The sequence below is a fragment of the Netta rufina genome, assembly GCF_964035555.1.
Source record: "Netta rufina genome assembly, chromosome: 4".
Classification (NCBI taxonomy): domain Eukaryota; kingdom Metazoa; phylum Chordata; class Aves; order Anseriformes; family Anatidae; genus Netta; species Netta rufina.
The window spans coordinates 28,604,524-28,676,612 of NC_140127.1; the positions used below are offsets into that span (position 1 = coordinate 28,604,524).

A 72,089-nucleotide genomic window follows, 5' to 3' on the forward strand; every position below is an offset into this window, starting at 1 on the left:
TTTTTAGAATTTGTTATAGTCCTTTTGTTCTTCTGTTTTTTAACAGTGGTCCATTGGAGAGGAAAAAAAAAAAAAAAGGAAAGAAACAGGCTAGTCCTTCATAAATAGGAGGAAGCACAAATTTCAGTGCTAGGAACTTGGATATGGTTCCTTAACTCTTAAATACCCTGGGTCTTGACAGAAGATTATTAGCTATGTAATTGTCTTGGTTTTAGCTGGGATAGAGTTAATGTTCTTAATAGTGGCTGGTATGGTGCTGTTTTGGATTTAAGATGAAAATAATATTGGTAGCACACTGATGTTTGAGCTGTTGCAGAGCAGTGCTGGCACAGAAGCGAGGCCTTCCTAGCTCCTTGTGCTGCCCTGCCCTGCCAGCGAGGGGCTGGAGGTGACCCAGCCTGGACAGCTGGCCCAGGCTGCCCAAAGGGACATCCCACACTACCTGGCCTCACACTCAGCAATAAAAATGGGGCATTTGGCCAGGTTGGCTGCCGATGTTTGGGGACTGGCTGGTCATCAGTTGGCTGGTGGTGAGCAATTGCATTGTGCACCACTTGTTTCTTTTATTCTATTATTATTCCTTTTCCCTTTCTTACTAAACTGTCCTTATTTCAACCCAAAAGTTCTTGCACTTTTACCTTTTTCTAACTCTCTCCCCTATCCATCTGGGTCAAGAGAAACAAGCATAAGGCTGTATGGTGTAACCCAGCAAGCAGCCAAGCACCATAACAATAATCAAAATCTGTAAACAGATATATAACATCCCCATAATAGCATGTCTTTCAGATTAATTAAAGCAGGAAATACATTTCAGTCACCGGTGAATGACCAAGCAGGTATCTGTAGGGATGTGTGCTTTTCTTTTAGTTTTCCTTTGTGACATGGCAATTTACAGAAACATGAGAAAAACATGCTGAGATTGCTTTGCCAAAGCTGGAATAAATCTAAGATACAATATTATAGAAGGATTATTGGAGTGTTGGTACTTCTACAATGACCATCATTATGATTACTATTGTACTATGCCTCCACAGAAGTCAGTATTGAGGTATGAGCAAATACATCATTTAAATGCTTATTTGATTGTGTTTATTTGCATATAACTTTACAAAGTCAGTGCTTTGACAGGAGAAAAAAAGTATCTACTAAATCCTCATCCTGCATCAATATACTCTGAGGAAAAGACTGACTGTGATTTTTCCTTACTGGAAAAAGCCAAGTAGGAGGACTGGTTACAAAAAGTAGCCTCTGTCACTCAGGTGGTGACCCACAATTTCAGAACAAGCTAAATCCAGCACAGAGTGGTACTGGCAACTAATGTCACAGTCTTGCCTTTGGCTCCTTCTTACCTGCTCACTGCGCATCCTGCAGCCCCTTTACACTGGCCCTAGCATTTGTAGAGCTACAGTGAAATGTGGGATCTGGGACTTCAGTGGCTGAAACTAACCTGGTGGTGCCTGTTTTAATTTTTACTGGATCACTTCCCTACCCCCACTCACTCATGTCTGCATGAACATCAGTGCTGGCACAAGGAATAGGACAGAAAATGAAAACTGGGGGAAGAGCAAAACCATCTATTTTGTTGGCAGTGCCAGTTTATGCTGCATTAAAATTATGAAACTGCAATGTAAGAAACACTACCTGAGATGTCAAGTGTGCAGAAATCTACCTCAAATCATCTGAACACAGAGAGAAACATCTTTTAGATTCAGTGATTATATAAGTGGATTAAAAATTACATTCTTTAATTTCTTCCTGGATTTCATGCCTAATGTCTGTCATATATTGACACTTTAATGAGTGCCTGTCTACCCAAAACACTGTTGCAAGCACTGAAAGAATACTAGGCTGTGCAGCCAAAATGTGATGGATTGATTGAGAACATGTATCAGGACAGAAAAAAAACATCTTCCAGGTTCCAGAGACAGTCAGATAAAGCTCTGATAACCACGGAGTCTTCACAGAAGGCTGTGGGAGACATGCTGGAACCACAGGAACCTACGATAGTCAGATAAACAAGCAGGTTACTGAAACATTTTCTTTCTCTGAGGTGATTATATATAAGCCACGTTCAATTTTATAAAGCATATTACTCCCTCCAAATATGATTCCCTATGAAGATTTCAGCTATGCAGATGTTTTAAATATCTGAGCTATTTATACATAACAGAATAAATCACATTTATAGATGTAGCTTGGATGCAGTTGGTTTGGCAACTAATCAAACTATGCTTATGTTGATATAATTTCAAATATTGGGCTGAAATCATAACTAGAAAAACAATCTAATATATTCTAATAAAAGTTGATAAATGAATTGTACAAACTCTTAGAGTAACTGGAGGTGAGCTAGTCAGCCCACCAGTGAACGGTTTTGAATTGTTATTGATGAAATTGACTGGGCAGCTCAATTATCAGAGAAATACTGGCTACATTTGGAAGGAGAAATTAAGAGGAAAATGGGACTGTAAGATGAAGTTGTGTATTTTTCCGTATTTAAAATATATATTTTTGGGAAAAAGTCTTCTATACTAAGCATATACTTATATATATACTTACATATTGTTTCTTTTCATCTAGTTATAGCGTGCCTAACTCTTTATACACAGAAGGAAAAAGGAGTGTGTACCAACTGTACAATAATTTGAAGCTTTGAAGTGAGTAAAACATTCTGTACTGTAACTATTTTAATCTTGTTTCAGAACAAGATACCTCACCTGTGTAAGCTATAATATTGATTCATCTGGTTGCAATGAAATGTGACTAGCAACAATGATACAGAAAGTTCTGTTGATGATCTGATTTCTGCTCCTGATCAGGAATACTTTCATCTCCCTTGCAATTTAGCTGATGAGTGGAAAAAAGGCTCAGAAATAGCAACAATATTTTCAAAATTGTTGAAATTATAACCTGTGTTTTTCCCTTAAAACTGGACTATATATAAGGAACAACATGAATTCTTAATGCTATGGAGGCACCAGTCTTTGCCACCAGAGGCAATGAATATCCCACTTAACGTATGAGCCTTCAAGCAGCCTTGGACAAAATCCTCCCTGCAAATTGGTGTACAAGTGTAGTAATATAGATGTATTACCAAGACCGTCTAATACAAGAGAAGTGCCAGCAACTGTTATGTCTTTCTGACCTTCTCTAGTAAGAGATTTAGTAAGTCAGTCTTCCTATTGTTCGCTCTGAAATAGGTGGAGTTCACGTGCTGCTTAAGGGTACCTTTTGTAACAGCAAAGATTAGTTTTCTGAGTTTTCTTTCTTCACTTTTTTTTTTTTTTTTTCTAAGAGTCTGCAAACAGAACTCAAAGTTTTAAAATGACTTTTTCACTTCCCTTAAGTAATTATTCTCAGATGTCAGAGTGACAATTCAGATGTTAGCACTCTAAAGTGCTGGTCATTTTACAAGACATTCAGCTCATGTACTTATCTATTTTTGTAGGTCTAAATGAAAGCAATTTGAGGGACTACAAGAAAAAAAAATCTTTCCTTTATCAATTTAAAAACTGAAGTATTATGAGGAGTGGTGTGAAGTGCAATCCTTTTACTCTGGACCACTTGGGGAAAGTCTAAGTAGAAACTAGAAGCACAGCAAAGACACATAGGGATGTGGGTTTTTGATGTCACTGTGCTGGCAAAAAGCCCTAGTGTAACTTCAGTTTTGTGTGTTTCAAATGCTTTTTCCAGTATCGTTGTTTCAGTACTCATCAAATTCATAAACGCTCGCTCTATCTTTTCTCCTTTTATTTATAGGAGAAGGACTGGTGCTGACCTGAGCTAAGGACTTGACAAGCTGCATAACTGTACCCACATCATGTGAAAGAGCAGTAAATGCTGTTCTGAACAGTGCTAATAAAAGGCTCAAGTCATTTTAGTTCTTCAGTTAATCGCTTGAGAACTAAAGCGTTTTCTGTGATGTGATTTGGTTCTTCACTATAAGTTTTAGTCCTGAGTCAACACTAGCAGAATTCTAGACATCACTTGACCCAAATCAGAGAAGAGACATCTTCAGATCTTCTGAAGGGTTTCTCTGACCCACCACAGGATATTAGAAGACAAAAGCTTTTTTATTAATCTATTCATACTATACCTCTGAATGTGTAAACAGATTTCCTAGAACTGGTATCATTTCATGCTTCTTGGAGACCTTATTTAGACCTGTGAGGAGCAATTTGTCACTGTGAACTGACTGCAGTTTCAGATAATAATGCTACAGTTGCTGAGAGGTAAATTGGGCAGTAATAAGAAATGGAAGAGTATATGGCAGCTGAAACCAGTCACTTTACCATTCTGTTTTTATACACCTTCAAAAACAGTATTTCCTGTTTTTTTTTTTGTTTGTTTTTTTTTTCTTGCTTTATATGTTGGCAAAAATTCTTAAGTTACACAAAAATCTCAAGGAAGATCTAAGTAGCTGATTATAGCGATGAAGCGCTGAAATTGGTTACGCACAAAATGCTGCCAAACTACCTAAATAAACTAACCTAAAAGTTAAGAAATGTCTTCAGAAGTATATTTTCAAATTTATTGTGCTCGTTCTGTTAATTAAAATACTCTTCTTATTCTACATATAATCTCTCATATCACTGTGTATTGTCAACTAGAATAAAAAAGCATAAAAAATATAAATGCTAAATGTCACAACAGTATTGGGTTTCATATTTCAAATATACTAGGAAACTTGCCTTCCTTTCTTATTCTTTTTTTTTTCTCCACTTAAGACACAATAAGCAGTGTAAGAAATCTCCAAGCAACTTTCAATCTTCACGTTCAGGAGAGATAACAGGATTAAGCAGCGTTTTGTAACAGATTCCTCAAGGAAATTTAATAAAACATTTTAATAATAATTTCAGTGGTGTCATTTTAGCTTTAAAAGTATGATGAAACAATTACACACACGTCTTAGTAGCAGGAATAGATAAAATAAATACAGAACACAACACCTCCAGAGAGCTTCATCAAAGAAACTGCAGGCAGAAAACAGGCCAGCAATCACTTGCAGCCCTCTTTCAACAGATGACATTGGGTTCCAATCCTAGCAGTAACGTTTCTTAAGTGTTTAAGTCTTGAAAACAAGTGCTTTCACAGTTACAGCTACTGCAATTAGAGTGTTCATCTATGAAATGATTCTTTTCGTAGAACATCTTCATGTTGGTGTCTCTGCTTTTCAAATTATTTGAAATGCCCTGGTTGAATGGAGGATGATGTTTATTATGCATCATGCTTTTCACTACCCTCATTCTAAGAGAAGTGCTATCTTATATGCTGGAGGCTAAGTTGCAGTGTTCAGATGAAATAAAGTCTCTTGTTTGGAAGATGCTGGGAGTTCTGCACAAATATGAAGGGAACTGTCAAAACACAATCTACTTGCCAGAGTACAACTACAAAACACTTAACTAAAATACTTTAGAAAGCAGGAAATATGTGATTTGTGAGACAGTCGAATGATTCTACTTACATAAGTGCAAGATAGACTTGAATGTACTTTTGCATTGATAAGAGGTTTATATTTAGCAAATAAAATTAATTTTCATTTCCTTGTTATTCAACTAGTTCAATCCGATATTGACATCAATTATTTTACCTTTTGCTAGGAAGTGATTTGACCACACGGATCAACTTCTTCACAGAAACTCACAAACCCTGTACTATGGTCTATTTCAGGTAAATCTCAAGTCCCAAATCTGAAAAGCTAATAAAGTAACAATAAAGACCACTTTAATAATCAACCCCCCTTGCTTAATTTTAAAATTAAATATTTACCAGATATACTTTAATTGCATATATATACATAATTTTAGTCGCTTTATTAGGGATGAAAACACATTTGTCACTGAGATTCAATATAAACCAATTTTATGAATGTTCAATATTTAATCCCTGTGCAACTGACATCTAAATGTTTTATGAATTGTACAAATTCCTTAAGTTCCTGTTTGTTAAAGGGCTTACAGCATAGGGCAGTAATATTTAGACCATGTGCCTTACATACCCTAACCTCAGAAACTCAATGTAGTCCCTGGAGAAAAGCAGATTCTTTTTTTTTTTTTTTTTTCCTTTCGCATGGGATGAGATGTCAGCGTGGGGCAAGGTGGTGTGAGTGTGGTGAGTGTGCAATGAGAGAGTTTACTTCTGTGTATTGTTTATATAAGGCTCCTCACTTAGGACAGTACAAAAAATACCAGTTGCCAATGACGTTAAGCCTTTTGTGGAAACATACATTAAAGTGTCTATTCTGCTTGGCTTATATATAATTCTAGATAAATATAAAAAACAGCAACAACAAACCGTTATTACTTTATACGCATATTTGTATATGCTTAATTTTCCTACTAAATTCAGGTTGTGTATACTGTGTCGTGTTGTAGAACTACCAGAGGAAGACATCTATTTCCTGTCAGATGCTCACTTGAGCCTGTTTGGGATATTTGTGTAGCACTCTTATGGCATTTTAATCAGCATTGCCCAGGCAGTCTGGAGGACAAGGAATTGTTTTGAGCACCCTTTGAGCTCTGAGCACAGAGTTCTCTCAGAGCTGGAGGGGACATTTCTCACATGGAAAATATGCACGGGGAAATGAGTCTCACTCTCCTCTGCTCTCATCATACTTTCAAATCCCAGTCTTCTTTGCACTCTGCCTTCATCACACGTAATTCTCTTACATTTTTATTCATGGTGTTCCTCTTCAGAATTATATTACACTCTGACGCTCACCTGTTGCCTGAGAGTGAAAACAGGTTTAGCTCTTGATTTGGAAGCCAGTCCACAGGACAGCATGATGAGGCTCTGTCATGGTTGGGAACAAATAGTGTTGGCAAAACGCTGTCAAGTTCTGATTTGGAGTCTGGTTTAAGGGGCTTTTCTGCGGGTTCACAGTCCAAGTGACCTCTAGATGTTGCTTGTCTTTTGCACACCTTTTGGGTTTTGCCATGGATGGATTGTGTTCAATAAAAGGCATGCATTTTGCCTCCCAAGTCACTGTCATTGGGCAGAACTTAAAGCGTGAACATGGAGAAGAGCAGAAGGAATTCCTCTTTTCTGTCCTACATGGGTGGACACCACTGTATGTCAGATCCCTGGGCACTGAGAGGAATGACTCCTAATACACCAGCAGGCTACCTTGTGGAGTTGTGCAAGGCACTGGATACGCACCAAAAAACCCTCTGGCTCCAGAACAGCATGTATTTAAGGCAAATCACCCACAGAAATGCTCATTTATGTTGTGGTGAATAGTTTGGCGATCTGGAGGATGTGGTTCAGCATTGTAGAGCTAGGTATTATTATAGGGTTACTGTTTTAACTTCAGATTTTATTATAAGAAGTTGATAATGGAGAGCTTTTAAACTTTTAAGTTCTAATTAAATAAATCTGCTGTGTGTTATTAGCATATTCAAATTACCGAGACTCACATACCACTAGGCCCTCAAAGCACACCCATGCAAGAGAAACCCCCTAACTCCAACTTTCCTTCGTGGGCAAGCCTAATACAAACAAAATACACGTGGTAAATACCGATTTAATCATAAAATTTATTCGGCGGGACAGGACTTCACGCATCAGAACACAACACGTGGCAGCTGCCCCCACTTTATAAGAGCAGCCCCTACCCCTCCCAAAAAGCGGCGTCCAACCGCGGTGCGTCCCAGGTCACCCCGCCCAGGGCCTTGACTCCCCGAGCCCGCCGCCGCTCCTCCCCAAATGGCGCCCACGGCCGCCCGCCCCTCGCGCAGGCGCGCTGCTCCTCCTCGGGCCCGCCCGGCCCGGCCGAGGCGGCGGCGGCGGGGACCACGTGGGTAGGGGGGGCGGCGGGAGCGCGGCCGGCGGGGCGAGATGGCGGCGCCGGGCGAGATGGCGGCGCAGCAGGAGGTGGCGGCGCAGCAGGAGGTGGCGGCGCAGCTGGAGGCGCTCACCTTCGGCCCCGGCGCGGCGGCCCCGGGCTCTCCTGGCCCCCGGGAGGGCGAGGGGGGAGATGAGGCCGTGCTGCCGCCGGGCGAGGCGGCGTGCTGCTCCCGGCCGGCCGCGGTGGTGGACTCGGAGAGGTGGGTTGGGGAGCGGGGGAGCCGCGCGGCGCTGCCCTGCGGCGCTTCGAGGGGCGGGAGCCGGCCCCCGGTAGTTAGTACACCTCCAAAACAGCGGCTGCGGGGCGCAGAAATCAATGGGAACACGAGAGTTTGGGTTTGTAGAGCATCGTGGCTCGTTGGGCCGCCATCATGTTGAGTGTGGTGCTGGTCCTGGTGCCCCCAGGGTGCCTCTGAACTGCTTTCTGTGACGAGGCACCTGAGAAAGTCTGAACATAGGATTCTTCATAATGAAGGATAACTCTGCTTAGATGTAAGCTGCCTTTCAGCTTCTGAAGCCTGCACGCTTTTAATCAGCTTCAGTGAGTTTCGTGGCTACTTTTTGTTGCAGTTCCCTAATACGAGATTGCCACGTGCCTCTTCTAACCATCAGAAGTTGATGCATAAGAAGTCTGAAGTTCTCCCCATGAGCTTCATTAATGGTTTAATAGTGTAAACCTAGATTGTGGAAATAGTTGGTTTGCTCAGTTCAAGTAGTCCTAGAACATCATAAAGTACAGCAGCGAGTTTCGTGACTTAATCTTTATGTCTGTAGGGACTTCTTTATTGCTTCCAAAATCTGTTGCAGTGATTGTCATCATAATCGTTTATCTGAAAGCTTTAAGCTACAGCACATAGCTCACTGTTCTTCTTACACTTCATTCTTTTATTTTTCTCTCACTACTTGATTTTCAGTAGTCTTTTTGCTATGTTGATTTTGTTCCAAGAAGTCCTTTTTCAAAGGATCTGTTCATGAAAGTGTTACTTTTAGTTGTCTTTATTAGCAATTATTAGAAAAAGTACAACAACAGATAATTGAAAGCCATCAATATGCTTGTTAAGAAGGTGATTTAATATTAAAATAGGTAGAAGGGAGCGTTTTTTGTTTTTATTTATTCCTGTTTGTAAATCCTGCACTATTAACTGTCAGATGGGGTACTAAAACATACGTGCAATCCTACAAATGTTCGACTGTCTCAGTGTGTGTTTGTTAAAGGTTTGTAAGTAGCGTTTTCAGTCAACAGGATAGACTGTTCTGTGTATTTGTTTTTCCCTCTGACTCTTGAGGAAGGAAACTTTTTGCTAAGTGAAACGTGAACATGAGTAATGACTGCTTTTTTACTTTGCCTTTTACTTCAAACATTAAGTGTCCTGGGCAATAAATACTTATGCCAGTGAAAATTACAAAAAAAAAAAAAAAAAAGCGTTGCAAAAATTTTACATTTTTTTTAATAGTGCAAGATACATCAGTTGGAGTAAGTACATGTATTTTCTACTTCCACTTAGCGTTGTGCTAATGTTGGGATTGTGTATCAAGAGTGACTGAGCTATAGTAGGCAGATTAATATGTTATCTTTCAAAACGTCTTGCGGGCACCCAGGTGAGCTGTTACAGTTAGCATTTGTTCTGAAGTGCTGAAGCATTGCTTTTCTCAGTTTTTTAGTGATCTTGTCCAGTGAGTTGTTGGATCAGGAAGGATTGGCGTTCTTATTATACATCTCAGAAAAATGCCTGCTGTCCAAAGGTAGTTGAGTAATGCATGATTTCGGTGTCTTTTTTTAACTTCCATGTATGAGTCCATATTTTAACTCCCATATTTGTTTCATTTAGTGACACAGATTCAGACAGCTCAACTACATCCTCTTCCTCTTCGTGTTCTTCATCAACAGTGTCTGATGAAGATGATCATCCAAATGAGAAGGATAACAGAAGACATTGTGTTAAAACAAAAGATGAGTTGCCCCTGGATGTAAGTAAAAAGTGGTATCTTTAAAATCTCTTCAAGTAGCCTATCTTTAATTGAATTTGATATGCTTTTAAGTTGCAAGAAAATAAACCTAACCTAGTGATTGAATGTACACTAGCTGTACACTAGCTTGCAGTGTTTCTAAATTTGTGTATATTGGCTCTGATGCTATGTTATGTAATCTGGACAAAATTTGGCCTCAGTTTGTTTGTCGAGAAATGAAGATAAGGTGAAGTGTTGATGAGAGCCAGAATAAGATTCTTTTGTTGGAGTGAGTCTTCTGCTGGTAGCTGTTCTGTTTCTGGAGATGAACTTGTAGAAATACAGTTAACTGCTGAAGTTTGGACACTTTTTCCGAATTCAGATGATGTTGAAGGTAACTTACACTAGTTGCACATAGGTTTCATTCCATATAGTCAAAATAACAGCACTGTAACTTACGGAGAAGTACTAGTGTGAGTACATTGGACATGACTAATGAGTTTGTTCAAGTTCAAATACAAGTGTTAAAATCTGCTATCAAAGGCAAAGTTTAAAATTCTGTGTATTCTCTGTGTGGTACTCATTTATGTAGCTGAAGTTCTGCGCTTTTCTCGAAGCTCCTCTCTGATTATCCTCCACTAAATAGAACTTTAAATTAAAGATAATACCTTGACATCCTTCATATTGGTCTGAAGTCAAGGCAATATATGGTCTGTTTTGTGGTTACTGATTATCTAATTGTATGTTGAAAGTGATTTATTATTTAGTTAGGAAGACAAATATGAAGAAATGAAAACATCTATCAGTTGCTGGCTTTATCCGCTTGAATAAAATTAGTGTCTACTTCAGTTGCAATGGAAATACACAGAGTACTGTCTTAATTGAAAAGATGTCTTAAAAAGTGACATTCCCCCAGGATGAGTTCATTTAGAATTATTCTGAAAGATGAATCAAACTAGATTTTTAATGAAATCTTCAAAATGCTAGGCGGTTTTTCTGATTGTCAAGTTTATGTAGCAACAAATTGGTGAATGTATGACGATTATATTCTGAACGTTGATTTTGTGTTTTCAGGAACTGCCTCCAGTTGAAGACTTATCTTTAATTCTACCTGATAATATTGAACTGAAGCTCTTTGGGACAGTTTCCAGTATCATTGAGCAGCTAGGTAGGCAAGATGCATTTACCTTTTACTTAAAATTATGTGTTCATCTTCACATTAGTTGTATATTTAATTGTTCCTCCAAAGTTTCAGTACTGCAGCATTCTGTTCCATAGTGCTGTTAAACATTTCTGTTGATTACCTTGCACTTGTTCAGAGAAGGGGGCAGTAGGTTACCACGTGAGAACTGATCTAATAGACAAACTACTACTAAATGAGTATTGTTTGCATATGCTTTCGTGGGACTTCAATGTTCTGACTTTTGTAAGAAGCCTTTTCTCACCTTGTGTTATGGCCTTTGTATTAATCCTGGCAACAATAAGATTGAGCATGTGCAGTTTTTTGATATCCAAAGATTTTAAATGCTACATATGAATTACATCTGAAGATACAGGAGGTGTGTAAGTGAAAGCACACTGTACAATGCAGTTCCAAGTGCTTGTTTGCAACGCAGCATCTGTTGGATAATTGGTATTTTAAGTAAGTTCATCGTTTTGGCCCCCCGCAGTTCATCCCATTTCTGGCACCTTGACCAAATGCAGGCTGCCATCGTCAGCTGTCATAGGACAGCATGACTAATGTGATTTATAGATGCTGGAGGGTAAGCTTAATAAGATTGAGACACATAATAGATGTAGGCTTGGCTGTAGGCAGTATGTGTTTAGGGATCTTTTCAGCTCTACCTGGCACGTCAGTTTTTGGTATGTGAAATAAGTTTTGCAGAAGCTGGTATTAATGAAACTTCCGTAGTGCATTTGTATTTAAGCGTATTTGAAGTGCTCCATGCTGCTTGAACTGCTTTTAAAGCAATTTTCCTAGGAGAATTGGAGATTTGAAAATAGTATATTTATGTTGAATGGGAAAACAAAAAGAATGAAGCATATAGCTTTTGCTATTAAAATTTTTGTATTGTAAAAACAAACAAAAAACTCCAGGGGATACAAGCTATTCATCCACAATTTTGTTGTTGTTGCTTTAGAGTTCATCTCAATCTTTGACCCGAAGCTGTCTTGAAAGAATTGAAGGTAGTTGTCTGGCCATTGAAGGTAGTTGTCTGGCCTATTTTACTCATCTTTTCTCACGTATTTATAATGATGAGGGCTGTTTTCAGCTGAAACAATAGTTTGAAAAGAAGTTGGAAGTTAAATATTCAAGAGAGAGATTACAGCTATTCTTACCTTAGGTTTAGAGTGTGAATGCTTAAATGAAGTTACTTTTAAAGACTTTGGTTTTGAAAATTGTCCTCATTTTTCAATTGTTACTGGTGAATAGAACCTCTAGACATCCTGTCTGTATACTGAAAGGTGACAACTTTAATATGCATTCTGCTTTGTGTAACTGGAACATGTGTACTGCTGATTTTATGCTGGTTGGTGAAAATTAGAAAACACAACAGTAAACAAGTATGAAGTAAAGATCAAAGTGTGTAGTAAAACCCCAATATATGTTAATTCCTGTTTTTTCTGCCTTGCTTTGTGGCTTCCTCCATCTGCATGTTTTCTTTTCAGTTCTGCTGGAAACAGGTGTCTGAGAGGCCTCAATTTCAATTGATTTATGGCCATATCAGGGGTTCTGTCAATTAACTTCAGATTGTTTTTGATTTTTGACCTAAATAGAAACCTGTGTATACCAAATTTGTATCAGGTACACATGTGTTGAAGACTTGGAAATTGCAAAACTATTAACATAGTAATCAGTATCCTGAACTCCTTCTGCCCCTTTGATTATACTTGGAAGATTTCTACAGAAAACGGTAGAGATTTCTGATAAAATCTGCAATGTCTGTATGCTGATGTCTGATGTCTGTAAGTAGGCATACTATGAGGTCAAGTTAGGGGTAGAAAAACAAGATTAATGAGTGCTTCACAGTAGTTAGGAGAATGGTAGTTATTTTGGTGAACATAAACTTCTGTTCAGTGTATCAACGTTTAACAGAACTTTTGCTGTGTTTTGCTTCAAGGTGCTTAACAGAAAAATTCATCTCTGGGTTGTAGCCTGGAAAGTAAACAGCTTTAGTGTGTATATATATAGCAAACCTGCCTTAGGATTGCATTCTGTGGTCCTGGAAGAGTTGAAGCTTAAGGATTTTGTTAGGCTAGGGTAGGGGGGACTATAGGTCAAATCAGTTGTAGGTTAAAATCTCATAGTGGTTCTCCCTGCTTTTGTTGGAGCTTATGGTTGCTAGAATGCCTTCCTTGGCATACTTGAAGACTGGGATCTGTAAGTGGTCAATTCGAGTTGAGAACTTTGTGTGTATTTGCCTTTTTTTTTTTTTTTTTTTTTTGTAGGATATATTTCTCATGAGGATTAAACAACATACTGGGCTTCTTTCGCCCTACATTTTATCATATAGGTAGACACAAAACAGTGATTTCCCTGTCTCACAAAATTCAGTAAACTGTTAAGTCTGTAGCATTGTCACAGGCTTGCTTGGCATATCACGCTTGCAGATCGAAATAGCAGCTGAGCCTTAGGAGGTTTTGCTTGAGGAGGTGTTTGCTTTAAGTTCTGTTACATAAGTTTGGAAGATTTTTGTTAGTTTCTGGAGGAGTCTGAAAGTGATGTTAAGGGCTTGAATATTTGATGATTGAGGAATTGAAAATAGTTAATTTAGCATTATTTTTTAAAGGTGGAGAAGATCACCTTCAGAATCAGAAGGTTTGAGTATGATGCTCCTAGACTGCTGATAGCTTTAAGTGTAGTTTCTACTGAATGTAAAGGAAGACGATATTTCTGTTTTCTTAAGCAAAAAAGAAAAAAACGAGTGAAGTATTCTAAAGACTCCAGTAAAGAGTAAGCTATTTATCCTTGAATCTGGAAAACCTAAAAATAAAGTTGATTCATAGGCTGTATATCATCAAATTGTGTATTTAACACAGGAAAAGCATACGTCTCTGTCCCTTTCTAAGTACGTAAGTCTCCTAAGCATTTCATCTTTTAAGGTGTTAGAATGACTTGATCAGTTTGACCACTCATACCATCATTAATCATGAATTAGGCCCAAATGTAGGATGAGACTACTGTATGACACTGAAGTGCAAAAATATTTCAAATTGCGTATCTGTATACAGAACTGATAAATGACGCTCCTGGTTACTGCTGTGATTGCACTGTTTGGCATAATTTTTAACTTACTAGGGGAAATTAATAGCTATTTCTTTTCTTTTTTTTTTCTGGTGGATTTTTTTTTGGAATATTAAGGCAGAACATAACATGCACATGCATCTATACTCACATGCGAAAAAATCGCAGCCTCCCCCACAAATTATTGTTGCTGTTAAGAAACAGCCTGAGGAAGTGCAATAGGTAATTCACATATATGTATCTGAGACTTCTGTTTTGTATCTGATAGTTCTATAAACCAGTGTAAATCTTCTCATTCAGATCACTGGAGAACGTTTTAAATGACTGTAAGAAATTTTGTATGTGCGCAATAATTTTGGGGTGAAGCTGACGATTAGTTTATAAATAGAGATATTTTTCTTGTATTCCTCTGCAATTAAGTACATACTGCTCCTGAAACGTAAAATTCTAATTGCTTTTTTTTTCCATTGTAGTAATAATTGAATCTGTGAGAGGCCTACCTCCAATAAATGAGGAAAGCATAATTTTTAAAGAAGATCGGCAAGCTGCAGGAAAGGTGTGTGTGTAAAGTGTAAAAACCTGTTATTCTAATATTAAATTCAAAGTATTTTATTTTGCAACAAATAGTATTTGAGTCAACTGAAAGACATTTCCTTTATGCATAGTTTTTCCTTGAACTTTTGGGTTTTTTTAGTCATCTGATTTCTTTAATCTTAAAAATTCCAAGCCTGGAACTCATTGCATCCATATAGAATGACAATATGTGGTCTGTTATCTGATTCTGTCATTTGATATGACTGCTTATGGAAATAGAGGTTGCTTTAATAATAATCTTTGCTCTTTTATTGCCAGGATTTGTGGCAAAGATTGGAGAAATTAAAATTGGCTTTCCAGGAAAACACAGGAATCGTTATGTATGTGTACTCTGGTGGTACAGGTTTAGGCTAGTGTGTGCTTTAAGAAGAATGTTTCCTGATAGGGGTATTACATTGAATTCTGTATATGCTATGGAGAAAGTGACACCTCTAGGTGATGGCTTTCTACCAGAATATTTATCTGTACTAGATGTGAGTGGAACACTGGAAAACGTCAAATTGCAGGTGTCCCATACATCTCAGAATTCTCTGTTCTCCATTGAAAAGACATGGAAACTAACATAAAGGCATCTCCTAGAGATGGACTTTAGGAGTAAACAGTCAGGAGATTGTTCAGGTGTTGATTTACTCAGATTTGAAAGCATAATCAAGAGAGGAACAGAAGTCTGACAAAAGGAAAGATTACTAAAGTGAAGGAAACAGTGAAAGCAGTGCAGTTGGGAGGGTGAAGGCAGTATTAGCATGTGAAAATACACTGTCAAACGAATGTAGTAATAAAGGTAAAACATGAGAATCACTTGATCTGATGCTGCAATTTGAAAACACATGAATTCAAGTTGATTAACATAATGCAAGTTATGTTAAAGCTTCACGGTTGTTTGTGATTAAATTAGTTAACTAATTTTGGTGGTGTATTTTAAAATGATTTTTTGTCTCTTTCAGATATTTGAGATATTTGGTCCTGTTATGCATCCCTTCTATGTGTTACGATTTAACAGCCCAGAGCATATCAAAGAGAAAAGTATTAATGTGCAAGATAACATGTATTTTGCTCCATCGGTGCAGGACTTCACCCAGTATATATTTGCAGAGAAACTGAGACAGTAAGTAGCACATCTTCTCTAGTCTGGTTATAACTTTTTTTAATGTAGCTGAAAATGCTGAATCGAAGTTTAGCCTTGAGTACTTCTTCATAGTATCAGCCTGCCTGAGGAAAGTATGATGTATGAATAGGGTTTGTTGCCATCTCAAAGATGAGTACTCAAAGCTAAGGACGAAGAAACAGGGCATGGTAACTGTTGGCTAAACATTAATTTTCTAATAATGAAATGTCTGAGATAACTGTAGGTTTAAAGAAGTTCTGTCACATGTGACTAAGTCCCTATTTGTTAGGATTAGTTCTCATTTGACTCACTATCACAGAGAAAAATTGTAACATTTGGTGTCTGTATAAATTACAACTTCAGTCAGTATTTTTACTGATTTTTTTTTTTTTTTATTGACCAAGGATATAGCAAGGCCTGCAAGGTTTTTTCTTTGAAAGCAGCAGGTATTTTTAAAAAATGTATAGACCACTTTCAGCGGAGACCTTTAAAATAGATGGAAGCAGTAGGGTGAGAAAGCTTTGTTTTTCTGCATGAAGCTGGTCTTCTATAATTTGCAAGTGAACTTTGTTGCTTAGCGCAGTAGTTGTACAGACTTAATAATCTGCTTACTGCATCAATAACTGTAGGCCAAACTCAGCATCTGAGATGTGAGATCAGTTTTATAATTTGTTGTATGCTTTGCAAGTAGTTTTGGGAACTGCTTGTTTTATTTCAGTAATACTTAACTACTGTGGTACGAAATTGAACACTAGGTAAGATGTTCAACACTTCCACGTCTTATCACTGCAGTTGAGCAGCATGTCAGACCTTGCTTCTTGCCTTGCATAAAAATGATACATGTGAACAAGTCTAGTCCAAAGTAACCAGCATTTGAGAATGGTGGTCCTGTGTCAGTTTTATTTCACTGGAACTTTTATTTTTGATGTATTTTGTCAGTGAAGGTTCTTAAGTTTTTGTGACACCATTGGTACTATCTGTTGAAGCTACCTTCTCACAAAGCAGGTAGGATAGATAGATCCTGCCAGTGGAAATGGATAAACAACTTCCATGTCTTATCTCTGCTGTAACATCTATATAAAGAAACCAAGATGGCATGGACAGTAGAAGAATTCAGCTTCAGTCAGTGGTTTATGGTAGGGCTTTTGGACTGTGGATTACAAATTTGATGACGAGTGATTTTGTTCCCTGCTCTTGATTAGATTACTTCGCTCTGCAGATTGGTCTGTGAAGTGTTGTCAGCTTAAAAGTTTTAAAAAAATGCTACTCAGAACTGTAGTGGTGCTTTGAAATGGAAAGCAATCAGAATTAAGATCTAAAAAAAACTTAAGTTTGAAGCTTTTTAGAAATCTGCTTGCATTGTGCAAAATTGCAGTGGTGTGAACAGGCTTTATGCATTAAAGGAGAAGATAATGGAAGTATCAGTATTTAGTAGATAGTGCCAAGTTTCTTGAATGCAAAATGACTTAATAAAAGTAATGTGTGGATTTTTGTCTGCATTGACTGAAACACAATAATTCAAAGAAGCTCATGTATTTTCATGGTTCCTATGAGTCACCTTTTTGTTAGACTTCTAGGTTTTACAGTACCTGAATTCAGAAATCTAAGAATTAGTGTCCTGCTCTTTGCAGAAGATTAAGTATCTCAAAGGATGGAAATTGTTCTGTTGTGCTGAAATGGTGAAGGTTGCCTTGGCAGAGTGAGATAAACTACTTTAAGATTAGGAAAACATAAGATGAATTTTGCAGTTAGTAGTACTACGTATTGCCTAGTGACGACAGGTTTTGAAGTCTTGTTTATGCTCTGGTATTTCTGGAGGGAGTTTATTACCCTGAAACAAGAAGGTGAGAGGAAGAAACAATGAACTTTGTTCATAATAAATATTCTTCCTTTCTTCAATGCCTTGTTAGTGTTTTCTGTAGCCTAGAAATTAATGGGTTGCGTTCTGAGGTGTTTTCCTGATAATCACGGTGGTGTTGTCTTTAAGGTTTTCTAACCATACATAAAGATTGAGCTTCAGTTTTACGGGTAGGAATTGAGGCACAAAGCACTTCGAGATGAGTTGCCTGTATTCTCTTGGGCTGTCTTTCAGGTCTGTTTAAGTCCAGGCAGCATGGAGTTGGTCATGTACATCAGTGTTGCTGTTGTAGCTTGATTTTTGTTGACTTGCTGATTACATAATGCTTGGTTATTAGAGCATTGTTTGTAGATATTTCATATAGAACACTTTTCTAAACTTACATGGCTCCATTTTACAAGTATGCATTTTAGCATTTTGTTTAGTTTGCATAAGTAAAGATTGTCTTGAAATTACAGACCAAAATATATTAAATTTTCAAGAAGCATATTTGACAGACTTCTAAATTAAATTTGTTCCAGAGTTGCTACTGATCAATGAAATTGCTTGATTTTTTAAATGGAGTTCTTGAAGTGGTGAGAGAAATAAATGGCACCAATTCAGAATTCTTTTGGGGCAAGAACGTTTTTTGTGAGTTGTTTTTGCTTCTTCACATGTCTTTTGTCTTAAATTTTAATTTTATATTTACAACCATCTATTAACTGATTATCTAGTTAATGCTATCTTAATAGAATTGTAAGCCAAGCCTAGGGTTTTGATTCTGAAGTTGCTTTGCGATAGATGGACTTGAAGCCCATATCCTTCTAGACAAATTCTTTACTCTTTTCAACTGGAGATAACAGAATAAGGGTATAAGGGAAGAATAAGAAATTTTATGACGGTAGTTATCATAAGAAATTTCTGGTGACTTGTCCCAATTATTTCAAGCAATTTAGGTTTAAAAGGACGTGTTGGGAGGATACTGGTCGCAGCTTAATATTAGCTGTCTGAAGTGTTTTGTCTACTCAAAGGAGGAAAGTGTTTTCAAGTGGCCTGTCTGGTGAAGCCCTAAGTTGACACATACATTACTGTTTGTTTAGAAAAAAATGTGGGAAAAAAATAAATGCTTCTTTAAAAACAGGCATATATCCTGGTATATCAGATAAGTCTGGAAGAAAGTATTACCCTACTTGCTACACTACGGTTTTCATACAAATTATTTTTTAACCTGAAATATGTTACTATACCACGAGTGAAACATGAGATGTTTCATAGCCTCCTTAAAACTTCTTACTTCTTGACTTCTTACTTCTTGATTGTGTAACACTCTGTGTTTTTTACTTTTAGGGAGAAGGGGTCAGATGCATCTTGGAAGAATGACCAAGAACCGCCACCTGAAGTAAGTATATATAGTTTGTTCTATTTTTTTTTGAAAATGTATATAGAAAACATTCTGTGCAGTGTGATTAATTACCAATTTATTTTTTTTAAGCATACAAGGGTTTGATATAACTTTTGTAAAGAGCATCTGCTTTCCTTGGAGAGGCCTACCAGTCAGTAGGAGAGAGATTTAGTTATCTTTTTTACTTTTTGCAGTTTGAAATGTATGTATCTTTATTTTCAGTTTTTCCAGTTCTTCAAGAATGTGTTTGGAAACCTGAATGATCAACTTTCAGTAGCAAAAACTATTACTTTGCCAGATAGTTCTGCTTCTGCTAGGGCATTTTTGTCTTTGCTGTGCTTTCACAGTATCTTTGCCTTTCACCCTGACATAACCAATCCTTTGTATATAAAGGTTTCCTAGTATTCTACAAGATTGGATGTTAGTCTCTTAGATTAATGTGACACCTGTTCTGTTGCATTCTTTGAATGGCTCCTTGTTAAGGTTTCCCTACTGTTTCCTATTAAAATGCCAGTGTAACAAGATGAGCTTTTTCCATACAAAGGCAGTCATATATGATGATACAGAAACAAGAGCTCTTCACAACCATCACTTATTGTAGGATCTCTAATGACTTCAGTGACCAGCCTTTCTCTCTAGTGCTCTTTAACACCAATTTTAACTGATTCGTTATTTTTCATGACTATTTGCCTCTTTATTAACAGCCACAAACGGTGTTTTTATTGATGTGACATCATGAGACTGATTTTTCTGGCTTAAAGCTCCCATTTTTCCATGCAATTTTTACTTTAAGCCTAACTTACACAAAATAGCTCAAAGTCCTAGAAGCCTCAAATAGTGTACTAAAATGATCTTAAAATTAACTGCTTTTTCTGAATTTTATGAAAGTTTGACAGGTTAGTGTAGTTCCACAGAACATGGTTCCAAATATAAACTATAGGTAGGAAAGGGCTTTTAGTTGTTTGGTTCCAAATATAAACTATAGGTAGGAAAGGGCTTTTAGTTGTTTAGTTGTTTCCATGTTTTTGTTGTTCTAAGCAATACTGCATTAACATACCTTATCCTGGTTCGTTGTTCTGGCTTGAAGGAGAAGTATGTGAGTTTTTTGTAAGGTTTGAAGATACGTGCTGTAATGATGTATCAGTTTGTCAATCCAGAATGTTGCTTTATTTAGTATGGGGTATGGATTTCAAAATACTTTTTCTTCCCACAAGCTGAATTAAGTTGAGCAGTGTGAACTTCTCACAAAGAATGCTCGTTTAACACTTCTGAATGTAGGTTTCCTTCCTTTGTTGGGAAGACATCTCACCAAGAATTATCATTTGAGAATTGGAAGTGTTGCACAGATTTAGACTGTAGATATGTGACTAACAGAGACTGTATGCTTTTGGCTAAGCCTAGCTTTTTGGTGGTGATATAAAATGTGCTCATAGGTTAATGGTAAGTTCTTAATTTCATAGCTGTATTTTAAAGCTATTCAGGGGGTAAGCATGTAAATGCTTAATTTGAATTTGTGGGTGTCTAAGTAACTTTAAAATCTGGCTGTGTATAGTGAAGCACTCAAGTCTTTAGCAGATACAGGTTCACTGCTTTTTCCAAAGTTGATAATTATTTACAAAAAGATTTTTTTCTAAGATGATCTGGTGTCTTTGAGTATTAGAACCTGAAAGTACCGAGGGAACTTTGCTGTACTTCATGATAGGAAGAAAGGAAGGAGATTTGAAAGAAATCATTGCTGGCAAGGATGGGCGTTGGGTTTTGTGACACCTTTCTGACTTAGCGATGTGCATGCTTACTGTTTTGTAGAAAACAATACACAACAGCTTGTAATCCTTAATTAGGCTAATCTTTGGATAGTTCTGTAGTTACACATTACCCTGGGATAACCAGGCTGTGACAGCTGATGAGCTGGTAGAAAGTATCTTCTGCTTTGAAGGCAATAACTGTTGACAGGGGTGCAGATTTAATTTTATGCTACTGATGCTTGAAATTGTCTCATAGAGCCAGGCTCCTTCAGAGCCCTCAGCTGGCAGTTGATTCCATAGCTTGTCTGGCAAGCTCCCCCAGTGAACTGCGTGGAGTTTTGGAGTCAGTTCTTTTGATGCTATGAAGTTCTATTTTTCCATGAACCTTAACTTAATCCTGGCTAGGTCTTTCATGCTTCTTACCTTTTTTAAGGTATGGGATAAGTGTTTCTTTTGCCACAGGCTTGTAATTAGCCTACTTTAGCTGTAGACTCAGCAGTACAATTTCTCTAGGGTCTTTAGGGTCATAGGATGTCTTTAGGGTCATAGGATGACAATGCATGGTGTTTTGGTGCAAGGCCAGCAGGAGGAGATAACTGTGACTTCTCTGAGGTAGCTTTTGTGGAGTGTCACGTGAAAATGAGGTGGCAGCAGAAGGTACCTGTTGTTTGTTACTTCTGTTCTGCTTGAGGATGATGTATTTAGTCCTTAGAAAAATGCAGAAGCTAGCAAGAGATTTTACTTCATAGTATGTAGTACTGTTGTATTCCTTGTGGCTTTTTGGAGTGTAAGAATATAATCCAGTTACGCAGAAGAGGAAGTAATTGTATTCAGAATTAACATTTAGGTTGCTTTTTTTCCTAGCAGTGTATCCGTGCTGGGTTTTTTAGATGTGTGCTCTGAAGCAATACATCAGGAAACAGCAAAAACCTTCCTTTTGGAACTGGGGTAGGTAGGGGTTGTGCCCCTCACCCCCCTTAGTCACACAAGGGAGCAGTCTTTTGAGGAACTAGTTATGCTAACAGATTTCTTTGTTGCTGTTAATAACCCCTCCTTGTTCTATGTGTAAGCTAGGGTTCTAAAGGTAGCAAAACCTTGCCTAATAGGAACAAAATGTTGCAGTGGCATTGAGTCTACTGTAAATTACAACATTCTTCAAAACTGAAAATTCCTTTGAAATAACATTGCTATTGAAAGCTTAACAGACAAGAACAATATTATTAGAATCTCACTAGTCTAAAATTGTCAGTACATATTAATTTTCTGTAGCTTAATGTAGTTAAATTTAACTGCTCAGTTCAGTGTTGGTCATGAAAATCTTAGATTATTAAAATAACCCATATATTAATTTACCTACTCTGTACTTTAAATAACATGTAACCCCTTGCAAGATTTTTGTTGGTAATTACTAGCCAACTTCCTCAGTTTCACTCAGCTACTGCTGTATTACTCTTTTCCTCTTAATTTTGGTGAGAACTAGGTGAATTGTCTGTATTGGGTTGTATTGGGAAGAGTGAGATAGAATCCTTGGTAGACTTGTGTTGAATTGCATGCAAGTTCTGAAAATCTTCACTGCAGTTTTTAGCAGTAAGCTGTGAAAGGTATTCATGAAAAAGGATGTGCGCTTAAATCTGTTGCGTGTCATACAATTGTTTTTTTTTTCTTACTAACTTCAAGGCAAAAATATGTTCAGTGCTTGAATGTTGCTGTTTTTAGGAAAATTGGAAAGAATAACTGAGAATTGTCCAATTGTTTTCTGAGAAATTTGTGGAGTGTTAAGGTTCTGATTGTTGAGAAGCCAGCTGAACATATGATGGCTCTTAGAATGCAAAACAGGAAAGTGCAGCTTCAGTATTTTTCAAAGCTGACTGCAGGATGCAGTGTTTTCTAAATACTGATTTATTGCTAGAACTGAAGTTTTTTGTACATTTTTTTAATATTTTAATGGCTTTTTTCTCTTCTTTTTTTAACCAGGCCTTGGACTACAGTGATGATGAGAAGGAGAGAGAGGCAAAACAAAGGAAAAAGAAGGCTCAAAATCAAGGAAGGAAGAAATTCAGATCAGAAACAAATACATCAGGTGAGTGAACACTGGGAGAATGCTTTCATCTGTCAGATATCATTGTGCTTTTCATACAGCAGATCTTAAAAATTGTTTTCATACAGTTGATAAATGTTTGTGTACTTTCCAAAGCTGAGTGTTTGAATCTGTGACTGTTCCTTACTTTCTAAGGAAAATCAGCAATTTTTTTTCCATTAAGCTGAGAAAGAAATAGTATAGAGCAGGGTAGTTGTCAGAGGAGACTCAAAGCCTCTAAGGTAGATGGTGTGATCTAATACACAGCAAGGATAGAGAGCACATGCCACCTTTCAGACTTCGGAGCTTGCTTATTGCAGAGGTCATTGTGGCCTAAGTTCAACCTATGCCATTGAATGTAGGGAGAAGATAAAGGAAAACCATGTATGATTTTTGGAAAACCGTTTATTTGAGACTCAAGGAGAGGATGCCAGTCTTCAATGCAGAACTTCTCTTCCTAAAAAGGAAGCTCTTTTTCACCCAAGGCATATTAATACCTCTCATTAATTAACTACCTGTCTTTAGCTCTCTGAGATCCCCTGTTCACCTGTCATAGTCATTAGATAAACTTGGAGTAGATTAGTGAACTGTGTAGTTTTTCAAAATATATGCACTGTTCTTCACTTCTTCCTGCTGTTGACAGATCATTCGCATGTGTATGTTTGCAGCTGTGCTGTTTGCAGTAACTGAATTTTCCTATGTCTTCACTTGTGTCTCTAGTGACAAAAACATTCTTATTGTCATTTTGGCTGAAAATTTTAAATTCAGTCTTACTTTGATATTACTGATATGCTTCTGTTATGTGCTTTCTGTACTTCTTTTAAATACTGGTGACCCACCTTACCTCCACTCTTTTTCTGCTACTGCTTGCATATCAGTTTGCTGCTTCTGTCTGCTCCATTTTTGCTGTGCATTGCTTTTGCATTGAAAAAATCATTATTAGTCATACCATTGGACAAATCTTTCTTGGACTGACTCCTGCCATGAGTTTGCTGCCTTTTAGTACAGTTGCTAGGCATGGCACCCCCACCCACTGAACCTCTTTTCTCTATAGCTTGTAAGTCAGCAGCTGTCCTTTTAACTGTTTTCCTCTGTGTAAAGTTCATCCCTTCTTTCATAGCTGATTTTCATTTTCTCTCCTGGTTTCTGCTTATCTGCACTGCATAAGGCATATTTTCTAGCATGTCCTTATTCTGCCAGCTTACTGCGGACGTGTCTTTCCTAGGGCTTGCTGAGGCTGTTACTGAACTGCTGTACATAACTGAGGACAGAACAGGACGAGCTTTCTCAGTGTTTCAAGGAAGTATGAGTTATGATTTACTGAGCTTGTTATTCATAAATAACACGTTTTAAAGTTGGTGTTACTTGCAGTTTACTTTTGGCTATGGAATTCAGCAGCAAGGATGGCTGCTAAGTTGGAGCACAAACTCAGTCTCAGCTGGAGTTTTATATGGTTGCATTTTCATAAAACTCCAGGTACATTAAAAATTGCTCCTTGTTACAGTCTTTAATAAGAACTAAAAGAACATGAAGTAATTTCACAAGTGCTTCCCAAAGGGCTGGATGCAGCAAAGGAATCAAAGGTCCTAATCCCCCCATGAAAACAGCTAGGAATCTTGGTATTAACTGTTTTCACAGATCTGTTTTTTTACAGATGAAATTGTTTTGCAATCTAGCACCAAGGATTAGGTCCAGATAACTCAAATTCAATGACTTTGTTGTGGTGTTATGTACTTACTTATTACTTGTATTTCTAACCCTAAAATCTTTAAGAGATCATGTTTCTGTATAAATTCTGTAGCCTTTTGAATATCTTAGCAACTTCCGGGAAATTTTTGTAATGTTGTAATGCTCTTCATGTAGTCCTTATGCAATTCTACAGAATGGATGTCATGAATACCCTTACAGTATTCATATAAACTGGCTGCACATTTATCATGAACCTTAAACGTATGCTTACAGTGTGACCTGTACAGGAAAAAAATCTTTGAAAGATGAATGCTGGAAGTTAATTGGCTAAAGATTTAGGTCTGCCTTTTCCCCCGATAGAGTTGATTAACTTCATTAAATTGGAGTTGAAACAATTTGTCCTGTATCTGCTATAATACCAAAGATGTGTCTTGAAAGATGTGTAGCACTTTAGTGCAATCAATGCAGTGTCTAGTACATTGGCTTAAAACATGATAAATATCTGTCATATATCTGCCTAGATATGTCTTGAATAGTAAGTTGTTACTAAGATAACTTCTGACACCACATTTGCAGTAGTTATTTGAGTAGCAATTAGTTAAGTAAAATAACTTGTTTTCTGTTACACCTATAAGCACATGGATTTTAACACCACAAACTCTGGAAGTCGTGAGGAAATATCCTTAAGTGCTTAATGTTGAGTAATTCCAGTAGTAGTTTGCAGCATAATGAAAATGTGAAAAACTAAAAATGAAAATGAAAAACTAAAGATGGAATAAGGACTGCTCATCTTTGTAGTGTGTTGCTAAATCTGGTCTTATGTTGAAACTTCTAAAATACTTGGTTTGAGTGTTTGCATGGTTTGTTAATGCAAGTGAAAATGCCTAGAGGGGAAGAACGTTGAAGTTTCCTTCTTAATGATTGAATTTGCAGCACTCAGGATCATTCTTTCTATATTACTCCAATAAGTAAAGATTAGTTGCTAAACAGTAGACTTGCCAGTACTTCTTTGTTCTACTTGCCAGTATTGTAGAGAAGGTTACACTTCCAATTTCATTGACTTCAACTTCTGATGTATGATCTTAAAACAGACTTAACTGTATACTGTAGTAAGCTCTCTCAATACAGGTTAGGTATTTGTTTGTATTTGAAGACAGAAGTGATTCTTGAAAGGTTTGTGAGGACTAAACTTAAACTTTCCAAAATACTAAAACTTTTTTTTGTTTTAAAGATGAGTACAAAGGAGCTCATCAGCCAGTGCAACAGCCTGCTCAAAGTTATTCAAGGGGGTACCATGACAGACAGTTCTCTGGTGTTCCATTTCCTCCACCATCAGGACCTCGAGGATTTTCAAGACCTCAAATGAGACCGCCACAGGCATACTATTCAGACAACAGAATACATCATGAGTCTCCGGTGTTCCGGCAGCCTTACAGAAGTGAAAATCCAATGATGCAGCAGTATCCCTTTCCTCCTCCAGTTTTTGGTTCCAGTAATCAGATGCATCAATTTCACCATCCACCTTCAAATCTAAACATGGCTTGGATGGGCCCAAATGTGTACAACTCATCGTACCCATTTTTGCCACCACCACCTCCACCTCCTCCAAGATAGTCATCAATCTCACTTCAAGCCTTGCTAAGTTTCCATAAACTTATGGCTGCCAAGACTGCATTCCATTATTTTGGAGATACTTTATTTTTTTCTGCAAGAATAGAACAAATGCAGAGTTCAGTGCTTTGTGGGATATCCACAGAAATTTTTTTCTATTTCTTTTCTGTTTCAAAAAATGTATGATTAAAATTACATTATTATATAATGGTTTATTTTTGTAATATCTACCAGCTTGGGGTGATAATAAAAACTTTTCAGAGATTGGTGTATAGTGTTTGAAGTGTTTTGTACTAAATAGAAGCTTAATAACTGCTCTTTCATGGTGATAGGGGATATTCGGCATAGATGTTTTTTAATAGTTCTTAGATGAATTGGATACTGCTATGCTGAGCTGTCACTTGTTTGAATTTGTGCAAGTTTTGAAATCTTACATGGAAAATAAAATTTGATACCTAATTTTTAATTCAAGCTTACCCCTGTTTATGTAAGGTATAAACTCCTGTGATCCAGCTTCTAACATTTCATTAATTTCATGTTAATTGGCAGACTAGAGCTGGATTGTCTGTTAGAATAATTGCTGCAGTAGCTAGATCAGACTGGACCAACAGCTAAATTACTCTGTTGGATTTAGTATCCTACAGTAGCTATAGAAGGACAACAGTGAAACCTATTGAACAGATGTTTTGAAATTAGTTTTAGGATGTAATTGCATGGACTGGGGAAAAGAAAAGCTGTCAATCTCTCCAACCTGTTTTTTTGGATACAAAACGCAGGTAGCACTGGATGCTGTTTGGCTGTCTTTACAGTCAAAACTGTCTCCTCTAAAACAATGAGGTTCATCAACTTTGCCAGCCCGCTTCTGGGAGGGAGCAGACTAGTCAACTGAAGACAGTCTGGAACAACTTCTTGGCCAAAGGGTCCATCCAACAATTGCACCTCCATAGCCTCCAATGGAGTCTCTCTGGGTGGTTGGCTACAGTAGAAGCAGGACAGACATTAAAGCATAGTCACACCATTGAACTGATTTACAGAGCTGTGTGCTCAATATTTCTATTCTCAAACTCACTGGCCTCATTAGTTTCTTTGGATATCTATTGAAAGACTAATTAGGCTTGCCAGGTGTTGCTTAGTATTAAGATTAATTTATATTGGGTTTACATGGCAAGGTTTCAGTAGTGGGGGGCTGCAGGCATGGCCTCTGTGAGAAGAGTCCAGAAGCTGCCCCATGTTGGGTGGGGGGGGTCAGATGCCTCCAAAAGGCACTGGCCGCAGAGCTGACTTAGTAAGTGATGTTGTGTTTGCCTCTGTGAGAGCAGATTTAAGAAGGGGGGGGGGGGAACCTGCTGCACAACAGCAGCTGGGAGAAAGGAGTGAGAAGCAGCCCTGCAGCCCCCAAGGTGAGCATAGCAGGAGGTGCTCCAGGCATGCAGCAGCAGTTCCCCTGCAGCCTGTGGAGAGGCCCCTGGTGGAGCAGGCTGTCCCCCTGCAGCCTGTGGGTCCCACATGGAGCAGATCTCCACGCTGCAGCCCGTGGAGGAGCCCCTGGTGGAGCAGGTGGATGTGGCCTGGAGGAGGCTGCAGCCCGTGGAGAGCCCCTGCACTGGGGCTTTGCAAGTCTGGGTAGTCACCATGTTTTGAATACAGAAAATGTATTTCATAATTCGTAGTGAATGCGTTGTGAGCTATGCTGTTCAGGGGTTCAACATGAATAGGAGTGGAAGGAAAATGCTACTATGCCTTATCTTCCATGTGGAATAACTTAACCTGCAAATTCATTTACGTTTGTTCAACTAGCCAATGTAATCTACTATTTAGGGTGGAATACTGATTTTTTTTTCAAATAAGGTATTTGTTCTGCGAATCCCAAATATGTTTATGTAATATTAAATGTTTTCTCACTTTTTCATCTGAGTATTAGGATTTAGGAGGGTTTAGGTTTTATTAAATTGTTAGGTTAGAACCTTATAATAGCATTCATTCAATAAAATAGTTGGGAAGCTTAATCCCTGCAGAAGAAGAGAACATTTTTTGTTTTGTAGCTATTCTTTCCTCGCAGAGGGGATTAAAGCAATGTTAACATCAGGAAAGTTTAAAGTCCAGAACACAGTTTTCACAGGTGCCAAAAGTAGTCAGTAGCTCAGTGATTGTTACGTTTTGGGGCTGTGACAGGTCAGAGGCAAGTCTTAAGCAATGGTTTCTAGTAGACCAGTATTTATATTCTCTGTGACTCATGTCTGTTTTCAGATTCAGCCCAGAGAGCTGCAAGAGTTCTGCTACATTTTTTAAACATTTTTGGTTATTCTTCCATACGATTTGACGTTTCTTTGTGGGCTTCACCTTACAGTGAAGACTTAGGGCGTGGGAGGAATGAAGAGCTGGGGAGGAGAGAGAAACTAGAGGAGAAGCAGAGGTTAAGGGAGGAGATTGACTGCAGTTACTCAAAGGTTGACGTTTATTAGATACAAGTATGGAGGTGATAAACTATTGTATTATATAAATGACTGTAACTATGGTAACATGGGAAAATGGAAATTGGAATTACATACCTGACACCATTTCTCTTAAACTCATAAATAATCATCATTGGTATTTTGATGGCTTTTAAGTCCAGTTTGAAAAAGAGACAATGGAAAGGGATCAGAGTTTTCCTGGAGGCAAACAGGCAAGGGAAAAAGGTAGGTTCCTTGAAGAAAAATGTTGACAAATACTGTGGGGTAGGGGGGAAGTTCACACTGCTGCAGGCTGCTCAGGGAAGTGGTGGAGTCAACACTATTGGATGGATTCAGAAATTGACTTTGGTCAAGAGTCCATGGTAGCCTCACACTGAGCGGAGAGTTGGACCAGAGGATCTTGAGACTTACCAACCTAAATTAATCTTCTTGATGCTGTCATTCTTTTGGAGTGCTCTACTCCTACTACAGACTTTGTCTATCAATACCAAAAGGCATGGACAGTCCAGCCAGAGTTAGCAGTGCTTAGGAAGCCTGGCTTTTTATTTGTGCCGTTATGCCGTTTCATTATCATACAGATATTTGTATCTAAAGCATCCATGCTGTGCTAGAAGTTGGACTTGCTGTGGAAGGTAATAACTTACCATTTCACTTGGATGTAAGCTGATTTGAGGAATTGTTCCTTTATTAGCTGTTTGGGAACTAATGCTGATGAAAGTCTTAGTTCCTGTCATTTTCTCTGAAGGGGTAAGGCATTTTGTGTCGTGCAACTTATTTTGAGAATGGTATAACAAATAACAGTACCTAGAAACTGCTTTATTTACTTTAAACAAGCAAACAAACAAAAAAAAGCAGGAATTATGTTTCATGTCCTCTAACAGAGGGATATTTGCCAGAGGGGAGACCTTTTGAATCATGCTGGGCACTCATGGTATCACAAACATTGGTGCCACACAGATCAAAACTAGAAATAAGGTTTTTTTTTTTTTTTTTTTTTTTTTTTTTTTTTTTTTGTATGCTGTATTTAGCAGTTTCCAGGTTGGTTTCTATTTCTTTGCAGTTCAAAGGTATCGTCAGTTATTTTTGTCTAGTAAATTTAGTGACATACACAGTCAGACTTAAAAGTAATGAAGAATTCCTGAATCTGCACAGAACACTTGGTAACAGAATCTGCTACAGAGTCAAGTAAAATATAGCAGACTCCCAGGGATGACATAGCAAATGAAAGCATTACTATAGGCATAGCACCAGGCACTTACAGTACACCTTAATATTCAGGGAGGATGTATAATTTTGGAAAGACTTAATAATGCTCTGTCCTAGTCACTTAAAAGTTTATTTGATATTATTGAATGACAACACAGAGTAGCGTTCATCTGCTGGTAAATGAAATCTTTAAGTATGAAAAAGTATTATTGCTGTTTTCCTGTGAATCTGACGTAATTTTTGTAGGTAATGATTTGCCAAAAGGCTTTATTAGATTTTTCTCTATGATTTGTGGGGTCTGAAATGCATGCTAATCATGTGTAATGCCTGCCTTTTATTAGCACAGAGCCAGCGGCAGGGAGCTGTCGCATACTGTACCTTTCACCTTGGAAATAGAATTTCCTCTCTTTGGCTCTTCTCTGCCCACCTGAGGAGTAATCCAAGTACACCTTTCACAGATATAAAATAACATGGCTCTACCAAGCACTGAAACTAATGTGGCAGTGAGGATGGTTATTAAGGATCTAAATTTGCATATAGTTAGTCTCCAAGTATATTACCTGCATTGTTTTGAACAGGAAGACTTCATCTGGTAGGTGCTGTGAAAAGCAGGAAGTGAAAATTTAGAAATTTCTGAGGTCTAGTCTTTTGGAAGAAGTGATGCAGATAAGATTTGCTTTAAAGAAAAGAAAAATGTCACTTCCTATATTCATTTAATCATCTTTACTCATTTTTATATGTAAATTAGGTAACCTTAGGCCTGTTTTGTGAGGATTCAATGAACTTCAGGTCTGAAATAACTAATATTTTCTTCAAGACAGAACCAAAGAAAAGAGTACATTTTGGAGTTCCTGATGAAGACTGTGATTGAATGGTTGAGTAAAAATAGACTTTCTACAGTATTCAGTTTCCAAATGAAAAATATACCTAGGCTATGTGCCTTAAAGTCTTGTTTAACTATCCATTGGATGGTCACACATTCAATTCCACCATACCTAGGTTGTCCTGTATAAACAGTAATAAACAGTATGACCCCTTATCTCCAACCAAGCTATTAAAAACATAAAGAGGCATTTTTACGAACAACATTCTCAGAAATTGTGGTCTTTTTTTTTTTTTTTTTTTTTTTTGGGGGGGGGAGGGGGAGAGAGGTTACACTCTTTACCAGGACGCATTTATTTCATAGATAGTTTTATGTTTTGTTACACATACATCTGGTCACTGCATGTTTAGATTTTCCCTTACAGGGTTTCCCGTATACCCATCATGTTTTCTCTTCACAGTATGCTACTTTTTGCTATCATTACTATTCTGGACCTGGAATTGCTCTGGCAGTGAAAGATTTTCATCTATCCAGCATAAGGTGATAAAGTGGTGATATTAGTTTGATATGGAAATAACTTCTGTACTGTAGAGAAAAATGCAGCATTGGGTAAGTTATGTAGGTCAAACTACTTACTACTCCAGTCTGGCAAGAGGAGAGTTTATTGACCTTAGCAAGAAGGGGATTAGCATAGTCCCCAAAATTGTGGTGGGTCTGGGTGTGACAGAGTAGGACATTCAAATCATTGATTTATCACCCTCAATCTCTTAGGCAAATCAATCATTCATTCCAATAAGCAATCAGGAGGGAAAAAACAGTGGAAAGCTACGGTATTTTGTCAAGTTCGAGGTTCCCAGGCTTTGCTTTGGTGGAAGGTGAGCTAACACAAAAACTGTGCTTTTACAGAGAAGGTTATTTTAATTTGTCACAAACTAGGTCTGTGTTTCTTGTGCCCTGTTACTGGTTTTGAGATTCTGTTCAAACTGTGATTTCAGACAGAATAGATGTCTGGAAGACATTAAATATTGGATCTTGAGAGGAATTAAATTTGTTATTTCAGGCAGAACTCCGGATGAGATACTAGGTTCTTTTCCCATGCTGATGAATATAAACCAGGTAGAAACTTTTACAGACCTATCTTTGTGCATCTGTTCTACTTAATATATATATTTTCTGTTACTTCTGCAGATAGCTTGGTTAGTAAAATGTTAAGGTATACTTGGTTAGTAAAATCTTAAAGGTATACTTTGACTTCAATTTACAGGAGAATACACTTAAATTATAACTGTGCAATGTCAATGAGAAAATAACATTTAACTGCTGCAAAAAATATGTTTTGTCATGTGTTGGGTACAAATAACATCCTTGTGGATTCAATAAGAAAAAAACTCTCTTCAGAGATTTAAGTATTTTTAATACCTTTTTTAAGACTGCATTATTTTGATGAGGCTAATTCATTGTTCTAACGGGGCATTCCTTGACATTTACTTGTCATTTATTCTATTGTGTTAAGAAAGCTGTTGAACATGAAAGGTGTGTGAGGCAAAAGACTAGAGTAGAAACTGGGTTAGTGTAGATACCTCATTGACACTCACTTTATCTCAGACCTGAGAAAAGCAAAGTAACTCAGCCTTTTTAAAGTATAAGGGATTTAGATAGATATCTTCTTTAAAGGTTAATGGGATATGTGTTCAAAATCCCCTGTTTTTTTATTTTTGCATAGTCCTCTATGGAAATGTTAACCTAAAATTCCTTTGAGAGAAAAGATTGACATAATAATTTTAAATACTAGAAGAATCAGATGTTTTTCTATTTATTTTTATCATATGGATAAAATATTATTTGCTTTGAATCCTGGTGCAAGTGAGACTTGAAAATATAGGATTTTTTGACATACAGAATATTGATTTGACTTTTCAGGGAATTCCGTTTTGAAAATTACAGACTAATCTGTCTTGCCTTTTTTCATCATTCAGGTGCCAAGTGTATTGGTGATAACTCAGATCTTTGCATGATGTAGCTTACATATAGATTCTATATTGCCAGTGCATAGTCTTGCTTTAAAAAGTCTTGCTTTTAATGACATGTGGAAGACTTCTGGGTCTTTAACTGAAAAGCTATTTAAACACCAGTTTCTTTCTTTTTCATTCTATGTATGTACAATTGTCTGTCTATAAATATGCTTAACCTTGGCATTCCTGAATTTTGGATGTTTCAATGTCCAGTGATGATATTCTTAAAGGTAGATTTTTTTTTTTTCATAAATTGCGCTTAAAACCAAGTAAACCTAAAAGTAAATCTATCACATCTCCTGAGGCACAGAGAGACTTGTCAGTAAGAACTCTAACCTGTTCCTGGAGCTTAAGAAAATTCTCTTTCATCAGACATCTAAGGAGTTTTGAGTGAAATTTTGTAGCACTGATGTGGGTTACTGAACTTTTGAACACGTTTTGGAAACGTCAGTGTTAAATGCTTACTTATAGAGATGCTGGTGCCTTAGTTTCAGACTGTTGTTCAATTTAGCAGCCATAGCTGGAAAACATTCTTCAATTATCTGTCAGATTTTTAGGTCCTTTTTTTTTTTTTTTTTTTTTAAGACAAAATCCTGCAAAGTGGCTGAGTTCCTACAGGTGGCTAATCACTAATCCAGTTAATTTGTGATGTTCTGCCTCAGTCGCTGTGTAGAGAATGTGAGTGAGTAAACAAAGACTAATGACTGACTCTGAGCCAGCTATAATGTAATAAAAGAGGAGACAAAGAAAATCGTTGAAGCTATGCTTTATGTCTTGCGTAGCTTCTAATCCTTAGAAGTAACCTTGAGAAGCACATCCCCTTTTTATCAATGAAGATTTTTTTTTTTTTTTTTTTTTTGATAGGCTTGGTCTTAAGTATCATTTCATGTTTTGTTTCTGGTAAACAATTTTAGTATCAATTTGAAGAAATGTGGATAGGTATATATAACAATTATCTATAATATATCCACTTTAAAAGATAAATATACTATTATAAATGGTACGTGCACATGTACCAAGATTTGTTAGTTTTTGTGAACTAATATAAATTAGCCTGTCTTAGGCTATTATTCAGCAGCAGACAGAAAATTGCGAATCACTGAATTAGCACTGCTTAACCAGGTACTGCAAGGCTGCTGAGTCAGCTCACTGAGCGTGTACTTGCCCTTATTTCTTTGCGCTGTATAGAGTACAGTCTTAAATTATCCTACCCCATGATACAGGGAAAATTCTGCTTTGGGGAGAATCAGCTAGCATTCCCCGCTTTCTCCTTGTCTGCTGGGACAGCTGTGCCGTGTGTTTTCCCTGTGCAAGTGACTGAATGGAAGGATCCATGCTCCTCTCACCTGAGTCACTTCCTAGGGTGCTTCCGTCTGCTATATGATGTGATGTGCCTGCACATCAGGGCCTTGCTCTAGAATGTATGGGATCTGTGTCTGCTGCCTGTTTGTTGTAGTTTTTTCCAGTATTCAGGGTGTGGTTTCACAAGTTAAGTGGATGTAAAAATGCTGTGAAAAGGTGGCCATTGACTCTATATGTTCCTGCCTGTTTTCTTCTGATGATGTGTTTGTTTATTTATTTATTTATTTTTCTAGTGAGATCAGTTTTCTGATTCGGATAAAGAACAAACCTACTATTAAGAAAGAAGATCTCAAGAAGAGCTGAATCACAGTGAAGCTTAACATACTGTCTTGAAAATGGATGCTCATCTGTATTTTTTGGGAACAACACAGTTCTTAACATCTGTAAGTCTTTGAAACTGCAGTTTCATTGTTGAGTGCATGTGTGTACATGTATATATCTATCTTCAGTTTATCAGCACTGTCAGTGTCAACAATTAAACACAAAACAACCTTGAGCTTCAGCTTTAATGCTACTGTTTTAAAATTATTAACTTAGTTTGTTTCCTATTCTTAACTCTGCTGGCATGTATTATTGCATTTCAAATTCCATTAAAGTTTTGATTATAAGAGAGTAGGTTTTTGAACTCAAGAAGCAATTTGATATGTTCCAGATGTAATTATGGTACCTCTTGAAGATCAAGAAATCTTGATGATCAAAAACACCACTTGACAAGCATTTTATTATTTTCACATTTTTACTTACAGCATCATGCAGAAGCCAGAGAGACAGCAAATAAACCAGGTATACGTCCTAGTATATAAATAGGTACACTTAGAAAATATAACATGGAAATGTTATATATGGAGTGGTAATTTGTGTCGAGAAAATAGTTGATATTAATAAAGAAGGGGAAGATGTGAGTGTGTGGCCATGGGGTTCGGCAAGCCCCGTGGTTAGTAACATTAGACTCCTAACGATGAGGCCATCAGGAATGTAACTGAGTTTAGAGGGAACAAAGAAGGGTGATTCAGGAGACTTCATGAAGTCAAAGTTGTTTGACCAATGAAAAGTTGTTTTGAAAAGAACTGCTGTGGGGTGAAGGGTATAAGAGGGGAGCCTGCCCTCAAGAGAAAAAAAAAAAAAAAAAAAAGAAAAAAAAAGAAAGGCAACACGATGAAGTTACGTCATCAATAAAGAAGCAGCAAAAAGAAGTGAAGAGGAACAGGCTGGCAGAATGGAGACCAGGACGGGAACAGGCACATTGATCGCCTCATGAAGATAGGTTCGGCCAGACTCAGCAAACCGCTCAGAGAAGCTCGGACAGAAAGTCGCTGGAAATGGGCGCACCGGAGCTGGGAAGAAGCTGAAGCTGAGAGGAGCGGACCCGCGCACACAACTGCCCCTCGCTGGTAAGCAGTTGCGCATTATGGGGAATCATATGTTGTCCTTAGGAACAAAGACTGTCCTGGTAACCTTACAGCTTATTCTCCTTATTAACAATCGGACAGTTTATGAGCCTGAGACATGGGACCAAATTGATGTCAAGGTGTGGGACTCTGCAACTAAAAACGACAAGGTTGCAGTGGGATTGCTTGGCACCTGGCGAGCAATCTCTGAGGCCTTAAAGAGCCATGTGGGACCACAGTCAGAAACGTGTGGTTTGCCAGACAGTGAGGGAGCTGCGGGCTCCTTTGCTACGCCCCTCTGCTGCCACAGCCATCGAAGGCTTTTGCTGTTACGCCCCCTGCTGACCTGGACGTGCCTTTTGACCCAGGCCTTACTGGCCTTGAAAAGGAGATGGATATGCTTCGCTCCAGGAAGGATGGGATACATACGGCCCGAAGGCCGAGTTGCTTGACAACTTAAAGCAAGACATATTGTTCAAAAGGAATGGAAAATGGAGGCTGTTAAATCACGGAACTTAAAGGATTGTTTGTTACCCTTTTTGATTGTACATATATATAGGCGTACTCGGGTTTAGTATGTAAAAGCAATGTTCTGTATATTTAGAATGTTTGATGTTCGTGTGTGCGTGTTGGTGGAGCGTAGACTCCCCGCACACCCAGCGCTGTTTACTCGCCTTTTATACCTTTTATAAGTATAAATATTACAAAATTCAGATTGAGTTGAGACTTCATTTATAACATTTTGAAGCCATCAGAACAGGAGAAAAAAACGTAACCCACAAAACACATCTGTAGTAATATTCATTTGGTAGTACCTCCTGAATTCTTTTTTTTTCTGGATATTATTTTATTACAAGTGATTACATACACAGAAAAAGTTAGAAATTCATTACAGTCCGAATGAAGGAAGATTCAGTATGCATTCACATTAGTATTCAGCACTCAGTGTCCATCTACATTAAAATTTATTTAACTTAATAGACTTTGTATCAAGCTCAAAGCTCTTTTTCTTGTTTCAGTGGTTTTCCCTTGCTGGGCAGCTAAACTCCACCACAATCACTCTTTAGCTCCCCCACTTCAAAAGAAAGGGAGAGAAGAAAATATGATGGAAAGAAAAAGGCTCATGTGTTGACATGAGAGTAATTTAATTAAAGGGAAAAAAAAAAAAAGAAAAAAGGAGAAAAAAAAAGAAACAAGCAAAGGCTCTGCAGAAGCAAAGAGGAGGATGAAAAAATATGTATGTTTTCTACATCTCATCCACGAGCAGTGCTTAGCCATGTCCTGGAAAGCAGGGCCTCATGTAGTGGTTGGTTGGGAGGACAGATGTCTTCATAACAAGAGCCCCCCTGCTATCAAACCCTTCCCATGTAAACCCAATTCACTGATTTTTCTCACACTATGTTTCAAGCTCTTATCTGTCTTTCAAATTTTTGTAAAAAGAAAATTATGAGTCTCTGGCTCTAAATTGATTATTTTTTTTCCAATTAAATACTTACGTTGGTTAGGATATAGGAACTTGCTGTGCTTCAAATAACTTGAGTCTCTAGTGGTTCTGTCTTTGATACAGAAGCTTCTTAAAAAGCTTTTACGTGACTATATGTTACTATGGTTGCGTTTGCTGAAAAATTATTTTTCTTCTGTCCTTCATTCACCTTATTTGCTTTGGTAAAAACAACTGTGTGTGCTCTGTCAGGAATACATGCCTCTTGACAAAGATCCAATGATTCTGTTTTCTTCTCCTTTCAAAATGAAAAATAATTGTAAAGGGAGGAAACAGGCAAATTTCAGCAGTGTGAAAATAGAGGTGCTAGCAACAAGAATGTCAGAAGTGCATAACATGTTATGGCTTTCACAAGAGCTGCTCACTGAAACCAGTTAAAACATGTTTTTGCAGTTCACCAGTAGTGACAATTATGGAAAGCTTTACTTGTTTAGTCCATTACAAAAAAAAAAAATAAAAATAAATAAAAAATGAGTGGACAGGTCTCTTAACTTGTATTATGTTCGTTACATTTCTAGTGTGAGTTTTCACAGCAGAGGCTTCTTAGTGTCGTTTTCCTTTTTTTTCCCCTTAGATTCTTATCAACAGAATCTGTTGAATGCATGGGGCTTTGTCTGTGCTTAATGTTACGAAAGAATAAGAATGTCTACACTTACAAGAGCTATGATGAAAGTGATAAAAAAAACAGTAGGTATGACAAAAATGTGGGATGACTGCAAATTTTTATGGGAACAAGCATGTAAATGCTCACATGGTGAAGGACTCTTTATCTTAACCTAGGTTTCAAACTAAAAGTCCTAAACCTCTCTGATTGCATGCTTTCATCTAAGTATTTACAAAAATAACAAGGTTTTGTTTTACTTCAGTGCTTCATTTGTCTGATAAACAGTTTTATTTTCTGGAGAAATAAATCCCATAATGTATTCCTCAATGACCTGAAATCTATATGGCTCTGTATGGCTAATGAGAGCAGAAAATTACTTCCAAACGTTGCTTGTTTATTTTGTCATTTATTTGTCAAACATTGTCATTTATTTTTAAACACTTTGGTTAGAGGAATTAGAGAAATTGAGTTAAAGAGATAGTTTTGTGCAGATAGGTGTGTGAACTCAAAGAAGAATCTTGTTACATAGGGAGATAAGTATATTGAAGATCTGAGCATTTATAAAAATGCTGCTGTAGTTAGGGTTGTTTCAAATGCTGTTCTTATTTCTATAGGTTAATAAATAGTGCTATGCTACAAGGGTACCCTAACTCCCAGCTGAGGTTCCAGCAGTTTGTGATTGAAGTCTAATTTGGTGAGGCACAGCAGTGTGACAGCTTTACTCTGAAAATGAAGATGCCAATTATTTTTAATTCTGAAGGATTCAAAAGGAAGAACACAGACAAGAAAAGGTATGAAATCATAAGAGAAAAAAAAAAAAAAAGTGAATTAGAAGTTGACAACTCAGCAAGGCTGAGGATTAGCCCGTTCTGAGGAGCAACAGAGATCACTGACAAGTCATTGCTTGCCACAAGTAGTAAGCATGTTAATGTCTATGTGTCATCCTGCTCTGTAGTCCTAGGCAGCTCTGATCTGCATTCACAAGTAAATAATTGCTATGTATTCTTCAACTTTGTGTATCTTGCTTTGTGGAGTCTCTTTGCTGAGGTAGAAGTTGCTGAACAAAGTGACCCAAGAGGAAGAGGGTTACAGTGCCAGCAGCTGAAGCAGCCTCTCTGCAAATGTAGCTGCACTTGAAAAATGCCCCTACACAAGTTTTTGGTCTACAAAAAAAATATGGACCTAGTACAAAATTTGAGCACTTTTCAAAGATGAAATATGGTCAATAGCTTCTTAGGAGCAATAACAACTTGGGCAGCCTAACTGTCTATTTTGCTAGATGATTTTTTTTTTTTTTTTCCCAGCTTCCCTGGATGCTCATGCTGGCCTAGCGCAGAGGAAGGAGTAAAGCAGGAAGGCATTAATGCATGTAGCGTTTGAGGTGGAGAAACCACAAAGAACCATGACAGTCATGAGTTAAGAAGTAAAAAAAAAAAAAAGACCAAATACCAAATTTGTTGTCTTGACATATGGTTCTCTGGGGTGACAGCTTTGGAAATTTCTAAACACAGAAACTAGATCTTTGTTCATTTTTATGGCCTTCTGGGAAATCAGTTAGCATGCTTTGTTATTACTATTATTCCTCAGTGTGAAAGAAATATTATGTTGTTATTTTTATTATTATCTTGTTTAGATATAATATTACACTAAGTAATAAGCCTGACTCAATATGTAATTTTGCTTTCTACCACAAAGGAACTGGGTTTGCATATTAGGTCTCTGCTTGAACCACAGGGAGCAATATAGAAGAAATTGTACTAGGTATAGTGTAAAACATGGTAACTCTACTGCTCCCTACAGAAAAGTCTGGGAATTATGTACTTCTAAGTGATAGGAAGAAAAACCAAAATAGAATAAAGGAAAAGTAGGTCTTTAAAAATGTATTTTTATCTAATGTTTCAGTTGTATTCAGTGATTAAGTGCAAAAGCAAGCATCTTTGAAGGAGAACCATCAGACTGGGAGGTGGATATTGACATATAAAGGAATAAAAGGAAAGGATAAACTACCAATTTTAGTTAGCTTCAATAAATTTTGGGTTTTCATTCAGTAGTGAAGATTTTCTTATGCTACCTTGTTATGATAATGCTCTAAGGTACTACAATATGCACTGTATATCAGTGTCTGATAGCTCGTAAAAAGCATCTATGCTCTCTGTCTCCTCTGCTGTTGCTTACTCTTTGGTGAAGGCAAATGGTGGTTAATTATGAGTAAAGTTCCCACATCTCTGTCACGTATGCAAAACTTAATTTATCAGCTTGGGTTTTGTCAAGAATGGGCAGTACAGGTTTTGAAAAATTTATTGACTTTCTTCTTGGAAAAAGTAAAATACGTTTGAATGTATTTTATTTACTTTTGTAAATAAGTTGAAATAATGGAAGAATATTTTGTTTTTAATCAGTTTTTAAACAATATAATTTCCAACAGTAAAATAGCGAGATTAGAAATCTTAAAGAAAACCTTGGTCAGACGAAGCTAAACCAAAGCTGAGGAAGCCTCCCCCCCCCCACCCAACAGAACTTAAGACATATGTAGAAAGCTCTTAAAGAAAAAAATAAATAGTAGAGGCCTTACCTGGGAAGATAAGAATATATCTGAAAAACAGCGAAGTATTGTAATGTACTGTAGTCAACAGAGGAAGAGCAAAAAGTAAGGAATATAAATTTAACACCTGGCTGGTACAAACATATTAGAATAATAAAAATAGTTAAAGAGAAGCTTGCAAACACTAAATAAGCTGCTTCAGGGCATCTGCAGAAGAGGAGCTGTCTAACATGTAAATATTCTATGAAGCTGTATGGCTAACAGCTGCATATATTCCTGTTCATAATAGTCTCATCTACTTTCCAGAGGATGATGATACTTAGAGACATTATTAGAGAAATCATTTTAAATAAATTTAAATTAGAGAAATCATTTTTAATACTATAGATATTTATGGTTTATGATACCCGTAAAATGCCTCTCATTAAAGTGATCAAGACTATTGCTATATATTTGAATGTAACATCATAGAGAGGTCAACAGTTTTTAGACTGATGCCCTGTCTGAAAATAATTTCCCTCTGTCCTTGTATTTTGACATAATTTTAAGGAAGATGTGAAGCCTTGTTTGCTTTTTAGTGCTAGGTTTAAACTTTAAAAATATGCATTAGGTACTAGCTTCGTTTAGAAGTGAGTGAAATATACTTCTCTTTTATCCCAGGAAACTGTTTATGCCTGAAAAGAGGGTAACAGAAAGCAGAAAGACTTTTTGTGGTCACTAAGAAATTATAAGCATTGAATTATAGACAGGACACAGGATGACTACATCACTGCTGTGAAAAAGCAAGAGAGAGGCACTGAAGAACTTGTGAAGAGCAAGCTGCAGACATCCATAGATGTGCATTATTCCAGAACCTAATTCTTCCTATGGCCTGTGCCAAGAGAATCACTCGTCATCTAACTTTGGCCAAATATGCAGCTGCTTTTGTGCCCCTTCAGACTGTATTGTTGTGGTTATTTTCCAAAATAAGTAGTTCCATTTCCATTCTGAGTGTCTTTACCATACAGAAGATACTAGATTTAGGCATGACAAATACTCCATAATGACTGCTGCATAGGCAGCAAAAGAAGGTAAATACTGTGTATTTTCTCATCAGGAGCCCACTTTGACTTCATGAGGATGCCAATGCAGAAATAAAACTTGGTACTGTATCTGGGTATTTCAGGTGAAATTCTTCCACAGGTTTGAATGGCCTCAAGGTATAGTTGTAGTGGTGGAGGGTCAATTACCTAGATGCTTTTTGAGTATGTCTGCTCTATTCCACATGGTGCTATAGCCATGTTTTTTTTATCACATTGCTCAAATTGCATTTTTCAGTACTTGTTGAATAGCCTGTGTGTTAAGGTGCTTATTGCTTTGTTGTTTATATGAACTCAGCATTGTTCAAAGAGCATCCAGACTGTGTGTTCAGTGCTGAGCTGAAACTGTTAGCTTTGGATGACCTTGCCTGATTTTATAGAGATTAATTTGTTACCTATTTGGAGGTTAACATGATTCCGAACAGCTTTTAGCAGCAAACCTCAATGACTTTTTCCTTAAATTATCTGTTTTTCTTTCACAATTCAGAATGCATTATCTCATTTTGGAACATGCCGTCATCCTGCTTACCACATAGGGGCCTGTCTGTGATAGATTGGTGTGTCCTTTCATGGCTTCTTTTTCTGTTAGGCAATTTCTCTTGTATATTGCCCAGATTCATGAGTGGAAAGAAGATGGTGTTTATAGGATGGTAGCAACAAAACAAAATCCCCAGTTCTCTGAAGATAGGCTAGATATAGTACACTTGCAGTGGTTGCCAGAGGTAATATAATAGCGGCATTTGGGTACCGAGTAGCAGCTGCTTGCATTATGTTGCAGGAAGCCTCCCATCTCCTGTTAAAGCAAAGCTTTAGTCTCAGAGACAGGTTCAGGGCACAGAGGTGAGAGGTGAGTGAATTATTCAAGATTGCACAGCAGATGCAACCTGCCGGCAGGCAGAGCTAGTACTAGAGCAAGGTATGAGAAGCAGGCTGGTGCTGTTGGCAAGATAAGCCTTTGAACAATTTCCCTAGAGGCACACTAAGTAGTATTCTTTGATTTCGAGTGAGCTTTCACTTCAATAGGGCTAAGATTTAACCCATCATGTTTACAGAACAGACTTTATGATGTATTTCTGAAGTGCCTGTTACTGTGGTATTTTGGTTCCCACATAGTTGATTCACTGGGATTTGGTCTTTGTTAGGAGTGGCAACAAAATTAATCATATTCTATTTGTTCACAAGCTCTAAATTTACCAAGGACACTTCTTTAAGTGGTACTGACAAGAGTTGCAGCTGCCAACTTTCAAAGTACTTGAGAGTTCAGTTACTCCAGCAAGTGCTGGAAGCTTTTTCTCAATGGCACCAGAAGTTCCAGTTCTATCAAGGGTCTCAGCACTTCCGAAACAGAAGATCTGCCCTTCCTCCCTCCCCTCCCTTCTTCATCCTCTGGAAGGGAGCGGCAAGAGGGTAGCTGTGGAGAAAAAGTGAAGGGTTTTGCTTATGAATAGGAGCAGTCGATGAAGAGAGCACAGAAAGGTTGGAAGGGTCCCTTCCACTATTCTCTCTTCTGTTTCCCTGCCAATCTGGAAAAGGAGCTCTGCTTTAAACAAACAAAAATTCTAATTAACACCTTTCGGATAGAAAGCCTTATGCACAAGCCTTTACAGAATTCAAGAATCACAAGACCCAGCCTATAAATTGTACAAAACGGTCATCTTTAGGGGTTAATTTCTTGTTTGGGAACTGAGGAGTAGGTCTTCTGGGCTGCGAACAGCAACAACAGTGGTATAATTTGGATATCTCCTCATATCAGTTGCTCAGGTAAGAAGCTCTCAGCATAAATGTCCAAAATGGTATTGTTAGGAATCTAGACTGAAAAAATATTGTTAAAATAGGTGTAATGTAAGCAAGTACAAATGGTAGTGGTAGTCATGTTAAATGTAAGGACTTCTGAACATAGCCTCTCTGTGCATGGAAGTGCATAATTCTGCCTTGTTGCAAGTTGCAAGGTAGTATTAGTGTCACTGAACATTCTGTGATAAAATTCATTGTATAATTTTTTATTTTTTTTAAGGTAAATGTGGCCTCTAGGCTATCAACATTTTCCTGACCACTTAAAAGAGCTCACGAATAACACCAGAGAACCAGAGAACTGTTGATATAGGTGGCTATATTTATAAAGAATGATACGTTATACATTATAGCTAATTCTCTATAAACCATCTTATTTGTTTCAAATTTGTAAGTGTTTTTGTTCAGCCTTCTGAATTCTTTTGAATATTAGGGACAATAAATGTAAATAGGATTGGAAACTGACTTTTAAAAACAAGCTGTTTACCTCACAGGTTCTTTGAGTGTACAAGTTTTTTTTTTTCTTTCTTCTGGTTTTATTTTTTATTTTTATAGTTCTACTGAGATGGCAGTGTTTCAAGGAAATAATAAGGAATCGAAGCCTACCCTGAATTAAGACTATACAATACTGCAAGAATTAATCTCTCCAGGTGTCCTCTAGGTAACAGCTATTCATTGCTAACCTGCAAATCTAAGTAATCCTAAGAGAAAAAAAAAAATCAGTTGCCCTGTACTTCTTTCAATCATTCTATTTTTTTATTGCATTTTTAAATTGATCAGTTACTGTAGGTGCTGTACAATCACTTTAGTAGCAACCTCAGCTCACTAAGAGTTTTCTCCCCGAAGAATTAAATGGATGAAATTTTAAAGATTACTTGTGCCCCTGTTGCCAAGCTACCTAGCTCTTCTGCATTTGCTGACAGGAGCCTCAAGTACTAGTATTTCCCTTTCCTGCTGTTCTTGTGGAGGTGTTGATTCAGCACAGTTAGAGATTAGTGTTTGAAAGATATAGCACTGAAGCATTAATTCAAGACAAGATTTGGAACTGAAAAGTTCACATAGGTTTTTACATATACATTCTTATGGGCATCACTGATTACTGCTTGTTCATCTTTGGCAAATATGGTAGTGTTTTGTTTCAAGTGTACGTTATTAAAATTTGCCCTTTTTCATGAAGGAGCGTGTTTGATTTCTTAACTAGTCATTTATACTGATCAAAGCAGATGTGATTGTCTTAGTTCAATTTATTCATTGTGCCCAACTGCTTAATCCTGTATCAACTTTTACTACCTGTGTAAATTGTATATTTTTCTTCACAGGAACTGTCATTTGATATCTATTCAACATACAGAACAATGGATCACAACCTATGTGACATCCTGAATGCCACTAAATCCAAGTGAGTAGGAACAATAATTCTAATGTACTATTTTACGCTGAACCATAAGAAAAAGAAAGATACTTCAATTGGAGACATTTTTTTTAATTTATTTACACCATAAACTTAAACACCATGTGGGTTCAGGCTCTCAGGTCCTGGACCAGGATTACTCTTTGAAGGTGTAAGCTGGACTTCAATTTATTGTCCTTATATTTGTAGGCAAACATGTTTGTATGGGTTGTTCTTATTCTTTTCATGGCACAGTGATCTCACAGGACCAGAAAGTAAATAATGAAAAAAAAAAAAAAATTGGTCCCCAAACAATTTCCTTTTTATTTCTGAAATGGCAAAGCCATTGCGAGTTCTGCAAAAAGATTTTAACCCCTCTATAAACATTGTTCAATATTCAAACCCTGATGCCCATAAAACTCCCACAGGGTTATTTTGGACATTTTGAGATCTAGCACGAGTGAAAATGATTTCATGAGCAGTTAGAAATAGGCTTTTATCTCTGATTCAGCTACTGAGGGTAGTTCAAGACTATTAAAAAAAAAAAAAAAAAAGAAAGAATTAAAAGGTAAACTGTCTATAATTTCAGAGCAATTGGAGCAATACTGTAGAAGCTAAAATATTTTCCACAGAGAAAATATGTAAAAATGTAAATTTTATAGGCTATTCCATAGATTGCCTTTCCTAAGGATCCATTTTGCATTCTGAGGCAAGGACAAGAACACAGAGAAGCAGCAAGATTGAAGACAATCACTATGAGAGACTTAAAAATACCAGCAAAACTTCCTCTGTTTTCTCAAATGAGTAGGTCTGCATGCCCTGAACATGATATAAAAGAAACATCTTCTTAGTTATTTCACCGTTGATCACTCACCTGAGAATTATGTCCTAGAAACTGAATGAGCTGCGCATTCTGATTTTACTACTTGCTATGAAGTCTTGTTCTTTACTTGAGTGGATAAGAATTTTGTACTGTCTCCAGCCTGAGTGTAGAAATGGATTTAAACTGGACAATTCATAACTGTGAATGTCCAGCTGGGTTTGCATAGCTGTATTTCTCTCATTGGATATTCAGACTGGGTAGAGAAAGAAACTGGAAAAAAAATTATTTTAGCAAAAAAAAGTAAGCATTTTTTGAGGGGTAAAGATATTTTAAAACAATAAATGTCTTACAAAATATTTACCTATAGACTTACTGTCCCTTGATGGTAACCTGTCTGAACCGAATTACTTTGTTAATGCCAATAAGAGACTTTAGCTTCTCTTTATCTCTGCATTTAAATCCTTGATTATTGTGGTGAACCAACTAATAATGGTGACAATAGTGAGGATGAATTCTGTAATATATGTATATGTAAAATGTTTACACATGCTATTTAGGTGCTATTCATTTCACATTGTGCACAATGTGCACAAACAAGAATGGTGAAGATTTGTGATCAGTGACTATTCATTTCTGTTGGGTTTACATCACAAGGTTGTGGTAGCCGGAGGCTGCAGGGGTGGCCTCTGTGAGAAGAGTCCAGAAACTGCCCTATGTTAAATGCCAGTTTCAGCCAGCTTCAAAAAGGACCTGCCGCTGCCCAGAGCCAAACCAGTAAGTGAAGTTGTTTAGACCTCTTGGAGAAAAGATTTAAGAAAGGGTAAAACAAACAAACAAACAAAAAAGCAAACAACAACAAACAAACAAAAAGCTCTGCTGCACCACAGCAGCTGGGAGAGAGGAGTGAGAAGCAGCCCTGCAGCCCCTAAGGTGAGTGCAGCAGTAGGGCAGGAGGTGCTCCAGGCATGCAGCAGCAGTTCCCCTGCAGCCTGTGGAGAGGCCCCTGGTGGAGCAGGCTGTCCCCCTGCAGCCCGTGGGTCCCACATGGAGCAGATCTTCACGCTGCAGCCCGTGGAGGAGCCCCCGGTGGAGCAGGTGGATGTGGCCTGGAGGAGGCTGTGGCCCGTGGGGAGCCCCCGCAGGAGCAAACCCTGGGCTGAAGCTGCAGCCCGTGAGAGAGAGTTTGTGGTGAAGTTCAGCTGCTCAGCTGGGTAAAACGACCACAACATTGTATAAGCTACATGGGTGATATACCTAAAATTGCTAGAAAGGCTCACAATTACTGCAGCCCTTCTTCCTAAAGTAGCTCTCCCCAGACTTGACAGACTGTGAGATTTGCTTGGTTGGGAAAAAGCAAGCATGAAGATGAACCACCCAGCCCTTGACTCCTCAGCAGATCAGGTCTGCATCATATTTCTTTTTTATTGGCTTAGTTGTGATAGAGAACACAGTGATGGTATCTTGCTATCCTTGCTAGGTTGGCTGCTAGAGCAAAGTTTCTGTAGTATGGGTACGAGGAGCAGATCTGGTCATGTGTTGGATATACCTTGAGTGATTTCTCTGGTTTTCAGGCTTTCTGATAATATGCAACCTAAAACCTCAGTAGTTGTCAATAGCCTTCTTCAAGGCTGTCAGGAAAGTCATAGCATGTGAGGTGTTAGAATTTAGTTACAATGACCTATGGGATTCTGCATGTCTCTGTCATCCCTGACAGATGAGAACACCTTACTGACAGGCTGTTTTCTATTTCTATTTCTATTTCTATTTCTATTTCTATTTCTATTTCTATTTCTATTATTTCTATTTCTATTTCTATTTCTATTTCTATTTCTATTTCTCTGGCTAGTGCATCCAACATAAAACCTTGTTTGTATGCATACTGAGTTTGTTTTGGATTACAACCCTAACTATTTCTTTTTTCTTTGTCCAGAGCCTTGAAGCAGAATAGAAATGATCCTCTGCAGGATGATTGCACATATGGTTGTTTTCCATGGAAGGGCATTCTCTCCTGTCCTGATCCAGGTTTTCAAAATCACTGCATATCAGCAGCTACATTGGCAGTGTGACCAGGAATGGTGCAGGGTTATCATGTGCTCTTGAAAGATATTTTGATAGTAAAATAACGGTTTGTGAGAGAGTGAGTCCGTCCCCAGAGGTGTTCCCTTGAAGATTATCCATGGTGCTCACCAGAGAACGCCTTGTTCTTTATAAGCCTTTTCTGAACTGTAGTCTGAACATAAATTAGTTACTTACAAATACAAAGTGTTTTCAGGAAGAATCTTAACTGCATACATATATGCATCCACACAAAAAATAGCTAAAGCTAAATTCATAGTGAAATAATTTCAGCTGCTGGAGATTTTGTCTTTTAGGAACTTGCAGTTATGATCAGCAATGGAGATGACCATATCTTTAGCCTGAATTCTTATGAAAGAAAAACTGTGGTTATTTAAAGTGGTTAACCAAAGCTGAAGTGATTCACAGTGTCATGCATTTGTGAGGACTCTGATCTGCATGAAACTAAAATGAGAAGCTTCTTTAAAAGGGCACGCTCCTGAGAGCCTCAGCACATAGCTAAATTACAGGCCTGGTATAAAGCTATTTAAGATCAATATATGTAGTTTTTTCTCTTTGAAGATTTTCAATTGGCTTCTTAATTTCTTTGGTGTAAATTGAAATAACTTTATTTGAAACATCAAAACTAAGTCTAAAGCTTTCAGGCATTGACCATCTCACAGCTGGGCTATCATCATATAGAAATTCCCAAACCGAAGAAAAAGGTTGATTTAAATACTAACTTTTATTATGCACAGAAAAACATTAGTATGGCTATGGCCATGTCACCTGAGATTTTAGATAACAAAACAGTATTTATTTTAGCATTATCTAGCTGTTTTAAATAATAATAAAAGAAAGTATCAGGCACCCTCAGTATTTGTAGTAATCAAGGAATTTATTATAGCAAGCTAAGTGGATTGTCTTAAATTTGAACTTAATGTTCCTAGTCATAATTAAAACACATCCATTACTGGGGGTGCTTACCTTGTACCCACAGAAGAAAATCACTATAACCTCACCAGTAAGAAAGGGATGCAGAAATAATTAATCTATGGGAAGCAAACAGAGCAGCTTCTTGAGACCATTCCATTGGAGTCCTGACAGTTACATTTTAAAATGATATAAATACGCAGCTGTAGCTATAAAGTCTGTGGGGTTTTGTTTGTTTGTTTGTTTTTAGAATAGTGTAAATCATCCATTTTTTGAAAAGAGAATTAAGGTTGCAGGTTGCATGATTAAATTAAGGTGCTTTAAAACCTAGAGTGCTTATTCTTATCTTCTGCTATGATTTATGCTATCACAAAAAGAACAATTTTTCAAAGAATTTTCACACTTATGACTGAGCTATGATTCAGCTATTAAAAATATCTGATTTTGTTACAAAAATGTCAAGTAATAAAGAACTCAGTACTATCAACGCTTATCTGTGTCAAATTACCTTGAACTTGTATCTCCTCTTTGTAGTCCAATATTTTTTTCCCATTTTTTTTTGGCCTGCAGATTATCATCTCCACATAAACAGGCCTGCTGGCACAATTATCTATATGTATGAAGGAAGAAATAATTAACATGAAGGAGAAGGTTGAAGAGACAAAAATGTGTGTACAGAAAAGAAGCACAAAAAGGTCTCCCCAGAGATCTGGTAAACTCCATGGGCTGGTGATCCTGCTGAAACCAGAAGAATGGCTAAACTCAGAACTCCATGTGTCAGCTGAATCCAGGCAAGGGTACTGTATATGTAAATAATAAAAGCTTACTTAAAAGGTATTTTATATATTAGTTGTGATCTGGGTCTTCTCAAGTTGATTTTTTAATCAGAGAGAACGGAAGTTAAAATTGTGATCTTGCCATGGATATCCTGATTAGACTATTCTCACTATTCTCTTCCTATGCAGATGATAAAAGATTGTTATGGTCTTTCCATTAAACAAATATATGGCTTACCTTCTTTAATTTAATTATGGAGAACTGAGAAATGTTGTGTGGCTCTTCTTCAGCTTTGCATGTGGTAGTACAGCTAGCAGTAGTACAGCTCTCTGGTCTGATTCTGAATTTCTCAGCAAAATCTGGCAAGAAAATTTTATATCTTGTATTTAATCTAGCTACTTAATAGAGTTTGCTCATCCCAATAAATCCAATTTAAAAAAAAAAATATCTTTTACTGTTGCAGAAAACTGCTGCATCAGCTGGTACTTAATTCAAGCGATATGATCTGAAATAAACAGTAGAAAAGGGGAGATGCTTTTTACAATTTCTGGTGGTTTTATCATTAGGGATAGAGTTCAGCAGTTTTGAACTAATATTAACAGAGTTTCCTGAAATTGCAGTTGATTTTTAGCCACAGGTTGATAATGCAGACTTACTTCCAATGTACTCCCCTATCTACATGTTACAAGTTAGCATCAGACTTTTTTGTTATTGCCTGGACTCAGGCAATAATGAGTTCTTCCATACTCAGTGTTTTCTCATCTTCACTTCATCCATGAACCGATGGACAGTTGCTAAGGTTTGGGAAGAACAAAGGTGCATTTCAAGAATGAAAGCTTTTTATTGACAGTTTCTTGGCACCAGGGAAGACCATATGTTAAGATTACAAAGGCAAAAACTCAGCGATAAGAAGAGGTTCTTCATTGGATGTCTGTATTTCATATGACTTAGTTTCACTTCACAATTGAGCTGTCATCTTAGTAATTTCTTTTTTTCATCTTTCAAGCTACTGTTAAAATATCAGTCTGGGAAAATTGAAATATTGTAGAATGGCAGCACCTGATAGCTCTGATAATTATTGTCTGCTAAAGCCTTTATGATCCTACTTTTATAACGCACCGTGACCTATTTTGTCAGAAATTTCATTGTAGAACTTGTAGCCTTGGAAGATTGTGTGTAATGTACATTTTCAGTACCAAAAATGCCTGTTTATTGAAGTCTTGGATGAAAAAACAGAAAATGTATTTTTTATTGCAGTTAACTGTGAATATCCATCTATATCATATTTTATATAGTTTAGCACCTTATTATTTGCAGCTTAAAACAACACTTTGCTTATTTCCACGAATGTATTATTATTATTATTATAAAGTTTACCACAAATACATGAAGGAAATTGCGTGATTCCACACAGTGTTATTCAGCAATGTTCTCACACTGCACTTCACATGGATGTGTTTTAGCTACTGGAACAGGACGCACGCGTTAATGCCCAGAGCTCTTTTACTAGTGACTGGCATGGGGTTGTATGTTCATCCTTCAAATAGCCTTGTTTTATTGGGCAGATGATTTATTTTTCAAGAGTTTGGACAAGGAATTGGATATTGGAGTGAGTGTAGTGGCACAAGCATATCTGAAGTTTATCATCCATACTAAATATTTTATACTATACTATACTGCATAGAGTAGTGAGGTAAAATTATTGATGAGTTAGAGGCACACAGATTATTTTTGTTTGGCAACACAACACAATGTGACAATGCTTGCTTCCCATGGCAAGACAACCCTCTTGTTTCGACTGTTTAAACCCTAAGGCTTTAAATGAATAGTAATGGTATAGATTTTTATTTTTATTTTTATTTTTTTTTTGTGTTTGCATGGGGGGTGAAGATGGGGTGGTAGCAATGTAGTATGAATTTTGCTTTTTGGAGCAACATTTTCATAAAGCTGTACACTTGCAGAATAAGTGGAATGGTCTGATAAGTTCAGAAATCTTGTGGAAAACTTGCAAGACTTAGCTTAATAAATCTCTGTTCGGTTTATCTGATACTGGTATGTACAGAATCTTTTTATCTTGCCTTCCTACAGAATGTTTTCAAGTTGGAATGTCCATATAGCTTAGTTTTAGCAGCAGTAATCTTGGAGTTTCTTATTTAACTGATGGTGACTATAAGTATAATCAAGGTCTGTGAAACTGAAAAACATGTCACAGTCAAAAGTACTGCATGAACTATGCATTTCAGGGATAATGTATATGTTTATTTGCTTGAGTTTCTTAATGTCTCTTTTTGAACTCTATAGTCATAGTTTTGTCAAAAATACTGAGGAAAACATTATAGAACCTGATTTTAAAGAAAGAGAAGGAAAGCCTGATGTAGAATGTTTTAGAACATCCATATTACACCACAGGGCTATGTTTATTAGAGGGGAGGGATAAGAAGGATAGGAAAGTCATGTGGAGAATTCTAGATAATTCTGCAGGTTTTTCTTCAATCTCTTTCAAACTGCAAAGCAAGGACGGTCCTTGCTCATTCCAGCACATCCTGGAGTCGGCTCCTGCTCCCATGTGGGCAGGCCAATAGCCTGCCTATGAGAGGCAGATCTGTACAACCCCCCTCTTAAAGCAGTGGAGACTATTGATGCTCTCTCATGGTGTGTACCATAGCTTATCCTAAAAGGGATGTGTATTCACAATCTCAGCTTAGTGAATTAAATTTTCTGAAAGAGAGCTATGAGTTAAGGCTGTGCCAAGTGTCCTACCTTCATTTGAAATAGTCTTTTATGTAGTTGTAGTATTTAATTTGTCTATACTAGTTGAAATACAGATTTTATTACGTTTTGTTTCTTCTGGATAACCACCAGTGATTTATTTCCTGTAGTGGGATACTTTCATTGCTGCTCTGTATTCAGGATCATAAATTTTGACCCTGTTCTTTCACCAATAGCAGAAGCAGAAAGTGAATGAGGATAAATGGTAGTGAAAAGTGTGTCCCTGGAACATGATGAACTTCTTCATTGCAATTTTGATAAAGAAGTTTAGCATTGGTTTTGATGAGATTATTCTTGGTACGTTAAGTGATGGAAGCAAGAATTGTACCATTGAAAAGTGAAATTATTTAAAGGAAGGCTTAAATGTAAGTAGGTATATAAATTCATGCAATTTCACATCAAGGTCTCACTTCTATCTCAAGAGGTGAAGAAAAGTATTTTTTTCCAAATTTATTTAATATAACAGAATAGTCCTTCCAGGAACACTGTCTTCTAGGATAGTTTTAAATGCAACCTTCCCCAGCTTATGTAGTGCAGAATTCCTTTGAAAAATCCAGAGGGTCTGCTCTCCAAACCTGTCTCAATTCAGTCCTTGCTTACTCCAGCACATCCCAGAGCAGGCTCCTGCTCCTATGTGGGCAGGCTGGTAGCTGTAGCCAGTGACTATGAATAGATACGAACCACAGCTTAAAGTGTTTTGGGGGCAGAAGAAAATAAAATAATGTGCTTGAGGGGTCTACAGAGGGTAGTAATGGGAGCAAACTGTGGAAATCTGTGACCATGCAGATCCAAATGTTGTAGTTTACAAGTATATAAATAAAACATGGTGTGAAGTGATGATGTTAATGAAGGAGGAGGTTCCAGATATGTTCTTCTGCTGGTCTAATTCTTCTGAATTGTGCCAGTTTGGCATTTGACACATGTACAAAAAAAAATATGGAATAAACACGCACAAAAATTACCTAGAAAATGCAAAACCATTATTATAATTTCATCTTAAAACATATAAGGAAAAAGGTGTATTTTTTATGTAATAGAATCATAGAATGTTGTGCTATTTATAAATCCAGGCTTAGAGCTGGTCAGGTGTGAAAAATTAAAGGGATTAATAGAGAAGCAGTGAAGTTTTTCTTTACAGGATTGAAATTTCATGGTAATGCAAGTGCTCCTAACTTTCCCAGTGGACTTAAAATAGAGAAAGGTAGCTTTAAAAAAAATAAAAATATCTGTTTTTAGGTGGCCTTGAGAACAACTCTTTCTTTACTGGAAGAAGTCATTGCATTACCTGAATTGAGTTTATGATGTAATAGTGAGGCTGGGATAGTGGATCAGGTTCCTGAATAAGGCGTATAGGAAGGATTGCTTGTCCTTAAGGTGTAATGTAGTTGTTGATGGAATTTTGATGGGATTTGTTAGGAAGATTTCTTTAAAGAAAACTTTCTCTAAAGAAAAGTGATGCAAAAGAAAAGCTTCCCATATTTGCCACTGTTGTAGTATACCTGTCTTCTCAAGGGAAAACCTGGAAATAAAAGAATAATTACAGAAACCTTAGCACTTTTTCCAAGAGATGGCTGTTTGGCAAAGTTGGATACATGCAATTCTCTACAAATTTGTAGGGCTCAGAAGAGGTAATAGTGCATCTGAATCCATGTTAGGTGAGTGGCAATCTCAAGACAGAAGCAAGGAATTAAGCTCTTGCTATGAGAAGAAATGTTAGTGGGCCAGAAATTTTCCAGTTTATTCTTAGTCAAAGGAGCAGCTCCAGCCATGCTTCATTTTGAAGAAGAATGCATACTTAAATTCAAGAAGTACATGGATGTCTTAAACTTTTTCTAGAACATCTAGAAGGGTGTTAGATCTCTTCTTTGAAATAAGGTATCACCTATGAGATTCTTGATTAATCAAGTAACTTTAAAATTAATTTAAATAAGTTTAATTATATTAGTTTCAGCTTCCACAAAAAGCAAGTAGGTGTCAATAATTAGGAGAGGATATGAAAACTGCATGTCTCTTTTTTCCTTAGTTGAGGTTGTGTTGGTACAAACAAGCTACTACAATTTTGGAAGTGTAGTAGCTTCACTCTGTAGATTCACTGTGGAAGTGAATCCTCTAGGTTGAGGTACTAGTAAACACTTTAAGCATTCTGCAGGTTGGGTCTGGGCTTACCTATGAAATAGGTATGATAAATTGCTGTTGTTTAATATACTATAAAAATAAAATGTGGCCCCAAAGAATTTGAAACTGGAATAAAAATTCACTTTCTCAGAGTTGATACATGGTTCAATAAAATATTTTTCATGTCAGGCTTAGCTATGGACAGAAGTATCATAAGTACATAATTAAAATGCCACATTTTCACAAACTGTATTTTTATGATCACTGAGTAATTTTGTTTCAATATCTATCATATTTCAATGTATTTACAGAAATATTGTGTACCAGGATGGCAACAGCTGAGGGAAGAACTCAGCAAATTGACCAGGCGTAATTTGTCAGTTTTCATACATAAGTTCTGGTACAGTGCAGATGATTAAACATAGGGAGCTCATTACCAGAGAAAGAACAGCTATTTATAAAATCCACGTACTTCAAGAACTAGCAAAATCTGAGCCAAGATTGAAATATTGAATGTAACAAAAAAGAAGCTACACTGAGAGCAGTACAGGCAGTTTTAAAATTAACCTTGACTAGAACCTGCTGCTCAAATGTTTTGATTTAGCTATGATTTGACAAACTTCCATTTTTCTGTTGATCACAACAGACCCTTCTGTTAACTCATATGGCTTGTTCAAGCCTGAGCACTGAGGAAACTGAATTCTGTACTCCTCTTCCTGTGACTTCTAAGTAATTTTGCCCTGTGAATTGTAAGCAGTGACATGAGTTCAAATAGTTTGGGCTTTGACTTCTAGTCAGGAAGCAAAAATGGTCAGGTTTCTTTTTATTTGTTTGTTTTTAATTTTCCCTTCAGCGCTGATTCTTTTTCCTACAAGATTGTTAAATTGGATTGTGTGCAATGGCTGTTTGGAGCACATGCTGTTCTTTACTAAGAAAAAGATGTCTTCCTGCTGTTTGTATTTTTTCGCACATGTTACTAGAGGAAGCAGGTAATGTATTTGTGTTGATGATGTCCCATGTGTTTCCTTCAGATAGATGCATTCAGCCAAGCACATTTTTGTTTGCTTATTTTCTATAACTGAGTGAAGTGTGTGTGAAATTGCAAGGAGCCATGAAATCAATGAGACTCAAAGAGGCAAGGCATTACTTAAAGCAAAAACTTTACAATTGGCTTTGTATAAAAAAACATCGTTTCCTTAGAAAGCTACAAATTCCTTAATAGGCTACTTCAAATAAGGTTTTCAAAATATTTAAGTAATGAACTATTTTATTTTTCTATACATCAGATCCACTGGTCTAGGAATAATAAAAGGCACAACAGGTGAATCACTGAATCTTAAAATTATGGCTTTTCAGTAACCTGTAATACTAGAATTTATCTGAAGTGTGGAGTGAACAGCTCTAGGGGAAAGGGCATATTAGGAGAGAATACCTTTATAAAAATGCAGTTGTTAAGCACGTAATAAGAGTACTTGTTAGTTAAAAAAGGAAGACTAAATTTCATCTTCTGTGGAATGAGTGGTTACAAGAAGCAGAAGATCTGTGCAACCCTTTCTTAAGGCAGTGGACACTACTGATGCTCTCTCATGGTGTATAGCATAGCTCATCCTGAAAGTGACATGTATCCCCAACCTCAACCCAGTAAACTAAATTTTCTAAAAGGAGAGGCAATTAAAAAAAAAAAAAAAAAAAAAAAAAAAAAAAGGCACTTAAGCCCCATTTCACAGAGTTACAAACTTTACATATATTTTTTTTGCTAAAATTTTGTGTTAGGCACCAATATAAAATAACCTAGAGAATATGGACAATCTTTAATTCAATCTTTAATTCAATCTTCTTTTTCCTTGTTCTTTTTTCCTAGAACCTTCTTTGGAAGGTACCCTTTCTTTTAATTGTACACAGTCTTTAGGACCCAGAAGACTAATATTTTCTTATGCTTTAATATGCTTCTGAATGAACAATAAGTAAACAAATTTTGTCCCAGCTTCCTCTTTCATCCAGAAAACTCTAACTTCTTGGCACAGTTTTTTTCAGCTACAGAGCAATATTCACACACATTTAATATTTTTATGGGAGGATGACAGCAGCCGATATAGGTGTATAAATATAAAAGATTGAATTTCATTTTAGTGTTCAATTCACTTCATTATTTATTTTTTTTTAACATGAGAATAAAATTGCAGTCATGTATTTTCTCAAAACAACAATAATTAAAAAAAATACATAAAACTAGTCAAATTCATCTTGGTCTTCTGGAAATAAGTGATGCTGAAACCTATTCACTGCTGACTTAACATACTGTTTTGTCTTGAACTTCTTTTCTTTTGGGAATCTCTGAGAACAGAAAAATAATAGAGTAACAGCTAGTGAAAGCCTATAATAAACAGGTCAGAAAGCCATCTGTAATAACCAACTTTCAAGTTGCCATAGAGTGTTGTTTTTTTCAGTGTAACGAGGAGATGGCTTACAGAGAGGAAAGTTCATTTTTGCCTTCTAACAGGCAAACAGTTTTAACAATTTTATTAGGTGAAAGAAGCAGCACATTTTTTGTACTTAAATGGACTACCCATAATGAACAAATTGCAACAAATGTCACTAATTCCATCTTACTATTCTCTTGAACAAAACAAGATAGTCTGTAGTGCACATTTGGCTAACTGTGAGAAGTACTGCAGCTGAATAGAAAAATAAAGGGTCCTGTATTTTAGGTTTGTATTTTTGATTTGCATAATGTAAACTGTATTTGGACTGCTAGGTTTCATAGCAGAACGAAATACATGTAGGAATGAAAGAAAAATGTAAGAAATCTTAGGATAATTGAAGCTGAAAGTACTGGGCCACTGAACTTCCATCTGTGAAAATAAATGACATTAACAGGTGAAATCTTTAGTCACTCCTCACATTAAATTACATAACATAGAAATTGGAAGATGTCAAAAAAAAATCTAAAGTTCATTACCAGCCTCTGCATTTGTAAAAGCTTCCTTTCCATTTTATAGCCAGTAGAAGAGCAGAAAATGGGAGATCAGTCACACGAACTTTCTGTTGATTTTGACTGCTGTGAGATACTGAGGCATGTAAGGGGACCTTCTGAATTCTCATCAGCATCTGTAGTCTGTTAATACCTCTTTCTCTCACATCCATAATCACTGTTCATACCCAGAATTCTTTATGCATGAAATTTAATGAACTTTTTGCTTAGTTCATAGACTTAGTTACCTATTCCTATGCATCTTTAGGAAGACTTCTGTAAGTTTGTTCTGCCTAGAATATGTTTGTTCACTTGGCTTGACTCCTAACTGTATTATGCACAAGAAATTAGTTCCCGGCCCTAAATTCTATGAATGTGTTTCTCTGTAGCGTTTAGGTATAGTAAACACTTAAACTAGGCCCAACATTTATTTTATCATTATTTATCACATCAAAGCAGTTATGGCAATTATAATTTGTAGAGAAGAATCAGTTTGTTGTACTGTGTCTATTCTCTCTGTACCTTAGAGAAACTAAGGTCAATAAAGTCAGTCCCACACAGAACCCCTTAGGTACAGTCCCTGACATTTGGAAACTGCTGTTATTTCTCCTAATGCTTTGCAATGAGTGATAAAATGAATAAAAGTAGCACAAAAGGGGGCATTTGAATTGTCTAAAGCTGTCTAATATATGTGAGGACTTGGTATTTGAAATTACCTGTTGAATACTGCAGGCATTAAATGTGGTGCAAATGCATTTAACGTACCTGTATTTCTCATAGAGGAAAGGCTAGAAGATAAATTGAGATGGCATTGTGACTGCTTGTAAATTTTAAGGAGTAGGGAGAGGGGAATTTCATGCATTATTTATAGAATAAATATGAAGTTATGGAGTAAATCTTACCCCACAAGGACGAATTACACGGAGTATTTTGAAACAACAGTAGAGAAGTGTTTTTGGAATGAAATGCTGGTGTTCCTTGGAAGTTTCTTTTTTAATGGAAAAAATATGCCTGTGTAAATACTTTTTTTTTTTTTTTTGGTGTAATATCACTTAATTACATCTTTGAGATTTTTGTTTCTGTTATACTGACTGAATTTCTTAGTCGGGGTCTTTAATTGCTAAGCAGAATTACTGCTATATGATGCAAAGAAATGGGTATGTTAAGTTTTCGGACTGTTGATTTGCAAGCAAGAATCATGAAACAAAAATGTGTTTTCAGTACCAAACTCTTTAAAATCTGACTACAGCTATCCAATTGAAGTACATGTGATCAATTCATCTTTGACTGAAAACACCCTACTTTGGGGCAAAAGCAATTGATCTGGTACAGCTCTTAAATACTGTCAGCCATATCTTGTTTTGTTCTATGGGTTTGCCATAGTTTCTGCAGAATGGGTGAAAGTTGATATGGAACTGTCATGTCATGCTGCTTCTCAGCAGGACATCACTATTTTGTTCAACACTGTATGAAACCCAACAGACAGCAATTCAACTGAATCCTGGAATAAGAGTAATGCCGTGTTGTGCATAGACATGAACCGAAGCAAAACAAGAGTAGGGAACAAGGCTTAAATTTCTAAGCATGCACATAGCCCTATTTAGCAGATGATATTTCCTCAAATACAGCAGTTAATTTCAGATACCAAAGTAAACAAAGCAACATTTATTTTTACTAACCTTCTCTGCATATCATCATTAATGCGCAATTCATGCATCACAACCAAACAGATTGCAACAAAAATGGAATCTAGCATTTGTTAGTATATCTTGTTAAAACCAATTTTCACCCTGAAGAAGATTAAAAAAATCAAAAGTAAAAAACAAAACAAACAAACAAACAACAATAAAAACAGTAAAAGAAAGCCTCCTTTTTTTTTTTTTTTTTTTTTTTCCTGAAGGTAATACATTTTTTACAAATTAAGAAACAATTGGAGGTGACTCATATCTTCATGTTTCACTGAAATACTTTTTTTCATCCTGTTCTAATATTTTTGCTGGAAATAGATAGTTTTAGTGTAATTAGTATTATTTAATCATACAAATGATTTAATATTTAGACTACTATAATGGTCTCCCAGTTAACATTCAATAATTTCTATTGATGGGAAAGTCCACTGAAGGCTGTGTTCTAATTTCAGCATCAGTCATAAAAACAATGTCATAAAATAAAGCTAAAGAAAGTAAGTCGAGGGATGGAGATTTAAGGTGTTGTATAGTATATTCACTTTGATATTTATTAGAGTATATTATAGGATATTTATTATAGTTTATTCACTGTGATATTTACCTTAATAATTTGGTTCCTGAAGAGCCACAGGACTACAAAATATCTGGCATATGCAGGTGTCATGTATTTCCTAACATTAGAACATAATTTCCTGAATTTAAAAATAACCATTGACAGATCTGTGGGGAAATTTGCTTTGGTAAGGCATTTAATACACAGTGGTCATTAATTTACTTAGTAACGTAGTTAATAGATGTAAATTTATTTTATGGGAAGGATAAGAATCCTCTGTGTAAAAAATGATGTGAAAATGTCACTTTGGGGTAAACAATTTCTTTGAAGCACACAGAACAATTCTTTTTAAAAGTAGTTTTTGAATTATTTGCAAACATTCCAGATAAGAGGAACAATTTCAAAATGTGACTGAGTTGTATTTATTTAAAAATAAATGTTATCTTCCAGCTGAGATGACAAAATGATAATCTGAACATTCAAAGAAAGGGATTTTAAGGATGTGATGGGATTTTTTTTTGGGTCTGCTAATACAACTTATTTACTATTGCAGGTCCCTTTAGATGGTCTGTATTCAGTAGGAGTTTTTATTTGACTTTGGTGTTTATGTAAATGACTTAGAAGTACCTTTTGTAAATTACTAATGCAAATGTAAACATAGATGTGGATCCGTGGAAATGTAGACAATTACCTGAATTCTCACTCTGATGAAATATCAAAGTGTGATTATACAAAATGTCATATGAATGCTGTTTTTGTATTTTAGTCAGATAATATTTCAGGATGCATGTCCTTGCCACCATCTGTAGAAGGTCTATACAACTTTCTCAGTTTTATCTTGTTTTATTAATGCAGCATAGTCCTTAATTCTTCACCTAGCAGCACTGTTCAGGAAAACTTGAACTTTCTGAATGACTAAAATTTAAATGAGTTTAAAACTTAATTGTCTACTTTAAATGCGAAGCTTGTTTACCTCACTTGTCAGGCTGTTTGGTTCAATAAGTTTGTAAGGTTTAGACAACCCTTGGAGAATTCTAAGGATGCAAATTCTCCATGAAAATGTATGCTGTTTAATTAATTGGTGCTTAATTAAATGATGGTTAATTAATAGGAGAAAATTATTAATGCTTCCTCAGAGAACTGAGATAATGCTACAGCCAAACATTCCGAATTTATCCACTACAGGTGATGTCGGAGGGAAAATCAGAGCTCCTAATTGGGTTTTTACTACTTGGGCAAACATTTTCTTTCAGTACTGAAGAGCTGCAATTATCCTTTTTTTATTGTTAACACACTATATATATGTGACTTATAAACAGATAACATAGTCTATAAATCTCCCACCACTTGGATGCCTCATTCTGCAGCTTTGCAAGAGTTATACAAAAACTCTTTTTTTTTTTTTTTTAAGGGTTGGGTAGGTGGATTTTTAACAGCATTCTGGCATAGGGAAACACAATTCCCAAGTTTCCCTTCCACCACTTAAATTCAAGTAGGACTGAACTTCAGATGCTGACAATTTAAGGGCACCCATGTAGCACCACAAGGCTAGCAATGGTGCTTTTGCTGCCTTCCCTGAGGAGCAGGAATTATCTTCGGAATTAAGTGCTTTTTCTGGCATTCTCTGGAAGTTCTTTTTCCACTGTGGAAATCTTGAGCTGGAAATCTTGGCCCACTTCATGGGGCATTTAGCCCCTGTGGAACTATTATGCAAGCTCTCACCACTGATCTTTGATTTCTTCCCTTGGGTGGTGTTGTCTGACCTACTCACATTGGCTGTATATGTGCTCATCCTCCTACGCACCACTAGCAGTAAATTAGCTTGCCAAAATCCTGACAGAAATGTGCACCAATTATCATGATGTCTGGGAAGTTGTGAAGGAAGATCTCAGAAGCTAGATCAAAAGAGCATGTAGAGTGTTCTTGTGGTATGGCTTGCAGATGGTGCAGCATTTCTTAAATTTGTCTTTGACATGCTCAGACTTACCTGGTTATCTTCCCTAACTAAAGACTCAGTCAACTATTTTAGTATAAACATGATATAATTCAAGAAATTTCCTCCCTCCCTCCCTCTCCCCAAACAAACGAATAATAAAAAACCAAAACATAGTTCAAACCATTTACCTGAATATGCACATGAACAGTGCACATAATGTTTGAAAGTCACAGGATAAACCTGTGGTTTATCTTAGAATTGGACCAAAAACTGTCTTATCATTGCAGGTTAATAAGGTTTCATTGAGCTTGTTGACAAGTCTTTCTGTAAAATGTAAGAAATGAAAGGAATCATTGGAAAGGCCCAAGAATTTGTTCTCATTAAAAGTCCTCTTATTCTTTAGTATAGGAAAAGAAAAAGTGTCAGAATCAACTTCTGGATACCAGTAATTTTGTATCTTATTATTTTTCCCCTTTTATTGACTCATATACTAACCATTTTTTTCCACTTTTGTTTGTGCTGCTGCTTTTTTAATTCCCAATATAGCTTAAATCTGAAACCTTTTGTAAGATATGCTATATCTCTTGGATAAAATGATTGGAAGTGAATTTTGCATTTGAAGTAAAGCCGTGATATTTATTTTTATGATAAGATTCTTATTTTCTGGCTCAAAATATAAAGCTCAACAAAGTATTGGTGACACCAAGAAGGAGTTCTGCTCTATTTGCCTCAACTAGAAATGTTGCACAGTATTATTATGGTTTAAAAGGTATTTGACATTTCCTTTTCAGTAGTGTCATATGTTTAGTTTTTACAAATCCAGCACGTAAACTGTACAAATGTTCACGCTGCCTCTGTCTTAGTTAAAAAGGCTGTGATTATCCAGTATTTTTTTCCTCTGTGTGTGTGTACACCCATCTGCACAGAAAAAAAAAGTATTTCAATATACATGTAAAAAGTCTGTTTTAGTAACATTTATTGCAGTATTAGAGCTTTTTTAAGATGACATTCAATATGTCAATGTGATGAGCAGGAGGGGAGAAGAGAAAAAAGATGTTAATACCATGAACCATGTGGCTGAAAAGGATAATATTGTGAATGGCTGATCCCAAAATGATATGAACTTCCAATGAATAACAAAATCTGAAGAAGATACCAGATTTCAACTTATAAAAGCTTTGTTGGAGTAGAATTTTAAAGTAGTGAAATCACAGTAAGGATTAATGTTCTCATTCCATAACTTTCAAATTTGCCTGTCTGAATGCTACCTCTATTCTCCTGCTTGTGTGCAACACAATGTTTAAATTGATTTTTTTTTCCTTTTCATAAGTTAATTTGCATCACAGAAATAGGCAATCTAATTTCAGTGAAAGATGTTCTGAGACTTCCGTGCAATACTGAAAAGACAGATTTATAAAGTTAGAATACAATTATATATTAATTTGAAAATATTAAAAAATAAAGATTTACCTATAAGACAATTACATTAGTTTAGCAGAAGAAATAATTAGTATTTTTATTAGAATGAATAATGAAGCTAGTAGAAATGAATATAGATGTTATCACTTGGCTTCCATTATTTCCCTGAGGCAAACTTCTGTGACGTGCACTGCGTACATCTTATCTGCATTGCAGATTTCTATTACATATTCTACTCTTGTTCCATGTTTGGGATTCCCAGGGATCTGCAGCACTGATCACAGAAGACATGAATGTTTTGAGTGTTCATATATTTTAAGTAAATACGAGTAAAAATGTATAAAATTGAAAGTTAATTTAGTTTGTCAGGGTAGCAGACTAGATAGACCATGGGATCATCACTCTTCTAGCTGCAATATTTTACTGAAGCTGAACCACATGCACATGAGATGTACATGTAGGTCAATTTATTCTAAAACAGGTATAGCAAAACCCAAGAAAAGAATAAATACATGTGCAAGAAAAAGCCCAGGTGATTCTGGTTTTCTTTTTTTCTCTTCTTTTCTTTCTTGTCTTTCTCTTCTCTTGAGATGTACTGAATGCATAACTTTGATATCAACTAGAACTTCAAGGAACTGGAAATTGGTGGAAAATAATGAAAAAATCGCAACTGCTACATGCTTCTGTGTTTTCATTCATGGAGAATAAAGCTAGTAATCAAAACTAGTAGAAAGGTTTTCAACTACTACTGGGGCACTATAGCAAGAGTCTGCGGATGTGAAGGGCATTATGGCCACCAGTTAGTTTTAAAACAATATTTATGTGGGCGAATTGGTTTGATACTCTTGTGTTTTAATTGTGATTAAGTATTTACATTGAAAGATGCTGACTAAAATGTTAGTGGCACAGCAGCCACAGCAGCCATTATGTTCAATATGACAGTGATGGTTTAGTATCAGCTGTATTGGTGAGCTAGAAACTGATTGAATGAATTGAGGTGCTGAATTGAATGAATAGGTGCTGTTGGGTCACCTGGACAGGTTTTCTTTGGATCATTATTTCATCAAAGACATTCTAATATTTTCATTCTGGCAAGGTTTCTTTTCATCCTTGTGTCAAGATTTCATGTTTTCTGTGTTTGACTAAGCTTACCTGACAGAAAACAAAGCTCATTGCTTCCTTAGCTATCACTCATAGTCACTTGTAAGGTTGAATTGCAACTAGAAAAGGGTAATAACAATAATAAAATTGCAGAGTGAATTTACCATGTAACACAAGACTATTTTCTTACAACTGTGTGTCTTTCTGAAAGCAAAAGCTGTGGCAAAAGCCAGTAGGTATTAGTCGTCTTCAGCTCAACTGTGTTCTCCATTGGTGCCACAAACAGTTGTTGCTTCCTAGCAGCAACCTAAGCCAAGTGTTTATCTGCAACCAAATGTATCTAAATCAATCAAAAGCCCTGTTATTTCTGTAACAGCATGTATAGATAAAAAGTACTGCTAATAACTGTGCTTATCCTCTCTGTGCTATCTCAACTTTCACAATGTGTCACACAGCAAGAAAACAAATCAATGTTTTTTACTTGAAGCTAAAATGTTCAAGGATGATTTAATAGCACCGTTCTCCCTTAATGTAGTTTTCTCTCTTAATATGCAGTATTCTGTTGCAACAGGCAGATAGGAATGCAGCATACTTAAAACAGAAATCTCTGGTTTAAAAGTGAATCAGCGTTAAAATTATTGCTTAATTTCAGGATTAGTATAGATGCTGAGCACTTTACTTGACATGTTTGTGGAGGATGCTTTGAACTCTTTGGTGGTACATGCTTTTTGTATCCAAGCTAGGATGGTTTGAGGTTGTATGCAACCTGTAATGGCATCTTTGAAACACACCACAGATACTAACTTTGAGTTTTGTTAAGCCATTTTCAGTGTATAGCATTGTAATTATCAGAGAGAAAGGGAGACAACACAGAAATTTTATTTTTTTCTCTAGGCAAGATATAATGAAGAATTTAAAATATTCAAATAAAAATGCTCTATTTTATATACTATTTTTTATATTTTGCTATTTTGTATTTTTAAAAATTTGATTAAGAGCTGATCTAAAGTTTATCTGCAGTAATGTTTTTTCCACTTCAGGAACAAGGCTTTAATATTTTTCAGTGCTGACATTTATCCTGCTAGGTATTAAAAATGATTAGATGGCTAGAAGTGATGAATTGAAAAAATACAAAGATTGAAGAATCTTACTTCTGCATATCACATGTAGAAAGATATCTTTGGAAGCTTAAAAAGAAGATTGGATTTTTCACCCTATGGAGCTTGTTATAGGCTACCATGCTTTAAATGAGCATGGTCATGCAGTGACAAACAGAAGCTGTAAGAAAATGTCAGATATAGGCTTGTGGGTTTGGACACAGGGGCTATATTTTGCAAGGTAATAGAAAATAACATGCATCACCAGTACTTGATAATATTACCTTACTTTATTACCTTATTAGTACTAACATAACTTACATAGTAAAGTATTTTATGAGGAAAATGTCATGGTCGCATCGACAATAGCTTATTAATGAATACTGCAGCTATTACAGTTATTTCATAAGTCTTTGATTTTGCATAGTAAAGTAACCTGTATTATTTTTCTTCCTGGATTCATTACACAGACTTACTCCAATAACTGGGCATATCAGAAGGGTAAATTAAATAATCTGATAATAATTTAAACATCTTTTGTGCTATTTATAATCTTTAGTTAGTGCATTACTCCCTGACCAGTGTAATCTCTGCAAAAATATCAACAAGAAGCTTATTCATAACTATTCTCTTTTGTCTGCATGTTGGAATAAATCTGGCCTGTATGATGCCAAAGGGAAAAAATGCACGAACAAATTTATTGCAATTTATCTGAAAAGAACCAGATGAGACTTACCATTAAAATGTCTAAAGAAACATGTTGGATGCAATCCAAGACTCGTTCATTTCTATGTCTATTATTAAAAACAAACAAACAAACAAAACCTTATAAATACAGAAGGGTGCTCCCACCACAGTAAGTGGCTATCTTTCTCTCCCTTAAGCAGGAACGGACTCTAACCCCAAAGTAACTTTTATGCAGTGCAACTGAATGGACTCCCAACCAAAAGTTGTTGTCAGAGGATCATCTTCCTCCCAGTGAAGCGTCTACAGTGCTTATTCAAACCAAGGCAACAAAATTATCTGCTAGCAACACATTTTCAGACTGCAGTTAAACACATACCTAAATATCAATACCAGATTAAAATTTCAATAATGCAGAGATCCTTTTAAAATTGTTGTGATTAGCTCTTAATTATGCAGATGTAATTAAAGACATAACTCAGATGGTATCTCTATTTATTTAGCTAGAACATGCACCCACAACCGATAATTGCAGAACTCTGTTTCCATAGCTACCATTAAATGAGACTAAGAGCAGTCTGTCAATGACAAATTTACTACAATCAGGGGTGTAGTATTTCTGCATTAAAAAACAACAACTAACAACACTGAATTTCAAAGTTACGCCATCATAGAAGAAAGATATCTAGTTTTTATGCTCTTGGCATTTAAAGGGATTGAATGATTCTCAAGGGACTGGGTGTAAGTATTATTTTTACAGCCTAAATGAAAGCAAAACTTATACATTTTCCTATGCCTTCCCACTTTAAACAAGTAATTACTGAGACTTAGACTTTAATTATACTTTAAATAAGAGTTAAATACAGGTCCACTGCAATTCCATTGAAGCCATATAACTGTGCTCTGGCTTCACAAGCACTCTAAGTCTTGCCTAGATGGCCTGTACAACAACAGTGTATAAAACAGGTGACTAGCAGTGCTGACCAAAAATGAGAGTTTGTCTTAGAGCCTGATATTTTTTTTTATTTTGATGCAAAAAAGTTTTTTTTGTGTGTGTGTGTGTGTGTGTGTTGTTTTTTTATTTTTATTTTGTTTTGTTTTCTTTTGTTTTTTTCCCTTAATGTTCTGAACAAGACCTGTTTGTGCTATAAATGTGCTGGAGCACCCTAAGCTCACAGGTGTCTGATGCTGTACATTTTTACATCCTTAAGTATATTTCGTGACTAGGAGAAAATGTTGACATGGTGAGGAAAATGAGGAAAATTAAACCATAGTAATCTTTAACTCAGATGATGTCAAGTTTCATTGTTCTGTGATTTTTTTTTTTCAGGTGCCTTTGCTCAGAATTGACAATATCAATGGTAATGAGTTGGTTCTGCTCCATCACATGTGCCTTTCTTCTCTTTCTCTTTTTTTTGTAGCATAGTTTCAAGCTTTCTTTCCTCCTTTCCAATAAGGATATCAGTGTCCTGCTTTCACCTCCCTCACTTTCCAGCCTCACAGCATACATCTGTGCATAGCATGGTAGTACCACTGCCTTCTCCACTTCTCTTCCCTTTCAAATGGTCACCCTTTGCCCTCCTGCCTCCACCTTGCCAAGAGTAATGTTCCCTGCCCAGTTTCACTTCTTTTTTTCAGAAGCTTACGGTCTGTTACCAATGGCATTTCTGCAGCAGACATCATGGAAAAACAGACTGGGGAAGGAGTGAAAGAGTTTATCTGACTCTTATGAGCAGTGAGCTATTGGAAGAAAGAGAATACTGAGAAAAAGCACAGCTTTCCATAAAGTTGAGTGAGTCGGGTTTTTTTCTTTATATTCTCTTAATTTTCCAGCTAAGCTAAAGGGAAAAACAAACAAACAAACAAACCAAACCAAACCAAACCAAAACAAAACAAAACAAAAAAGCGTTCAAAGTTAGGGTAAAACAGTTGTATCTACAAAATACCAGCAGCTTCTATTAACTACTTATAATAAATGCTTCAATATTTTGATTCTGAAGCACAAATGGTGCCAGGTGCTTACGATTACAAAGCACTGGAGTATTTCAGGCACCATCTCTTTGAAGCAGTAGCATCTTGATGATGTACTGTAATTAAAAAGAAAAAAAAAAATCCATGCAAAAAACAACAGTGTTACAAAAAACAATGCAAAAAACAATGTTCTTATATTGTATGACGCTCTTAAAAGAAAAAGATATGACTGAACAGTGCTGTCAGGCTACTAAAATACCTACAAACTCCACTGAAGTAGGGCAACAATGATAAGAAGTAACAACATACCGCTTGTGGAGATAAAGATTATAGAAATTTTTAGCTCATTTCTGCACAGAGAAGTTATAGATTCTGGAAAAAGAATACATAAGAAAAAGAAAATACAGATCAAGAAAAGAGGAACTTGACCATTCATATTTATTACAAAAATAGCTATGCTGTACAAAACAGAAAAGAGAGTCAGAGGTTAGGTAACTGTCAATGAACCTGATAGTTTTTTTATGACCCAGAAGTGCTCTGAGGGACATTAAATTGGTTAAGGCTGACGTTTAGCTGCTTAATGAGAGGCAAACTGTTATATCTGTTCAGCTTCAGCCTTCTCTCAAAATGTAAAAATGATAACTTTTTTTTACCCAAAGGGTAAATGCTTTAAAAGGGTACAATGCTTTAAAAAAATGAAGTGTGAAGATTGTATAAAAGTCTATTATATTTTAAAAATATGAAAAAATAAAGTAAAGAAAATTATATTATTTGCTGCAGCAGAAATGAAAAAGGAAAGGAAGAGAATCATAAAACCGGATTGATGATAAATAATAGAAATAACAAACCAAGTCAAAGGCACCTTGTTCCTTCCTGGAAACCTCTCCAGCTTTACAGATAACTAACTTTCATCTGAGATACTCAGGCAGTGCTTTGTGTTTTTTTGTTTGTTTTTATTTATTTTTATATTCTACCCCATGATCTGATGATGTCTCTGTCAGATTTTAGTTCTGCATTATTTTTAATTTCAGTCATATATTTTTATGACTTCTCTGTATGGTTTCTTTGTAAGGTACATATGATTTCTATTTATCATTTGTCTATTTCTGTCTATCAATGTATATGTTATAGATAGAAATTAACTACCCATATATATAGATAGATATAGATATAATTTGTATGTATATCTATATATATATTACACGTATTCACATTTCAGCTGTAATTTGTACTAATTTCCCCTATTATCTGTTTTATCTGAATCTCTTGCCCTAGTTCTTCAGGCAATTCCTGGGCCACTGTTTCACACAAGTTACCTTTGAACGGATGCTTAGGTAGATGACAGAGTAGCTTTTCCTTAACCAAGTAGACATTGTGATGTTTTTGCACGTAGTGGTGGTTGTAGGCAGATGAAAAAGTTTGTCTTGCATATTTGCACAATGTGATTTATACTCTACTGTTTATTTTTTGTTACTTCTTGCTCAAGAGACAGGCAATTTGTTTGGTCCAAAAACTCCCAAGTAACCTTTCAGTCTAATTCCAGAGAGGTGAGTGCCTAATTGCCAAGCTGTCTTTTTAAAAACATCTTTCTGTTTTTATATGCAAAGCAAACAAACAAAAAACAACAGTAGCAGCAAAAAACAAACAAACAAAACAACAACAACAACAAAACAACAAAAACAAAACAAAACAAAAAACTTTTTTCATTATGCTATAAATATAGTAATCCCTTGGAGATCTTTGAAAATGATGAGGTTTTAAGGATGAAGTACACTGTGAATGCAGAAGTGACAGATGAATAATTGATTTATGGGGTAGTCATCGGTACAAGTCTGCGAACTTTCTGAAGGGCAGTGTCAAGAAAAGCGGGCACTATGACTTTGGCCACCTGCTTGGGAGAATGCATGCTGTGATTAGCAATCAGCTCTCCATGTGGACTAGTCCAAATGAAGTTTGGTGATTTTAGAAGTAGGCTTGCCGTGAGGTTGTGTTCTTGAGTGACAGAAATAAAATAGGACTTACGGCATAAGCAAAATGTATTCCTTGCCTTTTCTACCATCATCTGCCATTGACCTATTGGGGAGACCTTTGGCTAATTAATTTTTTGAGAAGTTGTAGCTCCTATTTGAGGAAGAGGATTATAATTAATTTTAGAAACAAATCAGAGTTGTTATGCCCCAAACTTATTTTCAGTTTCATTATATTACACTTCAAAAACAAAATCCACAAAATGTCCACCATGCTAAATAAATTTAAACTCAAATTGTTAACAAAATCTCTTAAAAAGCCTTCAGATATTCTGCTTTTGAAATTGATAAACATTAACAAAGAAAGAAAGGTTGTTGCAGTTACTTAAGTTACTTTAAAATAGACGCATTTCATATAAAACTTTTCCCTTACAAACCTGAACTGAAATGAGAAATCTTTTGCCTAAGAGTTACCTATTCCGTCGAGTGTTTTCATTCTTGAGTGTGGTTTGGTTTTACACCAGTTTTGCCCAAATGAGTCTCTCCGATCTTTATTTTTTTCATGGCAAAACCGCATATTTAATGTACTGAATTATTTGAAAAATTAATATTATTTGTTCACATTGTTTTTTGACTCAGCTAATTTAGCCTATGTGTTAAATAGTAACAAAAGGACCCTGACAGAAGTTTTGCAACTCGGGTCTGACACAGTAGAAAATGCACACAGATTACAGGAATGTATTTTGGGCTCACAATTATAGAAGTATTTGATAGGGTATTTAGCACATGCTGTATGATTCCTCTGACTTCAAGAGAAGCTCAGTGGTAATGAAGAGCACTCCAGTTATGTATGAAATGTTAATTACATTGAAAGCCTTAGCCTCTGAACTGATTTTTTTTTCTATTACTCCTAAATGGCTTGAAGGCAAACAGTGAAAACAGTGATGTTTTTTAATTGTTTCTCTGAGGTCTAGAAACTGTGTGGGAATCATAGGGACAGCATTCATTCATCTTCTGTTTTTATTTTTCTTATTCCTATTTCATTTCTTGTTGCATTCTGTAAACTTCCATATGCTATAACAAAATGGAGTATTTGAGTAGCCATTCAGTAATAGGGGTAATATCTGACATTGCTTTTTATCATTACTTTTTTGCCTTTATTGGAAGGGGAAATTAGAGTGAAGAGGCTTGTTTTGTTAGCACTTTTTGATTTGCTGGCTTCCTCTGGCAGACATTGTGATTTATGTGTCTGTGGTCTGTAATGTGTAGGTGGTGGCAATTCAAGGGAATGAGCCTTGCAGTCGGAATATGGTTTGTACTATCTCATCTGTAAGAAAGGAATTCCTTCTGTTGCCTTGGTCCTAGTCTTAGGAAACTGATGCATTTTCCATGCTGAAAACAGTTTTCTGGTTGAAATAACAATTGTGTCTGAGGTGTGGAGTTGTTAGTCATAGGCTCATGTGATTTTTTAGCATATTTATTTTTTCTCATTCTGTTAAGGATTACGACAAAGTAAACCTTCAGTAGTAGTTTTTGGTTTATATGTAATCTGCATTCTGAAATGGAGAATGGAAAAATGTGAATTGAACTTTTTTTTTTTCAGTGAATCATCTTAACTTGAGAAATAAGTTGAACTAATTGTTGTGTGGAGTATTTTGGAACACATTCAAAAAAGTTGGTGTAAATTTACTTGGAGCGTATTCCTAAGGTCAAATGGCGTTGTCCCCACAGATATGTATTTCCTAGTTCTCTATTTGCATTTCTGTCTGTGTATATGACAGATGAAATAGTTGTGAAATTTCATGTGTTATGCATGCAGCATGTCCTGGTATTTTTTTTTTCTCTCTTTAAGTATAGTATAATGGGAACTTTACACGTGTGGTTAAATTACATTTCAAGTAATAGGGGGTTATATTTGTTTCTTAGAAATTTCAGAGTTTTATGGTTAAGAAAACATGGAAAAATACCATTTTCACAACGAATTTATAAATAAACATACTTTATGAAAGCCAGAAGGTCCTTTCCACCCAACATTTTTCCATTTTGCTATTTCTGGATAATCTCATCAACTGGGGATTATCTTCTCTTATGGGCTCTATCAATGAAAAGCAACATCTAGTTTAAAGGAGATATAAAGCACTATTTATTGAAAAACAGTTTTGCATTTAAGCAGGGTTAGGTACCTAGACTGCTCCTGTCAGATTCACAGATCTGAAAATGTGAATTAAAGTACATTTTCTGCATTTGTGACCTTCAGCAAGAGCAAAAGTAAACTGAAGGTAAGTAGAAATCTTTCTCAGGTCCATTATGCATAAATGCTGAAGGTATGTGACACCAAAAGAAGCATTTCCTGCCGATAAATGTTTAGAGTTGTATCAGGAATAAAATGTTTGCTGCATTATTGACTTCTTTGAACAAAATAAATGAGAAATACAGGACTGGATAGGCCCTCGTAGGTCACAGAATCCTGTTCCTTTCTCTGCTGCACACAATTATGTTACAAACTAGTTAGCTGTATTTTTGAGACCCCCAATTTCGAGTCATAGCACATCTTTCTCTCTTTAAAGGTAAACAGCTTAGTGACATTTCAAAGGTGGCATGCTCTAGCAAAAATACCCTGGAAGCAGATGAGTATACTTGTACAGTACAACATCTCCTCCTTCCCCCGAGCACATGAGAGATTGCATGCTTCTTTGGAGAATTAAATATGCTTTGATGCCCCAGAAACAGCATGAAGGGGACCAGATTCTGCCAGATGAAATAGAAGTGTATGGAACATGTAAGCATGAAAGGCAAGCTGTATAAAAATACTGTGAAAAACACACTTTTTTTTTCTTTTTTTTTTTTCCTCTGATAACTGAAATGTAAGTTTCTGAATTTGCAGCTGAGCTTCTCTAATGTATGCTGGTGTATTTGGTTTACATGGCAAGGTTTTGGTAGCAGGGAGGCTGCAGGGGTGGCCTCTGTGAGAAGAGCTCATC

The 72,089-nt window shown here is 36.4% G+C and overlaps 1 protein-coding gene across 1 annotated transcript; it reads left to right on the forward strand.

Annotated features, from left to right (window-relative positions):
* Positions 1 to 7,836: 7,836 nt before the first annotated feature.
* NAF1 (nuclear assembly factor 1 ribonucleoprotein) lies at positions 7,837 to 26,362 on the forward strand (the record flags this gene model as incomplete). Its single annotated transcript, XM_084286638.1, has 9 exons — positions 7,837 to 8,045; positions 9,675 to 9,813; positions 10,867 to 10,960; positions 14,512 to 14,594; positions 15,577 to 15,737; positions 18,922 to 18,973; positions 22,696 to 22,801; positions 24,024 to 24,101; positions 25,719 to 26,362. 9 exons carry the CDS (start codon positions 7,837 to 7,839, stop codon positions 26,099 to 26,101), a joined length of 1,305 nt encoding a protein of 434 aa, XP_084142764.1. The 3' UTR covers positions 26,102 to 26,362.
* Positions 26,363 to 72,089: the final 45,727 nt, after the last annotated feature.